A 72,089-nucleotide genomic window follows, 5' to 3' on the forward strand; every position below is an offset into this window, starting at 1 on the left:
ATACCAGCTTGTGCTTCCTCCAGCGCAGGGTTTCTCATGAGGTACTGTGCATATAAGTTAAATAAGCAGGGTGATAATATACAGCCTTTACATACTCCATTTCGTGTTTGGAACCAATCTGTTGTTCTATGTCCAGTTCTAACTGTTGCTTCCTGACCTGCATACAGGTTTCTCAGGAGGCTTGTCAAGTGGTCTGGTATTCCATGTCTTTCAGAATTTTCCATAGTTTATTGTGATCCACATAGTCAAAGGCTTTGGCATAGTCAATAAAACAGAAATAGATGTTTTTCTGGAACTCTCTTGCTTTTTCGATGATCCAGTGGATGTTGGCAATTTGATCTCTGGTTCCTCTGTCTTTTCTAAAACCAGCTTGAACATCTCGACGTTCACAGTTCACATATTGCTGAAGCCTGGCAGACACCTCCCCCCCACCCCCACAAATAAATTCTGTCACTGTTTCCATTGTTTTCCCATCTATTTGCCATGAAGTGATGAAGCTAGTTGCCACGACCTTAGTTTTCTGATTGTTGAGTTTTAAGTACACTTTTTTTCCAAAGAGGGTGTTTGCTTTTAGCAGTGCATTCACTTGGCAGAACTCTATTAGCCTTTGCCTTGCTTCATTCTGTACTCCAAAGCCAAATTTGCCTGTTACTCCAGGAGTTTCTTGACCTCCTTCTTTTGCATCCCAGTCTTGCAGGTCTTCATAGAACTGTTCAACTTCAGGTTCTTCAGCAATACTGGTCAGGGCACAGCCTTGGATTACCGTGATATTGAATGGTTTGCCTTGGAAATGAACAGAAATCCTTCTGTCGTTTTTGAGACTGCATCCAAGTACTGCATTTCAGACTCTCTTGTTGACTATGATGGCTACTCCATTTCCTCTAAGGGATTCTTGCCCACAGTAGTAGATATAGTGGTTTCAATAATATGTGAATTGTGAACATTGAGATGTTCAAGCTGGTTTTAGAAAAGGCAGAGGAACCAAAGATCAGATTTCCAACATCCATTGGATCATTGAAAAAGCAAAAGAGTTCCAATAAATATCTATTTCTGCTTTATTGACTATGCCAAAGCCTTTGACTGTGGATCACAATAAATTGTGGAAACTTCTGAAAGAGATGGGAATGCCAGACCACCTGACCTGCCTCTTGAGAAACCTGCATGCAGGTCAGGAAGCAACTGTTAGAACTGGACATGGAACAAGAGACGGTTCCAAATTCGAAAGGAGCATGTCAAGGCTGTATATTGTCAGCCTGCTTGTTTAACTTGTATGCAGAGTACATCTTGAGAAAAACTGGGCTGAAGGAAGCACAAGCTGGAATCGATATTGCTGGAAGCATTATCAATAACCTCAGAAATGTGGATGAAACCACCCTTATGGCAGAAAGTAAAGAAGAACTAAAGAGCCTCTTGAGGAAACTGAAAGAGGAGAGTGAAAAAGTTCGCTTTAAGCTCAATATTTAGAGAAGAAGTTAATGGCACCCCACTCCAGTACTCTTACCTGGAAAACCCCTTGGTAGGAGGAGCCTGGTAGGTTGCAGTCCATGGGGTTGTGAAGAGTCGGACATGACTGAGTGACTTCACTTTCAGTTTTCACTTTCATTCATTGGAGAAGGAAATGGCAACCCACTCCAGTGTTCTTGCCTGGAAAATCCCAGGGATGGTGGAGCCTAGTGGGCTCTGTCTATGGGGTCGCACAGAGTTGGACACGACTGAAGCAGCAGCAGCAGCAACATTCAGAAAACTAAGATCATGGCATCTGGTCCCATCACTTCATGGCAAATAGATGGAGAAACAGTGGAAACAGTGGCTCACTTTATTTTCTTGTGCTCCAAAATCACTGCAGATGGTGATTGCAGCCATGAAATAAAATGACGCTTACTGCTTTTAAGAAAAGTTATGACCACCCTAGACAGCATGTTAAAAAGCAGAGACGTTACTTTGCCAACAAAGATCCACCTAGTCAAGGGTATTGTTTTTCCAGTCATCCTGCATGGATGTGAGAGTTGGACTATAATGAAAGCTGAGTACTGAAGAATTGATGCTTTTGAACTGTGGTGTTGGAGAAGACTCTTGAGAGTCACTTGGACTGCAAGGATATCCAACCAGTCCATCCTAAACATAATCAGTCCTGAATGTTCATTGGATGGACTGATGTTGAGGCTGAAACTCCAATATTTTGGCCACCTGATGTGAAGAACTGACTCACTGGAAAAGACCCTGATGCTGGGAAAGATTGAAGGCAGGAGCAGAAGGGGACGACAGAGGATGAGATGGTTGGATGTCATCACCGACTCAGTGGACATGAATTTGAGTAAACTCCGGGAGTTGGTGATGGACAGGGAGGGCTGGTGTGCTAGAGTCCATGGGGTCGCAAAGAGTCGGACACGACTGAGCGACCGAACCGACTGACTGATGTTTCTATCATATGCTGGAGCAGCAATTGCGTCACACTCGAGTGACTCTGCAGAGATACCCCATGTCCAGGGGCAAAGGAGAAGCCCCAGAAAGATGGTACAAGGGGCACAGTCACGTTGAGAATCAAACCCCACACCTGCCAGAGACACTCAGAGGGCTCAAATGCACCCTGTGCACACCAGGACCTCAGCCACACGGAGACTGAGACAGAACTGTGTCTGGGTGTGTCCTCAGGAGACACGGGTCAGCAGCGGACTGACGCAGGAACAGGGACTCTGGGTGCAGTAGACCTGGGTGTGGCATAAGCCCTCTTGGAGAAGTTCACCGTTAACCCACCACAGAGCCGCCAGGAAGTCCATAGGACTGGGGAAGCAGACTCTTGGAGGGCACAGCAGAACCTAGTGCACACCAGGGCCCAGGAGAAAGGAGCAGTGACCCACAGGAGACTGACCAAGACTTGCCCGTGAGTGTCCAGGAGTCTCTACTGGAGGCGTGGGTTGGTGGTGGCCTGCTGCAGGGTTGGGACACTGACTGTAGCAGGGCCCGCATGGCATCTTTTGAAGGAGGTCGCCGTTATCTTCATCACCTCCACCATAGTTTGGCCTCAGGTCAAAAAACAGAGAGGGAACAGAGCCTCGCCCTTCAACAGAAAATTGGATTTCCATCAGAGGGCAGACAGACTGAAAACCACAATCACAGAAAACTAACCAATCTGATCACATGGACCACAACCTTGTCTAACTCAATGAAACTATGAACCATAGTTCATAGCTGTGTAGAGCCAGCCAAGACGAACGGGTCATGGTGGAGATTTCTGACAAAACATGGGCCACTGGAGAAGGGAATGGCAAACCACTTCAGTATTCTTGCTTTGAGAACCCCATGAGCAGTATGAAAAGGCAAAAAGATAGGACACTGAAAGATAAGCTCCCCAGGTCGGTAGGTGCCCAATATGCTTCTAGAGATCGGTGGAGAACCTGGAATGTTAGGTCCATGAATCAAGGCAGATTAGAAGTGGTCAAACAGGAGATGGCAAGAGTGAACATTGATATTTCAGGAATCAGCGAAATAAAATTGACTAGAATGGGTGAATATAATTCAGATGACCATTATGTCTTTTGCACAAGTATTCCTTAGAAGAAATGGAGTAGCCCTGATAGTCAACAAAAGAATCCGATGCAGTACTTAGATGCAATCTCAAAAACAACAGAATGATCTCTGTTCATTTCCAAGGCGAAACATTCAATATCACAGTAATCCAAGTCTATGCCCCGACCAATAAGGCTGAAGAAGCTGAAATTGAATGGTTCTATGAAGACCTACAAGACCTTCAAGAACTAACACCCAAAAAAGGTGTCTTTTTTTTTTTTTTTTGATAATGGAGTGCAGTTTATTACACCGGCGGGCCCAAGGCAGAGTCTCCTCTTAGCCAACGGCCCCGACCAGCATTTGTGAAAATCTTTTATACCCCATGTGTACCTATCCAAACCCACCACCCCAAATCCCTTGAGGCTTACAAAGGAAGGGTAAATACAATCATAATAACCCCAACATTCACGTGTTTTGTGTTCAAACAGTTAATAATCAATAAGCCCACGGTTACATTCCAACCAGTTAATAACCGATAAGCCTGTGATTACATTTCGATAGATACTTTCTGGAGGCAGGGGTGGTTAGTTCTGTTTTCTCTTCAAGATTCCCCTGCCCGGAGGAGGGTCTTATCCTTCCATTGTCGTTCCCACAGGCGCTAAGCACAGAGTTCAGAGTCCACTGGAGAGGTGGCTGCGCACGATCAGCAGGGACAGGCCTGAGATGGAGTCCAGGCCCTATGAATTCCTTCTTCATTCCCCCCTCTTGATGCTCTTAGTTTACATAACGAGCATCATTTATTGAGATGTATTGTACCTTAGCCCTCCTGCCACGCACATGAGAGAATGCTATCAACCTCTGGGTTACAAAATTCACAAGGCATTGTAGGAAGCAGGGCCCACAAAGCAGTATGATCAAGATTACTATAACAACCGTTCATTAGACATGGCTTTCACTTGATTTTGCATATCCTCCAAGGCAGTAGATACATCTTCAGACAGGTCAGGGATGTACACACCATTCGCCAAAGTCCCTCCTTGGGCTGCTGTAAGTCTAATGCCATCCTATTTTGAATGACTGCCTTCCTCATCTGAATCTGTTCTTCGTTCAAAGCTTGAATGGCTTTAGTACTGTCTAAGAGGGCCTGTTTAATGAAATTAGTTAAGGCCTCTACCTTAACCATGATATCCGTTGTCCCTACAGAGGGTATAAACAAGGCAGCAAGATAGTCATACCATTGGAACAGGGATCGTGTCCATCTTGCATGCAGATAAGGCAGGTTTACTGGAGGCTGGTGTAGGCTACGCTTAATTCTGCCATGGGCGAAAGCAAATCCTAATGTGCAACGCCCCACCCAGCTGACTGGTAACCATGGCCATAAGTTAAGCCCACAGAGCCACTGGGTCCCATTGGGGGCTACCCAGTGGATTCCAGGATTATATTTCCAGTCGGAACCGGGCCACTGAGCAGACTGATTGGGGTGATAAGTAACTTCCAAGATTTGTTTACTTTGTTCAGGGGACAAATAACAGTTCTTTTGGGTCTAGAGGATGGTCTCCAAATCCAACTTTCTGTTCTTTTTGTTCCCAGCAAATAGTAGCAGGGGCAATCAACTGTCCTTTCTCAGGAGTCATCCAGAAATATTCATCCCAGACCTGGTAGTATTGCTCAAGGCACCGGGAGGCCTGTCCCCCTTTTGTAAGGGAGCCCTTTTCCTCTTTAATTCTCATATATGAGGTATAAGCCTTTGTTATCTCCATAAGGCTGGTGTTCATGTTAAATGTAACCCTATGTCCCTGGCCATTGATGGCTTCTTCTAACACCAGAGGGCAAAGAAAGGTTATGGTTGGTGAGAGAGAGGAAAGTTCCTTTCTGTTGTTAAAGTCCCCATAACGGAGTGACGATACCCACCAGGGGAGTCTGTCTATTACTGACAGGGGCATAGCCCCACATACCCAAGTTCAGAATTGCATTGGTGAGGCCGAGCAGCAGGAGTCATTTACCCAGCTCCATCCTGTAGAGGGCTCGTCTGGGACCTCGTTTTCTTCTTCCTCCTCAGAATGATCTTGGTTTCCCGTGGGTCGGTGTGGTTCTTCTGGGTGGTCCACTCAGCGTCCTCCAGGTCAGCATGGTATGCCTTCTTCACTCTGGTGTGATGGATCAAGGGACAATACCTGCAACTTTAACTGAGGCAAATTTGTTGACACCTGTTTTATTATGGGAGGAGGCCTCCCATACACAATTTCGTGTGGAGAATAGCCTTGGAACTGTGGGGTCATCCTGAGTCTGAGCAGAGCCATTGGAAGCAAGTCCACTCAGGAGCAGTCAGTCTCTCTGATCCACTTGGAGAGTCTCTTTAAGTGTCCGGTTGGTTCATTCCACCATCTCAGAACTCTGGGCCTCCTCTTTGTAGATCTGTGCCTTCTTCTTCGACACCCGGTAACCTGCTTCCATCAACAGCTGGAGCAGTGCATTTGTCCCTTTCCAGCATTTTTCCTTGGTCTCAGGCAGCCAGCAGCAGGTCATCCCCCTGTTGTAGGAGCTGACATCCATACTCTTCTGGATGGAATGAGTCTAGATCAGAAGCCAAGGCTTCCCCAAAGATGGCTGGGAAGTTTTTAAACCCTTGTGGGGGAGTCCAGATGAGCTGTTGTTTGGTGCTCCCCACTGGATCTTCCCATTCAAAGGCAAAGATGGGCTGTGACGCTGGGGCGAGGTGTATGCAGAAGAAGGCATCCTTGAGATCTAGGCAAGTGTAAACTTTAGTCCTCGGTGGGAGGAGGTTAAGTAAGGTATAGGGGTTTGGAACAGTGGGATGTAAAGTCACAGTAGCCTGGTTGACTAGCCTGAGATCTTGTACAGGCCTATAGTCCTGTCCTCCTTCCCTTTTGACTGGCAGGATTGGCATATTCCAAGCCAACTGGCACTCTACTAGAATGCCTGCTTGTTTCAATCGATTGATGTGGGGCAATATGCCGGTTCAGGCCTCCATCCATAGCGGATATTGGCACCCTCTAATCGGGATGGTGCCTGGTTTGAGTTCCATTATCACTGGGGCATGATGTTTAGCCAGCCTGGTGGGGGGAGGGGGGGTTGTCTTCCACCCAGACCTCAGGGAATAATTGAGTTAGCTCCCTCATGCTCTTCTGGCCCACCCGGTTCTGCCTCCAGAGGCTCATGCAACCTCCACTCATCTTGGGTTGGTATTGAGAGAGAGGGCAAATAAGTCCTAGAGTCCGTCCAGAAGGTGGGCCTCTCCTCAGGGGAGAAAGTCACTTGTGCTCCTAGTTTGGAGAGCAAGTCTCTTCCCAACAGGGGTACTGGGCACTCAGGAATGTAGAGGAATTCATGAATCACTTGATGCCCCCCCCATCTCACATTTTCTGGGCTGGCAAAACGATTTAATCATCTCTTCTCCCGATACCCCAGTTACAGCGGTAGTCTTTGTGGACAGAGGTGCCACAGGTTTTGTTGCTACCGACAGTTCTGCTCCTGTATCCACCACGAAGTCAATGTTTGGTCCCCACTTTTACGGTTACCATGGGCTCTGAGGGGCCTGATATCTCTGAGCCCTGGCAGCCCTAGTTAATTTCCAAGTCAGCAAGCCCCACAACTGCGGGAGCTTCCTCTTCCTTCCTTGCCTTAGGGCATTCATTCTTCCAGTGGCCAAAACCTTGGCGCCGGGCACACTGGTTTGGCTGTAACGGGCCCAGGGCCTCCCTTGAGACCGGCTGAAGGACTGTCGTGTCCCTGGGGCAGATGAGGTTTTCTGGAGGGCCCGAGTTAGACTTTCCCAGAGCAGCAGCTTGCACTGTAAGTCTCTTGTCTGTTCTCTTTCGTTCCCTCCAGCTCTCTGGCAAAGCGCGGTCTCTGCTTAATTCCAACGTCTCCCTCCCCCTCTTGTCAGTACTCACCAGGAGAGGCAGTATAGCTTGGGCAGATCGGTTGGAGCCGGATCCTGGAAGTGTTGGCCAGAGGCTTCTGTCACCGGGATCGGAGCCTGCCCAAACGTGGGCTCTACGAACTCCGGGAAAGCTGGCGGAAGAGCAGTGGCTGCTGCAGGAACTCAAAAGTTGTCCTTTTCATTAAAGGGGACTGGAATGCAAAAGTAGGAAATCAAGAAATACCTGGAGTAACGGGCAAATTTGGCCTTGGAATACAGAATGAAGCAGGGCAAACCCTAATAGAGTTTTGCCAAAAGAATGCATTCATCATAGCAAACACCCTCTTCCAACAACACACGAGAAGACTCTACACATGGACATCACCAGATGGTCAATACCGAAATCAGGTTGATTATATTCTTTGTAGCCAAAGACGGAGAAGCTCTATACAGTCAGCAAAAAAAAAAAAAAAAAGACTGGGAGCTGACTGTGGCTCAGACCATGAACTCCTTATTTCCAAATTCAGACTTAAATGGAAGAAAATCGGAAAAACCACTAGACCATTCAGGTATGACCTAAATCAAAACACTTATGACTATATAGTGGAAGTGACAAATAGATTCAAGGGATTATATCTGCTAGACAGACTGCCTGAAGAACTAAGGATGGAACTTTGTGACATTGTAGAGGAGGCAGTGATCAAGACCATCCCCAAGAATAAGAAATGCCAAAAAGGCAAAATGGATGTCTGAGGAGGCCTTACAAATAGCTCTGAAAAGAAGAGAAGTGAAAGGCAAAGAGAAAAAGAGAGATATACCCATTTGAATGCAGAGTTCCAAAGAAGAGCAAGGAGAGATAAGAAAGCCTTTCTCAGTGATCAGTGCAAAGAAATAGAGGAAAACAATAGAATGGGAAAGACTAGAGATCTCTTCAAGAAAATTAGAGATACCAAGGGAACATTTCATGCAAAGATGGGCACAATAAAGGACAGGAATGGTAGGGACTTAACAGAAGGAGAAGATATTAAGAAGAGATGGCAAGAATACACAGAAGAACTGTACAAAAAAGATCTTGCCGACCCAGATAATCACGATGGTGTGATCACTCACCTAGAGCCAGACATCCTGGAATGTGAAATCAAGTGGGCCTTAGGAAGCATCACTATGAACAAAGCTAGTGAAGGTGATGAAATTCCAGTTGAGCTATTTCAAATCTTAAAAGATGATGCTGTGAACGTGTTGTGCTCAATGTTCCAGCCAATTTATAAAACTTAGGAGTGGCCACAAGACTGGAAAGGTCAGTTTTCATTCCAATCCCAAAGAAAGACAATGCCAAAGAATGCTCAAAGTATGGTACAACTACACTCACCTCACATGCTGGCAAAGTAATGCCCAAAATTCTCCAAGTCAGGCTTCAACAGAGCATGAACCATGAACTTCCAGATGTTCAAGCTGGATTTAGAGAAGGCAGAGGAACCAGAGGTCAAATTGCCAACAACCACTCGATCATCAAAAAAGCAAGATAATTTCAGGAAAATACTTACTTCTGCTTTACTGACTATGCCAAAATTTTGACTGTGTGGATTACAACAAAGTGTGGAAAATTCTTCAAGAGATGGCAATACCAGACCACCTGACCTGCCTCCTGAGAAATCTGTATGCAGGTCAGGAAGAAACAGTTATAACCAGACATGGAATAACAGACTGGTTCCAAATAGGAAAAGGAGTACGTCAAGGCTGTATATTGTCACCATGGTTATTTAACTTATATGCAGAGTACATCATGAGAAATGCTGGACTGGATGAAGCACAAGCTGGAATCGAGATTGCTAGGAGAAATATCAATAACCTCAGATATGCAGATGACACCACTCTTATGGCAGAAAGTGAAGAAGAACTAAAGAACCTGTTGATGAAAGTGAAAGAGGAGAGTGAAAAAGTTGGCTTAAAACTCAACATTCAGAAAACTAAAATCATGGCATCTGGTCCCATCACTTCATGGCAAGTAGATGGGGAAACAATGGAAACAGTGGTTGACTTTATTTTTTTGAGCTCCTAAATCACTGTAGATGGTGAGTGCAGCTGTGAAATTCAAAGACTCCTGCTCCTTGGAAGAAAAGAAAGAAATGAAAAGAAGAAAAGAATACTTAGATGGCATATTAAAAAGCAGAGACATTACCTTGCTAACAAAGGTCCTTCTAGTCAAAACTATGGTTTTTCATGTATGTATGGGTGTGCGAGTTGGACTATAGAGTAGTCAAGTATGGATGTAAGAATTGGACTATAAAGATAACTGAGAGCTGAAGAATTGATGCTTTTGAACTGTGGTGTTGGAGAAGACTCTTGAGAGTCCCTTGGACAGCATTGAGATCCAGCCAGTCCATCCTAAAGGAAATCAGTCCTGAATATCCCTTGGAAGGACTGATGCTAAAGCTGAACCTCCAATACTTTGGCCACCTGATGTGAGGAACTGACTCATTGGAAAAGACCCTGATGCTGGGAATGATTGAAGGCGGGAGGAGAAAGGGGCGACAGAGGATGAGAGGGTTAGACGGTATCATGGACTCCATGGACATGAGTTTGAGCAAACTCCAGGAGTTGGTGGTGGACACAGAGGCCTGGCCTGCTGCAGTCCATGGGGTCACAAAGAGTCAGACATGACTGAATGACTAAACTGATGGTTTGGGTAGAGGAATTCATATGGTGAAAGCTAGGCTGAAGACAAAGATAGGTTCAAGGATAAGTACAGAAACTGAGGATGTGGCTGGTCATAGGGCTTCTTTAATAAGTAGTTTGACTGCATCGTATGGCCCTACAACATTTGGGCCTTTTCAGAATTGTGTATAGCCTAGAACTTTTCATTCTACTAGTGTCAAGAATGCTATAGCTAGGAGGATGGGCATAATAACTATTAGAATATTATGAACAGCTTGTTAAGGATAGAATTTAAATCTCTGATCATACAGGTTCAAGTTTTATGCAATTATCAGGTTCTGCCACCTTAAATAAGGCCCATTTTTGGGTGGAAAGTTTTACTTATCAATTAAGATAAAATTATTCATTATTTTAAGGCACTTATTTAAAGTTGGCCTTATTTCTCTTGTCCTTTCCTACTGGGAAAATTGTATAATAGATGGAAACCAACCTGAATGACTCTGGTCTGAACTCAGATCATGTAGAACTTTAATTGTTGAACAAAACAAACCTTTGATACTGGCCACACCATTCGGGTGTCCTGATCCAACATCACGGTGGTAAACACTGTGTTAATACGATCTCTAAAATGGGACCGTGCTATTATCCCTAGGGTTACTTGTTCCATCGATCAATTTCTTGGATCAATAAGTGATAATTTGATTTGACTGGGAGGTGTTGGCTTTTAAAAGTCACTTGTAGGATAGTTTGTTTTCTAAAGTCACCCCAATCAAAAATATTAGCTCATTAAAAGTTCTGTTATCCCTTAATGGTTTAATTTTATTTGAGGGGCTAATTAATTTAAGTTCCATAGGGTCTTTTCGTCTCATTGGTTTTTTTCACCTGACTTCATGGGAAGGTCAGTTTCACTGATGAGAAGTAAGAGTAAAATCCTTGTGCGGCCATTTATATAAGTCCTTATTTAGAGAACTAATGATTAGGCTACATTTGCACAGTCAGGGCGCCACAGCTGTTTAACGATTGTCCCTGGGCACGCAGTGCCTCTAATACTAGTGATGCTAGAGAGGATGTTTTTGGTAAACAGGCGGGGTTTATGTTTGCTGAGTTCTTTTTTCTCTTTTCATCTTTGCTTGAGGGAATGCCTCTGTTGGGTTAACAGTGCAATTAATAATCTAATATTAGATTATTTTTATTTACTGTTCACCATCAAGGAGTAATACTGGTTGCTGACACAAACTTGTGCAAGGAGTCTTAGGGAGTTTTATTGTTTCCCTCTTCAGGTTTACAAGACCAGAAGCATGGATATACTATGAAGACTTCTCTTCATTTTAGATTATTTTAGGTATGCTAGATACTGGCATTGATAATATGATAAGGAAAAACATGTAATAGATACTAGTTGTCCAGTGATGATAAAGGCATGTTCTACTGGTTGTCCTCCAATTCAAGCGAGTGTTAAGAGGTTCACTACCAGAATTCAGAACAGGCACTGGCTGAATGGTCAGAATGTCATGCTTTGTCATTTGCATGTATGAAGTAATGGCATTAATACTAAGATTAGGATAGAAAAGATTCAGGCTAAACTTCTGCCTAGTTTGTTAGGGCTTGATCGCAGGACTGCATATATGAATAAGAAGTATCATTCTGGCTTGATGTGTGAAGGTGTGTTGAGAGGTTTGCCGGGGTGTAGATATCTGGGTCTCCTAGTAGGTCAGGTGAAAATAGAACTAGTATTTTTAACCCCAGAACTAGTAGCAAGTCACCCAAGATGTCTTTAAATGTATAATATAGATGAAATGGGATCTTGTCTATATCAGAGGAAATTCCTACTGAGTTATTTGATCCTGTTTCATGGAGAGATAGTAAGTGGACTATAGTAAGTGCTGCAATAAATGAGCTTGTTAAGAAGGGGGACCAACCATGTTACCAGTTGGTCATGATTAATTGTTATTACAGAAATTACTTGTGCAAATTTAAATTATGCTGATGAGTAAGGTGATAAAGAAAGAAGAAATACAGTGTGATTAGCCCCTTTTGATCTGATACTAATATAGACATTGTTATTTGGTTGAGGGAGGTGGTTTTTGGCAAAATATCCTCTCCTCAGATTCAGTCTAGAAGGGGAATGCTGACTTTTGGCTGGTTAAGTTTAAATAAGGGGTCAGGCGGTGTATGATATCCTTGAATACATTTGAATAGTTGAACTTGAGGTTTTGTGTTACTGCTAGTTTTGAGTGCCAAGATGAAGCCTAGAATATTCAGGGCCAGGGCAGTTCTTTTGAGGTAGTAAGGTATGGTTATTTGTGGAACTGCTGTTGGGGGAATATTGTTGGTGATAATAAAGCCAGCAAAAATACTTCCAACTAGTAGGCATTTAGTTGATTAGGAGGGGGTTGTTCTTGTTAATGATATTTAGAGTAGAAAACTGAGGCCGTCCTAGTAGCATGAAGAAGATAGTGAGGATGATGGAGACGGCTGTGAGTGAGGTGGCAGTTTGTGGAGGGGATCAGGCATTGGTATAAGGCATATTCACAGTTTGAATATTTAGGTCGTTAGAGTAGAATCCAGTGAGGAAAGGCATTCCTGTTAATGCTAAGCTGCCAATGATAAAGGCGGTTGTAGTAAAAGGTGTAGCTTTAAACAGACCTCCTATTTTTTGAATATCTTGTTCATCATCTAGGTTGTGAATCATCTGGTTTACATAAATAGAATGGCTTTGAGAAAGACAAGAGCATTTTTTTGCAGAAAGACGAATGCTGGGCAGAGTTGGTTGATGCCAATTGTTACTATCATGAGGCCTAATTGACTGGAGGTGTAGAAGGCAATCATTTTTATTTATTTATTTTTTTATATCGTTCTGGGTAATGGCACATATTGCTATAAATGTTGCGATAGCCCCTAGGCATAATGTAACTGATGGGGTACATTTATAGCTTTCTGTCAGAGGCTAGAGGTGGATGAGTAGGAACTTATCGGCTACTACTATTGTGCTTGAGTGGAGTAGGGCTGAGACTGATGTGGGCCCTCTATTGCTGAGGGTAATTATGGGTGTAGCCCAAGTTGGCAAATTTTCCCGTTGCAGCTAATACTAAAACTAATATAGGTAAATTGGAATTAAGCTGAGCAAGAGAGTTCCAGAAAAACATTTATTTCTGCTTTATTGACTATACCAAAGCCTTTGACTGTGTGGATCACAATAAACTGTGAAAAATTCTGAAAGAGATGGGAATACCAAACCATCTGACCTGCCTGTTGAGAAACCTGTATGCAGGTCAGGAAGCAACTGTTAGAACTGGACTTGGAACAGCAGACTTGTTCCTAATAGGAAAAGAAGTATGTCAAGGCTGTATATTGTCATCCTGCTTATTTAACTTATATGCAGAGTACATCATGAGAAATTCTGGGCTGGAGGAAGTAGAAACTGGATTCAAGATTACCGGGAGAAATATCAATAACCTCAGATATGCAGATGACACCACCCTTATGGCAGAAAGTGAAGTAGAACTAAAGAGCCTCTTGATGAAAGTGAAAGAGGAGAGTGAAAAAGTTGGCTTAAAACTCAACATTCAGAAAACTAAGATCATGGCATCTGGTCCCATCACTTCATGGCAAATAGATGGGGAAACAGTGGAAAAAGGGCTCCAAAATCACTGCAGATGGTGATTGTAGCCATGAAATTAAGAGATGCTTGCTCCTTGGAAGGAAAGTTATGAGCAACCAAGACAGCATTTTAAAAAGCAGTGACATTACTTTGCCAACAAAGGTCCGTCTCGACACGGCTATGGTTTTCTCAGTAGTCATGTATGGATGTGAGAGTTGGACTATAAAGAAAGCTGAGAGCTGAAGAATTGATGCTTTTGAACTGTGGTGTTGGAGGAGACTCTTGAGAGTCCCTTGGACTGCAAGTAGATCCAACCAGTCCATACTAAAGGAGATCAGTGCTGGATGTTCATTTGACGGACTGAAGTTGAAGCTGAAACTCCAATACTTTGGCCACATGATGCTAAGAGCTGACTCATTGGTAAAGACCCTGATGCTTGGAAGGATTGAGGGCAGGAGGAGAAGGGGACCACAAAGGAAGAGATGGTTGAATGACATCACCAACTCAATGGACATGGGTTTGGGTAAGCTCCGGGGGTTGGTGATGGACGAGGCGGCCTGGTGTGCTGAGGTTCATGGGGTCACAAAAAGTTGGACACGACTGAGCAACTGAAGTGAGCTGAGGATAAAAATTTGTTGTAAGTGAGGATGTAAGACTATGGGCAATTATTAGGGCTGTGGCTCCTATACAACTTCAAGGTGTTCGGGTAAGGATAGCAAAGTGCTATGTGGCTGACAGAAGAGTATGCAGTGAGTGATTTTAGGTCTGTCTGGCATAAGCAAATGGAGCTGGCTATAATTATGCCTCATAAGAACAATAGTATGAGTGGATACCCTATGAAGTCTGTTAGTGGGTTTCAAATTGTTGTAAGTCGTAATTCATAGTATACCATAGCATCCAAAGTTTAGTAGTGCTGGCAGCATAGCACTGTGAAGCCTGCAATAGGGGCCTCTTCATGTGCTTTAGGTAGTCAAAGGTGGAGGCCATAAAATGATGTTTTTACTATAAAGGCAATTATGCATACTAACCATATGAAACCATTGGATCAAGAGCTGGATACTGATTGGGCTCAGCATTAGAATATTTAAAGGTCCTACTGTATTTTGAATGTAGACAAGTATTCCTAAGAGGGGGAGAGAACTTACTAGGGTATAAAATGAATAGAGACCTGCATTGACGTGTTCTGCTTGATTTCCTATTTGGGTAATGATAATGAGTGTTGAAACTAGTGTTGCTCCAAATTGAATATATAAAAGAATTAATATTATGGCAGTAAATGTTATAATTAAAGTAATTATAGTATGACTAGCAGTGATAATATATATATATATATATATATTTTTTTTTTTTTTTCTGGTAGAGATTCTTTTAATACGTGGTGTTGACGGTTTGTATAAGGGGTCATAACCATGTAGTTAAAATCAGTGGTGGTGTCCATAGGGAGTGGGAGAAAACTAATGAGAAATTGAGGCTATTGTCATTGATTAAGGAGGAGTAGGCTTGTGAGTCTAATCAGTAGGCTATGCGTCGTTGTGTTAATTCAGATTAACCTGATGATCAGGTTAGTGGTATTGTTGCTGACCACAATCTTGGCCTTCTATGCCCGCTGAAGCTGAATAAAAGAACATGGAGACTGAGTCTGGAGGAAATAGAAAGCTGGCTTCAATTCTCAGCCGGCAGAGAGGGGAACCCAGCAGGCTCATGCCTCAAGACCTGTGCCTGCCCCCCTTGAGGAGTCTAGGGGCTCATAGAAGGAAGGGCTCACAGTCAGGAGGCAGTGTGATAAACAAAGGGGATAGGACTTTGATTTCTTCCTCTTGCATTTATTCACAGTCGCATCAGTTCAGTTCAGTTGCTCAGTCATGTCTGACTGATGATGGGAAAGACAGAAGGCGGGAGGAGAAGGGGACGACAGAGGATGAGATGGTTGGATGGCCTCACCGACTCAATGGACATGGGTTTGAGTAAACTCCGGGAGTTGGTGATGGACAGGCAGGCCTGGTGTGCTGCAGTCCATGAGGTCGCGAAGAGTCAGACATGACAGAGCGACTGAACTGAACTGAAATCACTCCAGTAGATTCTTCCAAGTGTGTAGCCCAGAGCGTTCTGCCTGAGGGAGCTGAGATCACACTGGTAAAACGTGTAACAGCTCACAGGGTGCTCAGGACTGTGGAACTGACAGCCCTTCCTGGGCAGCCACGACCCTGAGAAGCGATGAGCGCCTCGCCCTCTCATGGTCCCAGGGAGAAGGAAGCTGATCGGCCTGCCGGCCGGTCCGAGCCACTGCTGGGAGGTCCCTGTCTACCCTGACCACTGGAGCGGCCCAGGGGACCCACTCTCTCCGGCCCCACTGAGCCCCTGCCCCACACCCATTCGGAGAGTCCTTCCCGGCTGCCGTGACGGGAATCTGTGGTGGGAACTCAGCTGAAAGCCATGAGGGCGGCCGGGACCTTCCTTCAGCGAGGACGTGACATCGCCAGGTACACTGAGGTCACGGGGAGGCCGTTTCAGATGGTGGTCTGTGCCGAGAAGGACACAGGACACGGGGAGGCAGGGGCTGACGGGCGGCGAGTCCAGAGAGGCGCCTTCTTGGAGGAGGGGGGATGCTCAGACTGAACTGCATCTGGGCCCGGAGCTCCAGCGGCCCGGCCGGCGGGTGAGGAGGGCAAGCCCGGGGCTCGGCCCCAGGAGCGGCGCATCTGGCCTCTGGTAGAGTTTCTGCTCCCCAAGGACTGGGGTTATTGTCTGTCTCCTCAGGCTGTCCCGCGCCTGGAACACGACCTGGCAAGAGGCAGGTGCCAATCAAATATCTGTGAATGAGTGGACGGTCCGAGTGTGGAGATGCACAGGACAGGCGGCGTCAGGCTGCAGAGTGGGGGTTAAGTAGATTAGGAGGCCGAGCCGGGAGAGAGGCGTACAGGGTTTCTGAGTCCGGACTCCCAGCCCCCTTGAGCTCGGCTCCACCCAAGCCCGTCTGTTCCCCAGACACTCTGTTTTCTACGGCACATTCCCTCTGGCCTTCACTCACCTGCGTGTCCTGCCCTGCATGACTTAAAAGCAGCTCCAAGGCTGTTCCTCCCACCTGTGCCTGAAGCCTCTTTATGCTTAAGCTGGGGGATCCCAAGGGCGCCCCCTGAGATGGGGCCCCTTCCCTGCCTGGGGACGGGTGCACCTTGTCTGTGCCGTGGACTCTGCTCTGTGCAGTTGTCTGCCTGTTCGGGTCTCTGCCTGACCCAGGGCCGGGAGTGTTCATGGGTCGGTGTGTCCCCGCTGATTGTAGCAATCTGCCAGGCTGAGTCCTGCTGGCCTGCATCGTGACACTGCCATTTACTGGTGACACGGGGCCCACCCTGGAGCACCGCTGACCACGTGTCCACTGGTCTCAGCTGGACCTCGCTGTTGGGCTGGGAGCCAGACGGTCAGTGCTGCTGGTGCCTGTGGGCATGGGTGCCATCACAAGCCTTCACCTTGGGGCTCAGCGGCTGAGCCGTCAGGGCGTGTGCAGAACGCGCTGCAGACCGGCCCAGGGGGCCAGTGCTGGGCCTCAGCCAGAGAGCGGAGGCTCCCACGTGGGACCTGCCCTCCATGAGGACACTTTCCGGCCTCCTGGGCTCTGTTTTGTCCGACCTTCGAGGAACGGGCGGAGCTGCTGCGCTCCTCCTGGCCCACCCGCTCCAGAGCTGCCCTCACAGACCTCCCCTGCACTGGGGTCTGACCAGTACATTCCTGGTCCCAGCACCAAGCCAGGGCGTCCCGGGGCCCCTCAGTTAAGGGGTCAGGGGAAGCAGAGCCGCTTTGTTTTGAGCTGGAGGGGGAGTCGTGTGGGTAGAGTTCTCATTTCCTCCAGCGACACTTGTGGCTTACGGCGCCCAGGGCTCCCAGCCAGCCTGCGGGCCGCCGTGGACCCCGTCTCCTGTCGGCCCCTCTTCTGACTGTTTGGTCCATGTTCTGACTGCTCGGGACTTGGTGCTCCTGGGTTGAGTGTCTATTGTAATTGGCTAGGGTCTGTTTTTTTTTTTTTTTTTAATCAGTATTTTTTTTCTTTTTTGAAGTATAGCTGGTTTACAATGTGTTAATTTCTGCTCATAGCTCAGAGATACACTTATACACACTTCTTTGTAAAAATATTCTTTTATAGTTTATCATTGGATACTGAATATTGTTCTCTGCTATGCAGCAGGGCCTTCTTTAACCATTCTACTTACAAAAGCTACATCTTTTGACCCCAGACTCCCACTCTGGTCCTCCACCGCCCCCTCCTCCTCGGAGAGCGCCAGTCTGTTCCCTCTGTCCCTGAGTCCATTTCTGTTTCATGTGTGTGTGTGCTCAGGTGTTCAGTTGTGTCTGATTCTTTGTGACCCCATGGACTGTAGCCCACCAGACTCTTCTGTCCATGGGATTCTCCAAGCAAGAATTCACCATTTGGTGAGTGCAGGCTTGTGGTCACTCTGACCTGTCTCAAACCTCTCAGAGGCCATCCACTGGGTGAGTGCAGGCTTGTGGTCACTCTGGCCTGTCACAGACCTCTCAGAGGCTGTCCACCCTGTGAGTGCAGGCTTGTGGTCACTCTGACCTGTCTCAGACCTCTCAGAGGCCATCTGCTGGGTGAGTACAGGCTTGTGGTCACTCTGGTCTTTCACAGACCTCTCAGAGGCCATCTGCTGGGTGAATGCATGCTTGTGGTCACCCTGGTTTCTCACAGACCTATATCAGAGGCCATCCGCTGGGTAAATGCATGCTTGTTGTCACCCTGGTCTCTCAGACCTATATCAGAGGCCATCCACTGAGTGAGTGCAGGCTCGTGTTCACTCTGGCTTGTCACTGACATCTCAGAGGCTGTCTGCTGTGAGTACAGGCTCATGGTTGCTTTAGTCTGTCACGGATCTCTCAGAAGCCATCTGCAGGGTGAATGTGGGCTCCTGGTCACTCTGGTGCACAGTTTCCACAGGGCTGTCGAGAGGCACCGTGTGGCTGCCCCAGCTGGGGGCCACTTATTGCACTCTTGCTCCCCCCAAGCTACGTCTGGAGAAGGCTAATCCCAATGAGAAGCTACTTTCAGACTTCAGCTCACATCCCAGGAACTAGTCTTCCAGCCTAAGCAGGTCACTTGGGGTTTCCTGTGTTAGTGCTCACAGCTCACATCCCCTAGAGAGTGGGCCAGATCTGGGGGCACATGTCCTCTGCTGGTAAAACTGACATTAGACTGTGTTCCCAGGGATGGACCACAAGGGGCGATGGGAGAACGTCTGCCCTACCTGCTTGGAGGCACTGTGCCCCCAGCTCCTGCCTTCTCCCCACTCAGGTACGGAATGTGGGAGAGCAGGAGGGGGAACCTGGGTCCCCAGTGAGACCCTCTCAGCAGAGCTGGGCCTGGGTCAGGCTTGAAGGGTGTGACCGAGAGTTTGCTGGACAGGACGCCACATTTAGAGGGCCTCCTGCAGTGTAGGTTTCAGGGCTACATAGCAGCTAAGTGCAGAGCATGTTGGCTCAGCTGATGGCGGTGGATCCTGCAGGCTGAACGCTGAGCCCTGAACGTTGGAAGGTTGTCTGGAGTCACAGGACCTGCTTGCTCTCTCTGCTGAGATGATCTCAATGGGGACCCAGGTTCCCCCTCTTACTCTCTAGAAGCTATCAAACTGAAGCCACTCCTCATGGTGAGCTCGAGGAAACTCAGGAAAGGAAAGAATACCTGCTTTCCAGCAGCCATCAGACTGCAGCCACTCCCCACTGTGATCCCCGAGGAAACTCAGGAAGGAGAAGTCAGGATGCTGGTCCCAGGTGGTAATGTGTGTATCAAAGGGGATGATTTCAGTGAGATGGCTGGTGCATCTTCCCACACATAGAAAAGTGCTAAGTTCCTTAACTTTAGATGTGGCCCCCTGGTTTTGAAGTCCTAAAAGATTTGTACTGAATAAAACAACTCTCAACACCTGTATTATAATATTATTATGTCTATACATATGAAATAGAGACTTTCCAAAGAACAAAAAAGAGAAATCTCAACATTCAGCACATTGGCACCAGTGGTGGGCACTCCCCAAAGATGCAACTAGTGGAGCAATTAGAACAATCATCACCCCTTTTCCCATAAGATTGTGGAATGGATGCTGACACTGGGAATTGTTACGGGGAAGAACAAAATCTGACGCCATGTTGAATGTTTTACTCTAACCTTTGCTTCCTGTTGGCCTGTTTGCTACAGGGATGCTGTCCATACATAATGGCCTGCCTCAGGAAACCCCGCCCCTCTGCCTCTGTCCAGGACCTGTCCACCTGTGGATGGCTACAGGAGGGAGAAAGTAACACATCTTCTCCCGAGGCCTGCCATTCCAGGAGATATTTGCCAGATAAATGGCCTTTTTACTGTATTTCCTCACCTCCCAGCTCTGTGTTCTATAAAAGACACTGGCATCCAGACGCTGACAAGATGGTTTCTTCGAGATATTAGTCTGCTATCTTCTCAATCTGCTGGCTTTCCAAGTAAAGTCATATTCCTTGCCTCAGCACCTCGGCTCTGATTTATCGCCCTGTTGTGAGGCATGCAGAGCTAGCTTGGACTTGGTAACAATCCCACATGCATTGCAGTCAAAAAATCAAAACATAAAATGGAAGCAATATTGTAACAAATTCAATTAAGACACTGAAAATGGATCATATAAAAAGATCTGAAACCAAAAACCAGAAGGAACTCAGTGGTTGTCTGAAATATTTAGAAAGCAGTTAGAACCCCTCTTGCCCATATGCCTTGAAGCCACACTGGACAGTTAGGCCCTGTCCATTCAGGACACTGTCTCCAGACCCCAGCTGGAGGTGCTCTGCCCCCAATGCCCTCCTGGGTCTCAGGAGTCGAAGAAACACAGCCTAGGGGGTCTCCTCTGTGGTCCAGGGGAGCGTCACATCAGCCACCCTGTCTCCCTGCCCATAATAAATAAGGAGGGTTGTCAGCACCTGGGCAAGTGATGCTGTGGGCACCTGGACTGCCTCGTCTTTGTGAGATTTGGTGTGAAGACAGCACAGAAGGGGAACCACCAAGCATGATCCAGGCAGCAGTGAACCCCTCTTCACAGGGACCCTGTGAGACCCAAGACTCACTCTGCCCACCCTGCTGACTTTTGGGAACTGGCCTTTGTCATTCTCTGGGCGGGAGGTGGGAAGGACAACCCGGTCTCTCTTCCACCTCCTGAGACCCAGGTGGGCACTGGGGGCATCAGCCCTCCACCTGGGGTCCAGAGAGGGTGTCCTGAACGCACAGGGCCTAACCGGTCAGCGAGGCCGGCCCTCGTCCACAGTGCACTGACCTGCTGCAGGGTCTCGGGTTCCCTGGCATCCAGCTCCCCCATCGCCAACCCCAGCTTGGTGTCTTGGGGCCCCTCACTGGCGGGCACCCAGCAGGTGAAAGCTGCATGCCCAGCGAGAAGAAGGAGAACCTGGTGGGGCAGGGGTCCAGCATGGAGTGTCCAAAGCCCCTCTGCTCCCCCAGGAACACCCAGCCTCGCCTGCCGTGGCCTTTCTCCTCTTCAGTATGTGTCTTTGTGGCTGATGTTGCCAAACACCTTCCTCTGGAAGAGAAGGCTCCATGACCGTGGAAGGGGTGGAGGTGAGGAGGTGCTGTAGCCCTAAACCCAGAGAGCTTCAGAACTAACTCCCCTGAGCCCTGAACGTACTGCCTGTTACATCTGTACCAACCGAGGCCAAGATCCAGGCAGATTCTCTGTGGAAACACTTTTCTGTCCAACAAGAGAGGACTTGTTAACCCACAGCTGAACCCCGAGTCGTGGGACGTGCTGTAACTGTGGAGACGCAGGGAAGGTGTTTGAGAGGCTTCTTCCCGGGCGGCTCCCCGAGGCCCCTGGAGTTACTGGACCCAGAGGGAGAGCACTCGCGCTTCTCTCCTCACTGCAGGCCAGACGGTGCCCCCAACCACACAGCCCTGGTCCTCGACCTCCCTGAGTTCAACAGAAACCCCCCGGTCACGAGGCCATAGCGCAGTCTTCTTAGTGAGCAGAGCAGAGGCCGGTGGGAAGGTGGGTGGAGGCTGAAAGCTCCTTTGTAGAGGAAAAAGCCAGACGTGTGTTCCCGTGTGTGGTGGCCGGATGCTGCAGTAATTGATGTTCCCCACACATTTATGGGTGGGTTTTAGTTTCTGTATTTTCTAAGTTTCTTCTTTTTTAAACAGCTGCATATTATGAGAAGATTTTGCAATCAACCATGAGCACTTGCAAAATAAGATCTTATGTTCTTTCTTTCCCTAAAATATTGCAGTTTCTATGGTGACAGATGAACCGCCTCCGACTTTTAAGTATTCATTTAATTGGCTGCGCTGGGTCTTAGCTGTGGCATGCAGGGCCTTCAGTTGCAACATGTGGGAAAGAGTGCCCTGACCAGGGATTGAACGTGGCCCCCTGTGTTGGGAGCTCAGAGTCCTAGGCTCTGGATCAGCAGAGAATGCTGCGATCTCCTACTTAAAGCAAGGTCATTTATTGATTTTCGGCTTGCTGGGTCTTCGCTGCTGTGTGGTCTTATCTCTGGCTGTCGGGCGTGGGGGTTGCTCTCTCGTTTCTGCGCTGAACTTCTCCCTGTGGCGGCTGCTCTGGTTGGGAAGCAGAGACTCTAGGCTTTTGGGCTGCAGTAGTTGTGAACAGACTTAGTTGCTCCACAGCACGTGGGGTCTTCCCAGATCAGGGATTGAACCCGTGTCTCCTGCATTGGCAGGTGGATTCTTAACCACAGCACCACCAAGGGAGTCATTCCCCTCCCCGCTTCCTGCCAACATCCCCCTTTAAAAAAAGACTAAAAATAATCTGTTTAGTAAGTTTTCAGGAGTCTGAGCTCTGAGGTCAGCGTCTGGGTGTCATTCTCCCAGAGGCATCTTGGCTTCAGATACTGGCTGGGCTCATGAGTCCAGTAATCAGGGCAGGTCTGGTGGCTGAAAACAGGCTTGGCCTCTGGAGCTCTGCCCTCACCGACTCACCCAGGGTCCCCGAGCCCCGGCAGCTAAGCAGAGCCGCACTCAGGAGGGGCTGGTACAGCTACGGGGCTGCCGTGGTCAGGGTGAAGCGTGCGGCGGAGGCAGCTGGCTGTCCGTCCCGTGACTGCTGGCATCCTCTGTGCCCGTGTAGGGCAGTCACGGTGTCAGGTGGGGCCTGGCCGCTGTCCTGGGGACAGGATGGGACCTCAGAGAGCTGGCATCCCCACTCCCCATCTCCCAGCTCTGCTTCACATCCTGGCTTGTGGCTGCTGGCAGCTCCCTGGGCTGGGAGGCTGTGTAAAGCACCAGCCTCCTTGCTCAAGGTCAGCTGAGACCCCCAGCTCTGGGGTCACACACCATCTGTGCCACCATCCAGGTCATCCCCCTTCTCTGAGGGAGGGCCTATGTGGGGATGTGGGTAATGGGGGATTTGGGGGTGTTTTGGGCTGGCCCCAGGTGTCAGCTTTTTGAGGGGAGGGGAGCGGTAGTGAGGGGAGGGAGAAGCTTTGACCTGCTCAGCCTTCCAGGGGATTCCAGGCCCAGCTCTGGTGGGAGGTGCAGGTGAGAAGCCCCTGCAGGTTTCTGGATCCCCACCGTTTTTCGGTTGAAGCCCCTCTGCCTACACCACTCCTGACTCTCCCTCCCCTGGCCCCGGCCTGAAGCCACAGAAGATGGGGAGTTTACGTGGCGTCCCTTCCTGTAGGGAAGCCAAGCCACAGACAAACACGTTCCTTTAAGAAAGCATGACTGAAACCGGAAAATAATAGTGGGTGGTTATTACTGACGCGGTTCATGTAGAGACGCTTCACAAGCCTGGCACACGGAGGGAACTGAGGGCCGTTGCCCCGAGTCCTGAACTTCGCACCCTCCGCCCCCCTCCCCGTGGCCCACTCTCCCCTTGGTGTCTTCTGGTGGCCGGGCAGAATTCAGCCTCCTGAGCCCCTTCTGGAAGGACCAGGCCAGGGCAGAGGTCATTCACAGAGGGGAGGGTGTGGTCGACCTTAAGAACCCCATTGCCCCACTCTGTGTCGGAGCTCGGTTCCGGTCTGAGCAAGCGTGGCTTCCTGGTGCTGTCCCCATCCTCACTCACCCAGGGTGGGGGGGCTTTGTGTCCACCTTCTCCCCTCGTGCAACCCGGTCACCCCGGGACCCGTGCTGTTTGTGCATCTGCTCTGCTCACAGCGCACCCCGAGGCCCCTCAGACTTCACTCATGAAAGGGAAGTGTAAGGATGAACTATTCCATGGTTAACAATTTCAAGGCGCGACAGCGTTGACCACAGCACACGGGCACAGGTACGAGGCCCATGCAGAGAGAAGCCGCGGTGTGGGCTTCAAGGACCCTCCGTGTGGGGGTGGGATGGGGGCCAGACAGGGAGTTTCCGCAAACGCGGCTCCAGGCTCTGTTCTCGGCAGGGTGACGACTGTGGGCACTGCCTGTCTGTGGAGGGGCCCTGGGGCTGCCCAGCTCAGCAGGAATGGCAGGGGTGTGAAGGGAGGTCGGCCTCCCTTAGCACCCCTGACCTCACACCCCCTCATCAGGGCAGCCCAGTGCCTGAACGGCCCCTTCCTCGTCTAGCTCTGAAGACCTGGAAGGTGTGGGTGCTGAGGGACATGCAGAAAACAAATTCTGTAAAGCAATTATCCTTCTATTAAAAAATAAAAAAGATTAAAGAAAAAACACAAAGGACAGCAAAGGTGTGGCTTGCGTTCTCAGCCAGCCTCTGCCAGTTTCTGCCTGTGCTTCCGCATCAGACCAACATGCTGTTGCTCCCAGCCCGTATCACAGATGAGAATAGAGACACAGAGAGGTTGAGCATCTTGTCCCAGCTCACACAGCTGCTGGGGGCAGGGCTGAGAACTGGATTCCTGTGGTCGCATCTGAAGTCCAGATGCTGTGATGACCCGGAGGGAGCAGCAGAGACGAGAAGGCCCATGCTGAGCCAGGCGCACGCACACACACACACGTGCACATGGCCTTCACCTTTGCGGCTACAGAAGTCAGAGGGAACCAGAGGGCCACCAGGAGAGGCCAAAGGAGAGTCGGGGTCTATAAGGAGGAGAGGCCCCACTTCCCAGGAGGCCAGGGAATTCCCTTCCCTGGTGAGTCTGACTTCACTCTGCATTCCTCTCCCTGGACCTAGGAACTGACTGTCCAGTGACCTAACTGAATTGGCTCCAGAATGATGCCTTCCTAGGGGATCAGCTATGACTGGACTCCACTATTGTCAGTGATAAGGGGGGAATGAGTACATAGTCTGGATTCAGATTTGTTTGGAGACAAACTTTATTAGAAGAGGAGTACTAAAAAACCACGAAGGCAATTGGCATGAACATCTCCAGAACACTTAAGAAACCCTCTGCTGTTTATCTACCTCCTTTCCTGTCACGAAAGTGGAAGGTCTATTTAACAAGTAATTCTGTGCTTATCACACTCTTTCTTTAAATTATTTATCATATATTTATTTATTCGGCTCTGCTGTGTCTTAGTTGCAGCCTGTGGGAGCTAGTTCCCCAATCAGGTATTGAACGTGGCTCTCTGCATTGGAGTCTTGACCCCTGGACCACCTGGGAAGTCTCTCCTCATTCTCCTGGGGACAGTAATGGGTCACAGGCCTCCTGTGAGGCCCCCTTAGAGCTGAGGCATAGGGTGGCTGCAGTAATCCTCCTGTGGCTAAGGTGTGGTTTGTTGGTCATGACTCACTCACACTCCCTGCAAACATAGGGCTACTCCCCTGTGTGTGTCCTCTGGTGTGTGATGAGGCTGAAGTTCTTACTGAAGCTTCGCCCACACTCCCTACAAACATAGGGCTTCTCCCCTGTGTGTGTCCTCTGGTGTGAGATGAGATGGGACTTCCGACTGAAGCTTCGCCCACACTCCCTACAAACATAGGGCTTCTTCCCTGTGTGTGTCCTCTGGTGTGAGATGAGATTGGACTTCTGACTGAAGCTTCGCCCACACTCCCTACAAACATAGGGCTCCTCCCCTGTGTGTGTCCTCTGGTGTCTGATGAGGACGGACTTCTGACTGAAGCTTTGCCCACACTCCCCGCAAACATAGGGTTTCTCCCCTGTGTGTGTCCTCTGGTGTGTGATGAGGCTGAAGTTCTTACTGAAGCTTCGCCCACACTCCCTACAAACATAGGGCTTCTCCCCTGTGTGTGTCCTCTGGTGTGAGATGAGATGGGACTTCCGACTGAAGCTTCGCCCACACTCCCTACAAACATAGGGCTCCTCCCCTGTGTGTGTCCCCTGATGTGTGATGAGGAGGGACTTCCGACTGAAGCTTCGCCCACACTCCCCACAAACATAGGGCTTCTCCCCTGTGTGTGTCCTCTGGTGTGTGATGAGATTGGACTTCTGACTGAAGCTTCGCCCACACTCCCCGCAAACATAGGGTTTCTCCCCTGTGTGTGTCCTCTGGTGTGTGATGAGGCTGAAGTTCTTACTGAAGCTTCGCCCACACTCCCTACAAACATAGGGCTTCTCCCCTGTGTGTGTCCTCTGGTGTGAGATGAGATGGGACTTCCGACTGAAGCTTCGCCCACACTCCCTACAAACATAGGGCTCCTCCCCTGTGTGTGTCCCCTGATGTGTGATGAGGAGGGACTTCCGACTGAAGCTTCGCCCACACTGCTCACAAACATAGGGCTTCTCCCCTGTGTGTGTCCTCTGGTGTGTGATGAGATGGGCCTTCTGACTGAAGCTTCGCCCACACTCCCTGCAAACATAGGGCTTCTCCCCTGTGTGTGTCCTCTGGTGTCTGATGAAATCTGGCTTCCGACTGAAGCTTCGCCCACACTCCTCACAAACATAGGGCTTCTCCCCTGTGTGTGTCCTCTGGTGTGAGATGAGATGGGACTTCCGACTGAAGCTTCGCCCACACTCCCCACAAACATAGGGCTTCTCCCCTGTGTGTGTCCTCTGGTGTGTGATGAGATGGGCCTTCTGACTGAAGCTTCGCCCACACTCCCCGCAAACATAGGGCTTCTCCCCTGTGTGTGTCCTCTGGTGTCTGATGAAATCTGGCTTCCGACTGAAGCTTCGCCCACACTCCTCACAAACATAGGGCTTCTCCCCTGTGTGTGTCCTCTGGTGTGAGATGAGATGGGACTTCCGACTGAAGCTTCGCCCACACTCCCCACAAACATAGGGCTTCTCCCCTGTGTGTGTCCTCTGGTGTCTGATGAGGACGGACTTCTGACTGAAGCTTCGCCCACACTCCCCGCAAACATAGGGCTTCTCCCCTGTGTGTGTCCTCTCGTGTGTGGTGAGACTTGACCTGTCCTTGGAGCCTTGCCCACACTCTCGGTACATGACTCTCATAATCCCTGAGACCCCTGCCCCTGTGAGCAATGTGCCTGTGTCCTCTGGATTCAGTTTCTGGCTTGTGCTGGGCTCGTCTGTCATTCTCTCATGCACCCCAGAGCCCCCCATTTTTCCTCCGGGTGAGTAGGAAGAGGCGCTTGAAATCCTCTTCAGCCTTATGCTTTTCAGCAATTGTTGGGGCCTGACCTTGGTCTCGTGACCCTCAGGTTTGTCGCTCGGGCTGTGTGGATCTGAATATCGCTGATTTTGATTGCCTGGGCAGGGATCCTCTGGTTGGAGGAGGTCTCTTTCAGATGGTCTCAGGAGGGTCTGAGAGGGGTGACTGCGTTGGATGTGTTGGCTGAGGAATTTCTGACTGGAGAAGGCCAGAGAGCAGGAGGCACATGGGTGGATCTTGGGCTTCGGCTCTGCTGAAAGAGGAAGCTTTTGGTCAGGTAGCTGGTTTGCCTCGGTCAGGTCCTCCCCACTAATCATCTGAGTGTTGACAGTGCACGATTTGTCTCCCATCAAGTGTCTTTACAGTCCACTTTTCCATTCCACTCTTATTCTCTACATCTGCAGAAATCCAGGATGCGGTTGTCAAGGGCCTTTTCTACGTATCACCCAGATAGGGACCTTCTAGCAGCATCAGAGGCAGTGTCTCTCCTGATAGAGATGGATCTGCTAGGACTTTCCCTACGAGTAAGTGTCTGAAATGTCACGTCACAGTGGCCACAGGTATTTACCCTAGTGAGGGATAAGACTTGATGACTTAGGTGAAATCTTCTGAGTGGCTCCCTGTGAGGGGAAAGGGTCTATTAAGTTAGGGGCGCCTGGCCTGGAGCTCTCTGCATATGGGAGGCAGCATAGGGGTGGTTACAGCAGGTGTGGGTAAATCTGACTTTGTGGCTCCTTGTTCAAAGAGCAGCCTTTGTGCCGATCTCTGCAGGAAGTGGGTTTGAGACTGGATGAGACCAAGCCGCCCAGGTCCCACTGACTACAGGTCTCTGGCTCCTGCTGCCCACACAGGTTCACAAATTGCTCCTGTCTCAGTTTCCCATAAATCATAAAATAAAGGCATATCCTTCTCAAGTCTCACCAGTATCCATACCTCATTTATTTCATTCAGGCTTAGTCCATTTAACATGCACTAGGAAGCCCTATTTAAAAATACATCTCCAGCCAGACTCTTCACATCCTCACTCGAAAGCATCTTCAGACAGCCCACTCTCCCCTCATGTCTGGCAATGAACCGACCTCTGAGGGGACTTACCGCTGACGTCTCGTCCCCAAAATGAACCAAAGCATCGTCTTAGCACAGAGAACATGATGCTTGCAGCAGAAAGCCGCGCGGTTGTTCTGTGTCACCCAGGAGGACCCCTGGGGCCTGCACGTGAACACAGGCCCTGATGCTTCCGTGTCCCATCCAGCCTCCTTCCTCTCCCTCTGTGCTTCCTCCCGCGACCCCTGGCATGGCCTCTCTTCCCAGCCCTGGGGCTGCGGCACTGGCTGCTCCCCTGCCTGGAATCCTTCCCCACGCGTGTTATCTCTGCACAGACCCTGCCCCACCATCCTGTACCACACCCCACCCTCTGCTCACGCTGACCCGAGGCACGTTCCCTGCACTGGTTTCCCTCAGAGCACCAGCCCCTGTCTGGTATGAAGCCCCTGCTGCCCCAGGGCAGTGGTTCTGTCTGTTTTGGTGCGTGGAGCCCTGTCTGGCACAGAGCATGAACTCACATGACAACAGACTGGAACAGTAACTGAATGCACATCACTGCACATGTGTGCACCACAGTGTTCATCGCAGCACTGTTTATAATAGCCAAGACATGGAAGCAAACTAGATGCCCATCAGCAGACGAATGGATAAGGAAGCTGTGGTATATATCCACCATGAAATGTTACTCACCCATTGAAAATAATTCATTTGAATCAGTTCTAATGAGACGGAAGAAACTGGAGCCCATTATACAGAGTGAAGTAAGCCAGAAAGATAAAGACCATTACAGCATACTAACACATATATATGGAATTTAGAAAGATGGTAATGATAACCCTATATGAAAAACAGAAAAAGAGACACAGATATACAGAACAGACTTTTGGACTCTGTGGGAGAAGGCGAGGGTGGGATGTTTCAAGAGAACAGCATCGAAACATGTATATTATCTAGGGTGAAACAGATCACCAGCCCAGGCTGGATGCATGAGACAAGTGCTCGGGCTGGGTGCACTAGGAAGACCCAGAGGGAACGGGTAGAGAGTGAGGTGGGAGGGGGGATCGGCATGGGGAATACATGTAAATCCAGGGCTAATTCATGTCAATGTATGAAAAAAACTACTACAATATTTTAAACTAATTAGCCTCCAACTAATAAAAGTAAATGAAATAAATAAATAAATGTAAAAAATACTAATGACTAAGGAATTCCATTTACTTTCTTTAAATTGGCAGATGTCATTCATAAATATCCTAGTGTGACTCTTTAAATATCTTTGTCCTATAAATATTTTAAAATAAAATGTCTATATTTTAGTGAAAAAAAAAAAAAAAAAGAAATGGGAGGGAATAAGGAAGAAAGAGGTAAAGGGCAGAGAGCTTGTAGGTGCTAGAAAACTTGCGTTTTGCTTCTAAGCCTTTCAGCAGAAGGTGATGTTACATATTTTTTTGCATGAAATAATAAAAATTAGAACTAGCATTTTTACCATAAAAAATTTTTCCTAACAATCATATGACAAGATTAAATTCTGAGGCATTTTAATTGCAACTCAACTGACTTTGGACTGGATTGTCCACTGCTTCGAAATCGGACCACAGAGGCTCCCAGGATCGGGTCGGATGCTGGAAGAGGGCTGACACTCACCTCTCCCGGTCGCGAGCTCACTCTTCCCACTGCTGTCCCGCTTGATGCCAAGGTCCTGACCATACTCGTCCCCGTACCAGACCAGCAGCTCACAGCCCGGCCTGACCACCTGGCAGGTTCGGTAGAAGATCTGCCCGTGATACTGGAAGGCCACCAGGTTCTGCTCCTCATCGTCCCGGGCACAGTTCACATACCTGGGGGCAAGGCCGGGAAGGGGAAAGAAACCTCAGGTGATGAGTGCCCTCCACTCTCCGACCATGCCCAGCTCCTTGCCTTCCGCTTCGAGGCCGCCCCTCATGTGGACCTTCTGTTCACACCTTCGACCAGGCCATGTGAATTCCCATGCTTTTCTCTCCTTACCTAATGAGCCATTTTTCCAGAGCCCAGTTCCAGACTCGTCTCCATTTGGACTGTCCATGAGGCTGGTGACCTCCAGCTCCTCTAAACTCTGAATTAAGTTCTCTTCCATCCACAGGACTTGGTGCTCCTTGGCTAACATGCAGCCCTCAGCACTCACCCCAGCCTGCCTTCTCTCCCGAGGCTTTCTCCCATCTCCCCACGTGTATCCAGGGTCCTATTCGCTTGCCCACCCCCTCCCACGGAAACTTGGAGAGAGCTTTGATATAGCTTGAGACAGGGAACAGTAATAGTTTGTTCACTGTCTGCCTGTCCTGATGAAAGGGAGGCCCTCAGAGAATGGCCCCGCCTATGCCCATCCTGCCTCCCATTCCTTCTGAGGCCTCAGGGCCCACTTCTCGCTGGAACCAGGCCTGAAGAGGTTGTTGCTCACATAGAGTCAAGGTCTCCTGTATATAGGTTATCCTGGCGCTGTGCAGTTACTCAAAGAGAAAAAAATAAGGTTACTGTTCCTAAAATTAATTGGCTAATATCTGTTTGCAGTATGTTCTCCAAAAGGACATGGGTTGTGTGATCTGCTTCAGTAACGAGGTTCACTGTCTAAACTGAACCATAAAATGCGTGGTAAGTGTCCATTAAGTGAGTTAAAGTGTCCCTGGTGAATCTAGACTCCTCAAGTTGTTTTCAAGACCACCAGTTTTGTTCAGCATATAGACTTGTATCTTGATGGCACATGCCATATTTTTATTTCCTTCTTTCGAGGGTCTTTTGAAATGAAAGAGCATGATATGGAGGGAAAAGAGGAAAGAAGATGTGAAAGCTGTTGAGGGAGCCGGGTTGAGAAGGAAAGGGGCGTGGGATGGAGGGAGTCTCAGTGTCTACACACTGCAGACTCACTGCACTCACCTCATCCAGTTGGCCCAAGACGTGTCCTTTCCATCCACATACTCGTAGGAGTTCCTCCCTTTGGTGATCTGAGTGTCAGAGAAAGAGTTACAAGCTTTCCTCTTTCTTTTATTTTTTCTTGGTAGGAAGATATAGAAGAGCTATTTCCCTGTGTAGTCATTGGTGCTTTTCAGACTGCATGGATTCACCTGCCAGTCAGACCACACGGTAAGCTCCTTACTCATCATTCCAAGTCTGAGTCTCTTGGTTCATTGAAGGCAAGGGCTCCACAATGGAGGAGTCACTTCTGTGTGTCTGTACTACTGTATTCCCACCTCTGCTCTGACCTTTAGATAGAAGTCCTGTGAGTGTGAACCAAGGTGTTCCCACCTCTCCTCTGACCTTTAGATAGAGGTCAGGAGTGTCTGTACACTGTGGTCCCACCTCTCCTCTGGCCTTTAGATAGAGGTCCTGAGTGTCTGTACACTGTGGTCCCACCTCTCCTCTGATCTTTAGATAGAGGTCCTGAGTGTCTGTACACTGTGTTCCCACCTCTCTTCTGACCTTTAGATGAAGGTCCTGAGTGTCTGTACACTGTGGTCCCACCTCTCCTCTGGCCTTTAGATAGAGGTCCTGAGTGTCTGTACACTGTGGTCCCACCTCTCCTCTGATCTTTAGATAGAGGTCCTGAGTGTCTGTACACTGTGTTCCCACCTCTCTTCTGACCTTTAGATGAAGGTCCTGAGTGTCTGTACACTGTGGTCCCACCTCTCCTCTGGCCTTTAGATAGAGGTCCTGAGTGTCTCTACACTGTGGTCCCACCTCTCCTCTGATCTTTAGATAGAGGTCCTGAGTGTCTGTACACTGTGTTCCCACCTCTCTTCTGACCTTTAGATGAAGGTCCTGAGTGTCTGTACACTGTGGTCCCACCTCTCCTCTGACCTTTGGATAGAGGTCCTGTGTGTCTATAGACTGTGTTCTCACCTCTCACCTGATCTTTAGATAGAGGTCCTGAGTGTCTGTACACTGTGGTCCCACCTCTCCTCTGACCTTTAGATAGAGGTCCTGAGTGTCTGTACACTGTGGTCCCACCTCTCCTCTGACCTTTAGAGGGAAGTCCTGTGTTCGCGCCCAGGGCACACAGTACCCCGGGCTGACTGTCATTGCTGTCTGTCTTATCACCATCTGCGTCCTTGCATGTAGACATGAAGTACCCCCCACCACACACAAGCGATTAGAGCCCAGAGGACACGGAAACGGGTGCTTCTCACCAGCCAGGCGTATCCACTGTTGGCGGCCTCTTCATCGTCTGTAATCTGGCCCTCGTAGGGGCCAAAGTGCAGGCCCAGCGGCAGATCGGACGCCTCGTTCCACACTCCAAGCCCAGCGTCAGGGATGCCCGACAGTCTGATGCTCAATCCAGGGGGCAGAGTGAGGGCTGAGCGGTTGGCATGCCCCTTTTCCACTGCACAGTCCTTTACAAAGGTTGGGGGCCCATGGGCAGCACAGCTGTCGATGAAGAAGTTCTGACACTCCTCACAATCTGGAGGTGAGAATAGGGATGAGAGGAGGTATCGTGATGTTGCTGGTCGTAACGACCTCCTCGAAAGACCTGGGGCACTCATGGTGTTAGGGGAAGCACACTGGTTGAGACTGCCCACCCTGGTCAGGCACCATAGTAACCATTTGCATGAGTTGTTTTATGACAGGAGATCCTGATAAGGAATACGGAACTAATAAGCCACCCCCAACCGGAAGATTCGGGAAAGGTCAAAAGGAGACACCGCATGTCTGTCCACTTCCCAGAATCCCTCTCGCTAGCATCCACCTTGGCTGAGGGATGCGTCAGCCACCAGGAAAGACTCTGAATTAAAATGATTTGCCATAGACCACCCGGAAAATAATCCCATCACCATAAAACCTGAGACTGTGAGCCACGAGGCAGAGCAGTTCTCCTGGGTTCCCTTACCTACTGCTCTCCGCTCAGGTGCCCTTTCCCAAGAAAATCTCTTGCTTTGTCAGCATGTGTCTCCTTGGACAATTCATTTCCGAGTGTTAGACAAGAGCCCAGTTTTGGGCCCTGGAAGGGGTCCCCCTTCTTGCAACAAATGGCGACTCTGGTGGGACTCTTCTTCACTGAGACTGATATCCTGACCACTCGGGGTACTCAGGGGTCAGCGTGTCTGCCAATGGGCCAGACCCAGCGGCTGCAACTGGGACCTTTTTGTCCCTGGTCTTCTCCTAATGCGGACAACTGGCCAGAGTGCCCCGACCGATAAGGAACAAGAGACTTTGTTGACCTCTCCCCTTCCCTCTCTCTTTCCTCTCCCTAACCCTTCCTATCCTTCCCGTTTTTCTAGTCCCCCGGTCCTGGACGCAGGAATCTGGGTGAAGGGCCTCAGTTTGAGCTGAGGATTGGAGACCTATCACCTCCTCTTGGCAGAGAACTCGAATTTTCTGGTCTGGTTTCTGGTAGGGCCGGGTTCCAGTCCTCCCTTTTCTGGAAGCCCAGGGAAAGGTCCCACAACGCCTGGGTGTCTGTAGGTGGCAGGAGACGTCTGTAAGGCCACCCCTTTTGTCCCCCTTTCCCGCCTCCTCCTTCTTTCAACCTGGCTTCCTTTCCTCCTTTTGAAATCTTTGAAGACATCTGAAGTTTTGTGTCTCTATGGAAGGTTTTCTGAGAGACTGTATTCTTGTATTTAAGGGAGTGTCTGATGAGGACTGCCAGGTTTATATGTGTGTGTTTTAACTCTGCTCTGTGTTGTGATTTGTGATGTCCATTTTGCTTTGTCTGGTCACCATTTAGACCTGCTGCCATTTTGTTAGAACTTGATTTTCTTTCCCTGTGCCTTGAGACCAGGGCTCTCAGGAACACTTATCTAGACCATCTCTAACCCCTGAGACTGAGAAAAAAAGGAAGAAAGCCTTTAAAAGTGTTATTTATTTCAACTTTTTTATAAACTAGTAAATTTTATATTGTAATATCTAATTCATGACCAAACTTAGAAAATGAAGCTAGATTTTGCACTGTGTCTGTCTAAATATGTTTTGGCATGTCTTTGTCTCTGGGTAATATTTTTCAGGTTAATTTGTAAATTAGCTCTATTTAATTGGCTTAAAAAAAGGTAAGTGCTTACAAATCAAATAATTCTAAATTAAACAATAAATTCCAGGTTTAGGTGAACTGGGAAATATTCAGTACTAAATACCTGATATTAATGTTTGTTTGTTGACCTATCTAATATAGACATGTCTTAGAGTAATTAACATCAAGTAGAATATTTTCATTGTACCTAGGTTTAATATAAGTTAAATATTATACCTGTTACAAGTTTGTCAACAAGGAAATTACCTCGAGTGAAAACACTTCTAAAAAATGTAAATGAGGTATGAGTTTGTATATAAACTCTATTAAGAATAATTATTCTTTAAAAATATCTGTCTACAATAGTCTCCCCAGATTGGCGTAACTTGAATTTCTAAGAGTTGTGCTAAACTAAGTATTGGAAGTCTATTAAATAATTATGTCATTTCCAAATGAAACAAGATTTTGAAACATTTACTACTAAACACTGATTTCCTTTTACAGAAAAACTAGAGAGATTTGGGACTATAAATGAATAATGTTTGATGCCATCCTAAAATGTTTTAAGAAAGCAAGGGTTTTAGAAATTATCACTGGTATTTATGCTCACCAATCTATAAAATGCTAATATAAAAGTTAGCTCTTTTTTGCTAAAGGAAAGCAGGAAGTGTGCTTTCACTAAAAAAGTATGAAAAAATACTAAAAAGAGTTATGCATGATCAGAATTTTCTAAAATTGGATTACAATTAGTTAGATAAATGGATTTTGTTGGGAATGACAGGGTCATAAGAAAACTGGTTAGAGCCACTTAGGTCCAAGATGGCAGAGCTGACTTTCACTAGACCTTGAGCCTTGGTATTTGCACCCATTGTGACATATCAACAAGCTAAATGATACACCCATCAACACTGACTAAATCTGACCAAATGTTCTAAATGCTTTTAATTGATCTTTTCAATAAAACTTCCTAAATCGAATTCTTTTGAAGTTCCTTTGACCTCTAGCTAACTTTGGGGTGCTTCAGAGGGCCCCTGAAACATCCCAAAGAGAGATATTAAACTGTGTTTATTTGGTTGGTTAAATTACATGAAAAAGATTATCAAATGAGTAATAAATCTGCTCATGTTATAATGTATGATAAAATTACTAATACAGATATCCTAGAAATTATATGGAGTTCTTAACATTTTGATATGTCTTGGTGTTCTAATTAGAAACCTGACGACTTCACAAAAGTTAACAAAGGACTGAATGAACCAGCGAATATGCTTATAACTTATGGTTTCTATCTAAAAAAATTACAGGTTTGAATCTTGTGTTTTCCGGAAGTAAGGAAAACCTTCCTCTCAAACTAATTATGAAAATGATTTGGTAAAATTATACGTTATGAACAAAACAATTATATTTTCTCTCTATCTGACTCCTCCAGAAATTTGAAACTCTTAAGTTGCCAGTAAGTTAATCAAATGAGCTAGGAAGGTTATCTCACTAACAGGTAGAAAAATCTCAAGGAATTTTTGAGACCTTAAAAAGGGAAGAGTTCACCTAGATTTGTTAGACAAAATCTGTGATAAGCCTTTGGTGTGAGTTTCCCAGCCCTGTTTTATAGTAAAAGTTCAGTCTGAGATTCTATAAATGTTTCAGCAAAATAAAAAGTCTATAAACAATTATGGTTATATAAATCATTAGAACAAAATTAGTGAGAACAGACCTGTTTTGCAAACAAACTAGCCTTAATTTGGTTATATTTGATAAAAATGAGGGTAACTTTAGGGGGAAAAAAAAGATATTTCAAAAAATGTTAAATCTCAGTTAATGGAGGTCTGCATGTAGTAAGACTCATTTCTTAGATAGTTCTTTGCTGTTATGTGATATTAATGTAAAATTTAATTGAATTCTTAAAGAACACCCTAAGTTTGTTTCTGAAGCTTATCTCAGTAATCTATCTTTGGATGAAGATCAGATGCCTCATGACCTGCAACCAGGACTAGAAAAAGACATAATTTAGGAGACTGCCTCCAACCTGGATAGAAGGGCTTTTTATCAGGTACTCTTAACTAGCTCATGCACAATGAAACTGAAGGGAAATTAACTCTTAGATTAATTCCCACTTCCAAAGGCCCCTACACTGGATTGGTCTATAGAAAAGACAGCCGACCTGATCTCACCTTCAAATGATGCTCAAACAGGAAAAACTACACTACACCAGGATGAAAAGACAACTACAGCAGAGGTAGGCAGCTTGCCCAAGATGCTGGATCTGCTTCGTATGATCATTTATAATGTTTCTTGACTTCTTAGACCTTTGCATATAAATCAAATGCTTTTCTTTCATAGGCCTGATCCTATGCTAGTTTTAGAAATCAATCCAATTGTTGGGTTTGTGGCCAATTACCTGTATCTAATTCTGGGTTACCTTGGTAAATTTCTCTACTATAAGACTCTAACTGGTTGGCCCTGTAAAAATTTACTTTAAAGAAAAAATTATAGTCATATTCAGCTCACTGTGATGCTACTAGACAGGATCCCCTCACTGGGCCAATTAATAATGCCTGCTCTGACTCTGGCCACAAATTTGAGCTTTTTTCTATTACTCAGGCTTAATCAGAGCAACAAGAAAAGTTTCAGCAGAAAAAAAAAAAAAAATCTCCCACAATTATGAGAAGGATTTATATAGATAACACCAGGCTATGGTAATTTAGGTTTAAAGTCTCCTCTGTGTTGGAAACAATTAAGTCATACTAAGGATAATCAGTCTAGTAACACTAAAAAACTGGGCTATGTGCCTTATAGACGGTGGTGCCAATGTATAATTTCCCTGAAAGATAAAGATTTGTACAGAGTAGACTAAGTCACACGACCTGAGTTATACTGGGCTATGTGCCTTATAGATGGTGGTGCCAATGGATAATTTCCGTGCAAGATAAAGATTCGTGCAGAGTAGACTAAGTCAGACGACCTGGGATATACTGGGCTACATCTAATGGAAGCTCTTAAGTCTTACTTGTGACTTTACTAGTACTCCTGGCTGTGCTCTTTGTATTTCACCTGTTTTACAAAACTGCTGTTTCTTACACTGCCAAATGTGTGACTGAGGCCTCTGATAAAATAATATATAGTTCCCTATGAGATCGATGATGATAACAGTGCAACTCTAGATATGAAAAAAAGCAACAAGAGGGAATGTCTTCCTGGATCAAGAGGCTAGTGAGACAGGTGGTCCAGAGAATTTTGGATACTGTTTAATGGCCTAGTCCAGTAACAGCACATTGAGTGGCCTGTCAACAAAATCTTTGCCAATCCTGAAAATGGACATTCTCAGCACCATGGGATAAAATGGTCATGAAATGCCCCCCTCAAAATCATGGTCAAGTTTATGAGCAAAAAGGGGCCCTGCCAACTGAAAATTGACACTTGCCATCTACATCTACAGAGATTAAATCACGGCCTGTGCAACTGCTGACTTTCAACAGCCCTGAAAGAAGTTCAGGGTGAAAATCAGGAATGAGGCACTCGGTGCGCTGAAAAAAACTGGCAGAACAGGCCTTCAGATAGTTAGATATTTTCCAGAGATTTTATGAGTCCCAATTCTTGCATCTTCTCATACCTAGAGAAACACTGACGTCAGTAATGGTGCCATCTGCTTTGGCTATTAAGGAAAATTTTACAACTAAAAGTCAAAATAGAGTACTCAGCTATGCTTCAGACATCCTGGAAAATAACCAGGAGTTACTATGGGTGTAATTTCAGATTAGACGTTATATTGTTAAACACTTGAGTTTTCTGAGTCGTGTCAGGCTTAGATGCCACCATTCTCAAAACAATGTCTGCTGGATGCTAATAACTTCTACCTTACTTTTTATAAAACTAGACAACTGGCCACCTGGCTAAAAGTCTCCCTGAAGTGCCAGGACTAGACTGGGTTTCAGGCCTATTCTTAAAAAAAAAGAGATTTATTTTGTCTATTAAAATTCCAGTTATCCCTCCTCCAGCTACTACTAATTGGGTCTGTTACAACAAAATGGCAGACCAAGAGATTGAGATTTTAATCATACAAGGCTCAGATCTAGGACTTAGAACTCAGGAATACTTCCAAGTCAGTGTCTCTTCTCCAAGCTGAGGCGGTCCTATGCCCCATTTTGACAAAAACTTATCACAGTCATAGTTGCCCTGTTCCCTAAATTAAAACTGAGCAGGACTCTGTGGGTGGCGACTCTGGAGTACAGATCTGCTGTGTGTTCTCCATTTCTTATCTGTAAGATATAGGCTTCATTCAGCCTCCTTGACCTTCCCTGAGTTCCAAAGGGTGGATTCAAACGATTGCAAATCAGGGAAGGGAGAGAATACCGAAACAGGAGAAACAATCAAATGGTGGTACAGCCTTGAGACAGGGTCCTGGTTCCTACTCAAAGAAATACGCATAACAATGTCTTTTGAGTTCTTCTACAGAGCTGGAGCCACCACCCAGGTGGAAGATGGTAACTTCAGACTAAACACAAGATTCCTGGAGCACAGCTCTGTTCCTTCACCACCAGCCAAGCAAAAAAATAAATAAATAAATAAATAAATCACCAACCCTGCAGCCCTCACTGCAAATGTTGCCTCCTATTTCTGGGGACCAGTGATGACCATCCTGTAAGGTCTCCTGTTTGGCCCCTGTCTATTTCATTTCTGAGAGGCGCCAACAGTTTCAAACTAAATTGCTGTTATTACAAGAGTAAAAGCTGGTTTCAGATATAGAACACCCCAACTTAGATCAGGGAGAGAGAGACTTCTGCTCTGCTAGGCAGGCCTATGCCCAGGCACAGCAGGAAAAATTTACAGAAGAAAGAGACCCGCCCCAATTCCCAAGAAGCATCTTGAGTATAAAGTCTCTCGGGGGGAAGTTGTTAGGGGAAGCACACTGATTGAAACTGCCCACCCTGGCCAGGCACCATAGTAACCATTTGCATGAGTTGTTTTATGACAGGAGATCCTGATAAGGAATACAGAACTAATAAGCCACCACCAACCGGAAGAGTTCGGGAAAGGTCAAAAGGAGACACCGCATGTCTGTCCACTTCCCAGAATCCCTCTCGCTAGCATCCATCCTGGCTGAGAGATTCGTGCGCCACCAGGAAAGACTGAATTAAAATGATTCACCAAAGACCACCCGGAAAATAATCCCATCACCATAAAACCTGAGACTGTGAGCCACGAGGCAGAGCAGTTCTCCTGGGTTCTCTTACCTACTACTCTCCACCTGGGTGCCCTTCCCAATAAAATCTCTTGCTTTGTCAGCATGTGTCTCCTTGGACAATTCATTTCTGATTGTTAGACAAGAGCCCAGTTTCAGGCCCTGGAAGGGGTCCCCCTTCCTGCAACAATGGCATTTGGCCTCGATCCTGCACCCCAAGTCATAGAGGAAGGGGATGACCGGGGTACCAGATGGTGAGGTGAGGTTAGTGGACCAAGGCCTCGTAGCCCCTTCTCCTTGAGTGGGCCAGCGGGGTCACTCACAGAAGTAGTCGTCATCCTGGGGCTCGCTGACCTCTTGGTACACGTGGCCCTTTCTTTCCCGTAGACTGTACCTCCTCACTCCAGTCTCCTTTCTTCTGAGTTCTAAGATGGAGAACAGAAGCTAAGCAAGGCTGGTGGGGTCTGGGAAGTTAGTCCCTGTTTTATCAGAAAGTGTGAGTTCTCCTACCTGTCCATCTATACACTTTGTTAAAACTTTCTTACATGTAGTTTTCAAACTTTTACTTTTGTAGTTTTATGCTTTAATGTTACATTATTTATTTCTTGGCCACGCTGCATGGCTTGTGGGATCTTAGTTCCCCGACAAGGAATGGAACCCACACCTCCTGCAGTGGAAGTGTGGAGCCTTAACCACTTCACCCCCAAGAAGTCCCTTCTCTATACTTTCTTTCTCCTCCCTTTAACTACAGGTTCAGGAGACTGAGGCTCCACTGACCACAGATGCCCAGTTCAGTGATAGCATCCTGCACTTCCCGTTAGTAGGTTTAACTTCCAAACCTTCCTACTTAGGAAATAGTTCACCGACACATCTACTCAGAAAACATATGTTAAGGGCACATGACATGTAAGGGGACATGAGCAGAGATCTGGGCATAAACACTAACAAAGCATGGTTCCCATCATCACAGCTGGATTTATTGAATTATTTGTAGATGTCAGACTTTTGCACTTAATGTAAGGCTTTCAAGCACTGTATGAGTTATTTATCCTTATCTTCACTTTAAAGATAGCAATCAGGACCTCAGAAAATGTATAAGATTTTCCCAAGGCCCCAGTGCTAACTTCATGTCTCAGATCAGTCCAGCTTAAACGCATGCCTACCCAAAGTCCATGCAAAACACCTAGGCCATACTTATTAGTTTTTCTACAGGGATTAGAGGAACTAATTAGAGGAACTCCCCCAAATTTCTCTTACCGACTTTTTGTCTGGGGTGCTGTCCAGGGGTCCTTGCTTTCCTGTGATGGGGCACTGGTTTCTGAGCCTGCTTGGAGCCACTTGTCTTCAGCGATTTTGCTGCTCCCGGCAATTCCTTCAAACTAGATTCCTTACTTAATGGTGCCCTGGACATTCTCTTCCATGTGAATAAGAGACAACATGCAGTTCTTTAGTTCTTTAGGACTTTATGAAGTGTTTTCACATGCATGATTTTAGTTAATACTTTGACAATTCTTAGAAATACCTGATTTGGAGGGGGGTGGGTCTGAACACTGGAGTGTAACAAAAGGACCTAGGTGGATAGTGAATCAAAGCTAGAATTCATATCTTAAGGTTCTTCCCCTTCAACTTTCTGCATAAAAGTGAGAGCAAGGGAGGAAGAATAGCTGGAGGTCAGGGAAAGAAGAGGGTAAGAGCTCGTAGAGAGAATCGGGGGTGTTCTATTAATTAGTGGCCCTTTGATGGATGAGGAAGTATGGAAAATTACAGAGGGGACAAAACACATCTGGAAAATAAGGTGACAAAGCAGTGAGATTAACAAGAGAAAAGCCGATCAGCAGAAACACATTTAGACAATATAGAAAATGAGATGAGAGTTGCAGGTTGCCATGTCCTATAGACAATGTTTGGAATTAAAGTAGCTGGTCTCATCAGTTCTCCTTGAACAAGGCTGTATGACTAGCTGGTTCTACTCATTTTCCTGATCCATTCATTGGTATACAGGCTAATTCTTAATATTATAGTGGACATGAAATTTTATAACCTTCACCAAATTGTTGTGTGAGCTATTTAATACAGTAAGAATGTGAGCGTACATCCCTGGTATCAATTTATTCCCTAAACTGCATCTATATTTGAAGTCTAGCTCACAGATACTATCTTCAGCATTCTTTGACCTTTCTACTCCTAGGTGAATGCTTAAATGTGGAGTCACTCATTCACAAAACATTCAGGGTCCCTCAGGGGCTTTGAGCTGGGCCTGGACTTCTGAGAATGAATGGGTGTGGGCTAGGCTCCCAAACCTCACAACACAGGGGCAGGCTGAACACATGATTCCAAACAGGAGAGTCGCCTGTTAGAGCTCAGAGGAGGAGCTGTTACTCCTCCTGCAAGAAGGAGCATTTGAAATGATGCCCAGATGATGAGTTTCTACTCAAAAGTGGGTAATCTATGTGACGTCCTTCTGTTATTTTCTTATTTGTTGCTTTTCAGTCATAAACCTGAGGCTTCTCAGGGTTGCGAGTTGCTTCCTCTTATTGGAGTGGGAGGCTCTGAGGTAGGGATCCTGTCTCCTTCTTCATCTTGGACTGTCCACTCTACAAACTGCCCAACATGTCCTTAAGCTTCCCTTAGTCAGATGTCTCAGCATATCCCTCCCTAGCACAGCACAAAAGAACTCAGGTTGAAAACATCTCTCAGATGAATGGTATAAAGATATATGAATAAACTTCATAGAACTATGGAAGTTTTAATCAGTTTGTAAGGGGTTTAGAGAACGTGCATTGGTTTAGATTGCACTGCCAGTGATACTGTGATGTCAGACATATAATGAAATGTTTTTTTAACTCATTTTTTAAATCTATAATGGTGATAGCTATATACCTACGTATAGGTACTGTAGGATTGATTTAAGGTTTAGGTAAGTTTATTCACATAAAATGTTTAAAGTCTGAAATAGTATGAAAATAGTGTAACAACAGAACCACCTACTACTGCTGTTGTTCTTACTGACTGTAAAGGTGGTGATGATGTCAGACAGTGTGCTAAAGATCCAGGGCAGGAAGGCAGCCGTCTCCAGGATCTCTGTGGTTTCTTCTATTTTCACCTGTGACTGGATCCATGAGGAGGACATTTTGGCAACAGGATTTGGGAAATACTCACCTTCTGGTGTTTCCTGTGGTCCACTCTGAAGGCCATCGAAGAAGGTTCACCTAAAAAATGGTGGGAATCAGTGTTTTGGTTGGTAAATATTTCCAAACTCTGGGTATTCTAACTAAGGAGACATAAATCTAAGCCAGAGAGTGACAAAGACAATGATTAGCAAAGGAGGAATGGAAGATGATTTCTGTATCATCAACTTCTATGCTTCCACTGGGAGCATTACATAATTTTCTTAAAATTAAAAAAAAAAAATGAAACTTCATCTGTGCCTTATCCGATGTTCATAAAGTAATAAATTTACTCGTCTTTCATGACAAAAGTACTCAACAATGTAGAAATAGGAGAAAGTGACTGCAATATAATAAAGGTCATATATTGAAAGTCTACCTCTAACATCCTAGTCATCAGTGAAAAGCTGAAAACTTCTATGATCAAGAAAAAAAGGCAAGGATGCCTGATATCTACATTTCTGTTCACCATAATATTAGAACTCCTAGCCAGGGCTTTAGGTTAGAAATGGAAACAAAAGGCTTCCATTTGGAAAGAAAGAAGTAGAATTGTGTCTGTTCACAGGGTATGGTTTTATGTGCAGAAATATCTTTAAATCCACACACACAAAAATCCTGCACAGAAAGTTGCACGGTACAAAATCAACATTCAAATATCTTTCCATGCTTGAAGAATGACCATTCCAGAAAGGAAAGGAAGAAAACAGTCCTATTTATTTTTTATTTTTTTAAAGCTATACTGAACAGCTAAATTAAAAAACAATATATTTATTTTTATTTATTTGTTTGTGCCAGGTCTTTGTTGCGGCATGTGGGATCTAGTTCCCTGACTAGGGACTGAACCCATGTTCTCTGCATTGGGAGTGTGGAGTCTTAGCCACTGGACAATTAATCTTATTTATAATAGCATTGAAAAGAATGAAGTAATTAGGAGTAAACTTAAGGAGATGAAAGACTTATATGTTGAAAAATACAAAATATTGCTGAAAGGAATCTGACAAAAATAAATAGATAGGTGTCTCAAGTTTATGGATTTGGAGGCTTAATATTATTAAGCTGTTCATACTACCCAAAGCAATTTAAAGATTCAATGCAATTCCTATTAAAATCCCAATGGAATTTTTTTCAGATATAGAAAATCCATCCAACAGTTAACATGGAATCTCAGAGCACCCCAAATAGGCAAAGCAATCTTAGAAAGAACAGCAAAGCTGGAGGCCTCTGATTTCAGAACATACTACAAAGGTACAGGAAGCAAAAGAGTGTAGATTTGGCAAAAAATGTGTGCTTAGTCGCTCAGTCTTCTTGACTTTTTGTGACCTTTTGGACTGTAACCCACCAGGCTCCTCTGTCCAGGGGATTTCTCAGGCAAGAACACTGGACAGGGTTGCCATTTCCTTCTCCAGGGGATCTTCTTAACCCATGGAGTGAACCTGCATCTCCTGTGTCTCCTGCACTGAAGGCAGATTCTGCACCTGCTGAGCCACTGAGGAAGCTGGCTGGCATAAAGGCAGATATGTCAATCAATGGAACAGAATAGACAGCCAGAAATAAACTCTTGGATACATGGTCTAATGATCTTCATCTAGGGTGTCAGGATAATGGGGAAAGTTTAATCCCTGTAATGAATGGTGCTGGGGAAATAAAATAACCATATGCAAAATAATGAACATCTTATATCTTGAAGAAAAATCAACTTAGAATGTATTAAAGACCTAAATGCAAGACTTGATAAGACTCTTAGAAGAAAACAAGGGTGAAGCTTCAGGACACTGAAACAGCAATGATTTCTTAGATATGGTACCAAGTGCACAAGTATTAGTAACAAAGTACAAATAGACAAATGAGATTAATCTTAAAACCTCTGTGCAGCAAAGGACACTGAACAGAGTTGAAAAGGTCACCACAGGATGGTAGAAAATATTTGTAAACTATGCATCTGATAAGGGGTTACTAAGCATACACCAGTATGAAGGCTACCTATAAGCCCCGAAGAGAACCTGATTGACCATGATGGCACCTTGATATCAAATTTCCATGCTCCAGCATTGTAAGAAAACAAATTTCTGTGGTTTAAGGAATGCAGTCTGTTTTGTTACGGCAGTCTGAGCTGACTAACAGCGAGAGAAGGAATTGAATAGACATTTCTCCAGAGAAAATACACAAATGGCCAACAAACACATGAAAAGATGCTCAATATTACTAATCAATAGGGAAACACAAATTGAAACCTTCTGCGATGGGCAATATGTATAAGTAGACAATAGCAAGCTTGTTAAGGATATGGAGAAATTGGAACACTTATACACTATTGTTGGCAATGTAAAATGTTGCAAGCTATCTAGAAAACAGTATGGAGTTTCCACAGAAAATTAGAACTGCTGTATGATCTAGGAATCCCACTCAAAAGTGTATTTCCATAAAAAGTTGAAAGCAAGTTATTGAATAAATAGTGGGCACATGAATGGTCATTGCCTCATTATTTCCAATAGGCAAAATGTGTAAGCAACCTAAATGTTCATTGGTGGATAAAAGATAAAGACTATATATAAGATATATATTATAGCTCTTATATCCACATGCACACAACGGAATGTTTTGAAGCTTTAAAAAATAATTCTGTCACATGCTACATCATGGATGGGCCTTGATGATATTTTACTAAGTGAAATGAACCAATCAAAAACGAGAAATATTGCCCGATTCCACTTCTATGAGGCATCTAAATTAATCAAATCCATGGAAACAGAAAATAAAATCGTGGTTGCCAAGGGCTGTGAGGAGGAAGGATTGGAGAATTGTTACTCAGTGGGTTAGGGCTTCAGTTATGCAAGATGTATCATTTCTACAGATTTGTTGTACAGCAATGTGTATATATATCCCCTGTGGCTCAGTGGTAAAACATCCACCTGCAATGCAGGAGATGCAACAGATGCAGGCCCAGTTCCTGGGTTGGGAAGATCACCTGGAGCAGGAGATGGCAACCCACTCTAGGATTCTTGCCTAGAGAATCCCACGGGCAGAGGAGCCTGATGGGCTACAGTCTATGGGTACGCAGAGTCAGACACGACTGAGCGATTAGCACTGTGGCCACTAACACTAACGTGCACATAGTTAGCAACAGTGTGCCATACACTCAGAAATTGTTAAAAAGGTAAATAAAGATGTGCAGGCGTATGGTGAACCGAGGCATATGTATTCCCTGTGAAGAATCTCTCCTTATGTCAAAACCTTTGCAGACAAGCAAATGTTTGCTTTTCATGTCCCTTTCACTAGTTTTAATAACCTAATGGAACAGAGGGACTTCCCTGGTGCACAGTGGATGAGAATCTGCCTGCCAATGCAGAGGACACAGGTTTGATGGCTGGTCCAGGAAGATTCCACTTTGTGCGAGGCAGCTAAGCCTGTGTGTCACAAACTACAGAGCCTGCATGTGCTCTGCAACAAGAAGACACTCACCGCAACCAGAGAAAGCCCATGGACAGCAGCAAAGACCCAGTGCAGCCAAAACTTAATAAATAATTTTGAAAAATCTGGGAGAACAGAAATCCATAGATGGAGAATCATAGAACTATCTAAATTGTTTCCTCCAGTCTAGGCAGATTAACTCTTCTAAACTCTTTGAGCAGCAGAAGAGGAAGTGAGCTGCTCACCTCTAATTTATAATAAGTGCACTTCATTTTATTTACCTGATGCCATCTCTGGTCAGTGAAATGTGGGAAAGATCATGGAGAATAAATAGTTCTCTCCAACCCTTTCCCAGAATCAAAATATAGAATTAGTTTAACCTTAGGGTAAGAAGATCACAGGTTTTGTTTTATATACATACATAAATAATATATCTTGACATAATATGTTAATCATTTCTTCTTCGAAGAGATTTAATCCAATAACCAATGAGATTAGTAATAAATCTGTTTGGTGAATTTATTTCTAAGGTTTCTTTAACTGCCTTTCACTAAGAATGTTTAGCAAAAATAATTCTTTGTAAAAAGAATGATAAATTTTAACCATAAAACTTTTGAGAATTACACTGGAAAACCTATACATTCATCTTCATTCAGGCTAATGTCAATATTCAGCCACAACCACTTCGGAAGGCTGAAAATTATGTTTTCCCTACTACTGTTGGAGATGTAGTTGAGACCTAAGCCCAGGCTGGTTTCAGGAAGACACCTCCAAATCCTCCTGGCCTCTCACCTTGCTGCCTTGGTGTCCATTCTTCATCAGAATCCTCAGGGTCATCTACCTGGGGCTTGATGACCTGCCTGCGGTGATGCATGAAATCCGGTCGAGTGGCTCTGAAACCTGGAAAGAAGCAAAACATTTGTTCTAAGAAGGAGAAACAAAGCATAGAAGCAATGGGAAGTGTCACAAAGTCAAGGAAATCTGTAGGCTGGGCTGGGGGAATCTAGAATAAGGCAAGAGGTGAGCTCTGCACTGCAGGGTCAACCTCCCTTTGGTACAAAACTGTAAACATTTCCTTAGTCTCCACACAAAAGGGAACTGTGAGCAGATGAAGCTACCTAAGAGCTGTCCAAGTGAACACTGAGGGTGAAGACATGTTTCATGTTTCCCAGGCTCACAGGCACCCAGCACTTCCTGTTACCTATAGCAATCAGCGCTTCGTAGTTTCTTTTCATATTCCTATATCGGATTTTTTCCCATTCTCCCATCTCTTCCCATTGTTCCTTGGAGAAGTATACGGAGATATCTTTGAAAGCATCTTTGGCCTAAGGAAAATAATAGATTTCATCAGTGATTTACTAATCGAAGTCAGACCTTAGAGCTGGGCCTTCTCCTCCACCTTTTGTGCAGGGAGTAGCCTGAAGCTACTGGATGGTCTGTGTAAGACAGGGATGAAGACTTTCCTTCCCGAATGTGTCCTGCTTACCTGAACAAACGCTGAGCATTTTCCTAACTCTCCCTGGACACAGAGCAGTTGACGAAGCTAGTGTCCTGTTTTGTCCCACTCCACCCCCACCATCTCAGACAGGACCAGGCATTCCCATCCTGTGTACGGTCACAGGGAAGTTCACTCAGCTGGCCAGGCAAGCAGTCTGTGGTGCTTCAGGGACCAGCGCCATGTCCTTCCTATAGAGCTGGCTTAGAGCCCAGGTTTGCTGCCTCCACCTCTCACCGTGGGCTTCCGCTCTGTTCTCCCGGCATCTCCCTCAGTGCTCTCCTTTGGAGATCTGTTCGGCCTCATGGCCATTGGGGTGCTCAAGGCCAAGGTGCCTGTGGAAGAAGAAGGTGCTGAGATAGCCCAGACCAGTGTCCAGAGCCTGGTCTGTCTTCCTTGGGTGGAGTGTCCAGGGCAGGAAGGTGAGGGGAAAGTCAGGGTGAGGGTATTGGTGGGATGGATGGATCCTGACTAGATATGACAGATCAGCCTAATGTGAACTAGATTTGGTTTCTTTGGTTCCCCTATTATTCAGCCCCTCTGAGGGAAGGCACTGGGAGGGATGTGTCTGTGAGTGACGGAGGGATTCTTGAGGAGACCCGGAAACCCGTAACTGCTGGACTGGGGTCAGGCTGAAATCAGGGCTCTGTTCCAGTGCAGCAGAGGGAATGTTTCTCCAAGAATGTTTTGAGGATCTCCTCCTGGGGACTCAGAAAAATCTGGGCATAACGCAGCTTCTACGTCTAAGGGACAAGTCGCTCAGCTTGAGGAGATCTGGGTCCCACGGGCTGAAGTAACTGGGGTCCTCAGACAGAGGAGACTGGGGATCTTTTGGCTGATGTAGAATGTGCAGGGTGAGAAAACTTGGGATCTGTGAGGCTGAGGAAATCGGGGGTTTCTTATTAAGGGACTTTAGGTCTCCGACAGGCAGGACACTTAGGGTCTTGAGGAGGAAGAGTTTTAAGAGCTCCCAGGCGGAGGGATTCAGGGTCTCTGAGGTTTAGGAAATTGGGTCTCTCTGCGGGTGGTATTTTTAGGGTGCCTCAGGCTGAGGGGAACCGGGGTTAATCTAGGTATTTGAGGGTCGCAGCACTAAGGGGTTTGGTGTTTCTGTGGGTGAAGGGACTTGGAATCCCTGAAGCTGACGAGAGGCAAGTCCCCTTCCGATCGAGACTCAGGTTACTCAAAGTTGACAGGATTTCGGACCTCCCACCCTGGAATTTGAAGCCAACAGGCTAAGGGTTTATGAGGGCTGCGCAGGGCGCGTTCCCGTCAGCCTCCCCGCTGTCCTTCCGCGCTGCCCACCCTGTCCCCAGGAGAGCTAGAGGTTCAGCGACGTCCAGTCCTTCCGCGCTGAGGTGAAGTGAAGGGCCAGCAGCCTGCCTGTACCCTGTCAGGCACAAGCGACCAATCGGCGTTGTGACTGAGGCAGTCTGGCCAATAGGCGGCCGGAGGGTGGGGAGCGTGATGGAGGCCCCGCCCCGCCGCTCGGGGATTGGCTGCTCTGTGGGCGTGTCTGTCACGCCTCCTGCGCGCATGCGCATTGTGGCTGGTTTCTTTGTTTTCAGGCACGGCAGCTTAGGCCTGGATCCTCAAGTGGGCGGGTTGTCCTCAGGCTGAATGTTTCTTTCCAGTGCCCTCAACTGGTATATCGGCTCCACCAGACTGTAACCGTGCTCCCGGAGTGTATCCTAGGCCCCCCTGTGCCCTACCCTATCAAATCCAGTTTTGGCAAGAACTCTTATGTGTTGATTACTGCATTATTCAAGGGAAAATGGTGTAATTAGCTACATTCTGATGAGACACAAGATAAACGCCGTATGATCAAAGATTTAAACACAACGCGTGGAATAAGGATGTTAGAAAAAACTTGGAGGATTTTTAACCTGAAAGTGGAAGTGGCACTGATGAGCCATCTGTATATGTAATGTAGGTATGAAAAGCCTTCAGAAATGACGTATAAGTAAAATCTCAAAGCCCTGAAAGTGTTTTCTGTAAGCCGAGGCATAGATCTGGAGGACTGTGGATCCACTGAGGTGAGTTTGCCTGACACCTACTGGCTTCACAAGATAAAATAGGGACACTGTTTCTGGCCCTTAGGTAGCTTTGCTCACAGAAAAATAATGTGATTTCCATGTATTGGAAGCAAAGCGACTGACTGTAGAATTAGTGTCAAGTGGTGGTTGGGAGTCTGGATGGAGAAATGTTACCAGAAAAGTGAGTTTACCTCTTGGTGGGTGTAGACCCAGAAGGTGCAACACAGCCAAAGCTCATGGGAAGGAAAAGCATATTACTTGCAGAACCATGGAGAACACCATGGAGCTTTCCAGAGCAGGGTCTTTGTAAACCACAAAGTTGAGTAAGCTTTAATCTATGAGTACAGGCATGTTCCAGCTTCTGTGTTGACTCAGATGGTAAACAATCTCTGCATAGCAGAAGACCCGGGTTCAACCCCTAAATGAGGAAGATCCCAAGAGGAGGGCGGGGCAGTCCACTCCAGTATTCTTGCCTGGAGAATCCCATGGACAGAGGAGGCTGGTGGTCCATGGTGTTGCAAAGAGTCAGACATGAGTGAGTGACTAACACTTTAACTTTACAGGCATGTTCATTAAGGGTCTTGGCCTGTGGAAGACTCTAAGCTTCAGTGGATTGAAGTCTTGAGAGTCAGAACCAGTCACCATCAGCATCCCTTACATTCCAGCTTGTCTGGTATACATATAGATATCTATTCTTGATATAGATATAGGTATCTATTCTTCTTCATATTCTTTCCCCTTATCGGTTCAATTCAGTCACTCAGTCGTGTCTGACTCTGCAGCCCTATAGACTGTAGCACGCCAGGCCTCCCTGTCTATCAGTAACTCCCGGAGTGTACCCAAACTCGTGTCCATTGAGTTGGTGATGCCATCCAACCATCTCATCCTCTGTCGTCCCCTTCTCCTCCTGCCCTCAATCTTTCTCAGCATCAGGGTCCTTTGAAATGAGTCAGCTCTTCACATGAGGTGGCCAAAGCTTTGGAATTTCAGCTTCAACATCAGTCTTTTCAATGAACACTCAGGTCTGATCTCGTTTAGAATGGACTGGTTGGATCCCCTTGCAGTCCAAGGGACTCTCGAGTCTTCTCCAACACCACAGTTCAAAAGCATCCATTCTTCAGCACTCAGCTTTCTTGACAGTCCAACTCTCCCATCCATACATGACCACTGGAAAAACCATGGCCTTGACTAGACAGACCTTTGTCAGCAAAGTAACATCTCTGCTTTTTAATATACTGTCTAGGTTGGTAATAACTTTTCTTCCAAGGAGTAAGTGTTTTTAATTTTATGGCTGCAGTCACCATCTGCAGTGATTTTGGAGCCCCCCGAAATAACGTTAGCCACTGTTTCCCCATCTATTTGCCATGAAGTGATGGGACCAGATGCCATGATCTTAGTTTTCTGAATGTTGAGCCTTAAGCCAACATTTTCACTCTCCTCTTTCACTTTCATCAGGAGGCTCTTTAGTTCTTCTTCACTGTCTTCCATAAGGGTTGTGCCACCTGCATTGCTGATATTTCTCCCAGCAATCTTGAATCTAGATTGTGCTTCATCCTGCCCGGTATTCCTCATGATGTACTCTGCATAGAAGTTAAATAAGCAGGGTGACAATATATAGCCTTGATATGCTCCTTTCCTGATTTGGAACCAGTCTGTTGTTCCATGTCTGGTTCTGACTGTTGCTTCTTGACCTGCATACAGATTTCTCAAGAGGCAGGTCAGGTAGTCTGGTATTCCCATCATTTGGGAATTTTCCACAGTTTATTGTGACCCACATAGTCAAAGCCTTTGGCATAGTCAATAAAGCAGAAATAGATATTTTTTCTGGAACTCTCTTGCTTTTTCGATGATTCAGTGGATGTTGGCAATTTGATCTCTGGTTTCTCTGCCTTTTCTAAAGCCAGCTTGAAGATCTGGAAGTTCACAGTTCACGTATTGTTCAATCCTGGCTTGGAGAATTTTGAGCATTATTTTGCTAGTGTATGAGATGAGTGCAATTGTGCAGTAGTTGGAGCATTCTTTGGCATTGCCTTTCTTTGGGATTGGAATGACAACTGTCCTTTTCCAGTCCTGTGGCCACTGCTGAGTTTTCCAAATTTGCTGGCATATTGAGTGCAACACTTTCAGAGCATCATCTTTTAGGATCTGAAATAGCTCAACTGGAATTCCATCACAACTACTAGCTTTGTTTGTAGTGATGTCTCCTAAGGCCCACTTGAGTTCACATTCCAGGATGTCTGGCTCTAGAGGAGTGATCACACCATCGTGATTATCTGGTTCATGAAGATCTTTTTTGTACAGTTCTTCTGTGTTTTCTTGCCACCCTTTCTTAATATCTTCTGCTTCTCTTAGGTCCATACCATTTCTGTCCTTTACTGAGCCCATCTTTGCGTGAAATGTTCTCATAAGCATAAGTTTTTTTTTTTCCCCATTTATTTTGATTAGTTGGAGGCTAATTACTTTACAATATTGTAGTGGGTTTCTCCAAAGAAGAAATACAGATGGCTAACAAACACATTAAAAAATGCTCAACATCACTCATTATCAGAGAAATGCAAATCTTAAGCATAAGTTTTAAGGTTGCTATTGCAGGAAGTGGCCACAAGGCGTCAGGACTTTTTCCTTCCCAGTTCTGATTGCCTTGAAAGTGAAAACTTTCAAGTTTTAACCCAGGAGTGTAATTCAATATGGAATGTACCTGAAGAAACACCCAAAACCTTGTGTGTTCTTTCTGAGCATTCTTATTTATTTATTTTAAATTTTTTAAAATTTACTGGCAGGTCCATGTGGCATGTGGGATTTTTAGTTCCGTGACCAAGTGTCGAACCCTCACCCACTGGATTTGAAGCACAGAATCTTAACCACTGGACTGCAGGGAAGTCCCCCTAAGCATTATTTTTTTAAAGTAACCTTTATTTCATATTGTAGTAACATTGATATACCATGTGTTGTTGGTGGCAGGTGAACCGAGTGTATTTTCTATTTTGTTTTTGTTCAGTTGCCAAGTCAGGTCTTTCTGTAGGAGTGCTCCCTTTGCTACAGGCCCTGTTATACAGGCCCTGTTATACATCTATTTGTACATGCATAAGTGTACATAAATGTAAATATCTAGGTACATCGATATGTAAATATCCAGATAGAGATATAAATGTCTAGGTATGTAGATATACAAATGTCTATATGCAGAGAAATACACATTGTAGGTACATAGATGTATAAATACTTAGGTTCATAGAGACATAAATATCTATATACATAGACATATAAATGTATATGTACATATAGACATAACTATCTATGTATATACAGATATAAATATCTATTATAGATACATATAGACATCGATATCTATATACATAGACATGTAAGTATCTGTATACATGGAGGATGTTTACACAGTGGACAATGAAGGAGACCACCTTATAGACAAAATAAGTGATACAGATAGTGGCATTTATAAGAGCATACTAGGAGAGAGAAACAAACAATTTCAAACAAAGAGAACACAGCTAAGCAAGATGCATGTGACTAGTTTTAATCTGTTGGTTTAAACCAACAAGTCCACAGGGGGTCAGTAGATGATGGCAAAGTCTTTAAGGGTGACATAGGAAAACAAGTTAAATGTTTCACCTTTGTTTACAAAGCATACCGTATAAATTTTTGGATTCATACTTGTTACCTCCTTAAGTATGTATCACTTATATACCCTCATATGCCCACATCCAAACTGTTTCAACTCAAATTAAGCATAACTCCAACTTGTTGCAACTCTAGTAGGTCAACTGTTGGAGTTTCATGAAAAAGACACATTGTGATTCTTTTGTATAGACCAGTAATGGTTAGGATTTCTGTCTAATTTTTTTTTTTTTTTTTTGGGGGGGGGTCTTTAAAGATCGTGTAAAATTTCAACACTTCTCCCTGCTTCAGCTTGTTCTGATTCAATTGACATTGGAAAAGTTATGGAAGGAGTGTTTAATATAATCTGAACTCACCAGGTATCTATTGTTTGGTGTACATAAAGATCTGAGAAATAGGCTTCGATGGATGTAAAAATAAATATTGTGGATATAGAACATAATTAGAAATTGCGAGAGTCATTTGACCAGAGAGCAATCACAATGGATCCACTTCATCTCCCAAACCCATGAGGACAAGTTTATCTTGGTAATAATATCAGCAACTGAAGAGTTAAAATGTTTAAAAGTTGTTGCTGAAGGATAAGACACCAGGATTCTTGGCCTCCGGAGGAGACGAATTCAATCCAGGGCCAGAGACGAGGCTGGATCGCTCAGAGCTTTTGTGTAATAAAGTTTTATTAAAGTATAAAGGAGATAGAGAAAGTTTCTGACATAGGCATCAGAAGGGGGCAAAAGAGTACCCCCCTCCTTCTCTTTAGCTGTATGTTATATAGTCACTCACAGTCTGTTAATGAAAAGAAAGGGGTGTCATAAAATTTAGAGTGGCACCAGATAATTCATCCCTGGCCATAAAACGATTGACTTGAATCTTGTAGAAGGGCAGAATACCAACAAATAGTTTCATTTACATAGATTAGGGGAAGAATACCTGAGTAAGTAGGTTGGGCCATTTGGTGGAACCAACTTGAAGATAGAGTCTGGGGTACATTAACATAACTTAAGACAATATTTCCATAAGAAAAAGAAATGTATTGGTTAACTCAAGGTTTGAGAGTAGTTAGTTTCAGGTGAAATCACCTGTCATGGCAACACAGCATTTTAAGAGAAACCTCCTTTTAAATTTGTATAGAGAAGAAAAATATCGCTGGTTTTTTTCCTCCTGCTGCTTAAGAGAGATAAAAATGTCTGGCACTTGCAGCCTCTTTCCTCCATTTGGAGACCCCTGGCTTTCCTGCCTGTTACCCTCTCAGTGTTATCACTGTGAAAAATGATTATGAAAAGAAATCTATGGAATGTTTTCATAGATAGGATGCAACTTTCCCAGAGGCTTTAAATTTCAGGTGAATGTTTTATTATTTGAAATCTTGAGTGGATTACAGACTCTGTAAGTTTCACAGACTGTTCCAAGTTCCATTCTGTTCCATCCCGGAATGAATCCATTACCTTTTGGTTCATGCACTTGTGACGGACTTAATCAGCTTAGAGACAATCTGTGTTGGAGACTGGTCTAAACCACTGTGTGCATACCAGCTGCAGGTCTGTCAAGAAACATTTATTCTCATGTTGTTGTAGTTGCTGTTCAGTTGCTCAGTTGTGTCTGACTCTTTGTGACCCCATGGACTGCAGCACGCCAGGAATCCCTGCCCATCACCAACTCCCGAAGCTTGCTCAAATTCATGACAGTTGAGTCAGTGATGCCATCCAACCATCTCTTCCTCTGTCATCCCCTTCTCCATTTGCCTTCAACCTTTCCCAGCATCAGGGTCTTTTCCAGTGGGTTGGCTCTTCACATCAGGGGGCCAAAGGATTGGAGCTTTGGTTTCAGCGTCAGTCCTTCCTATGAATGTTCAGGACTGATTTCCTTTAGGATTGACTGGTTTGATCTCCTCGCAGACCCAGGGACTCTCAAGAGTCTTCTCTAGCACCACAGTCCAAAAGCATTAGTTCTTCAGTGCTCTGCCTTCTTTGTGGTCCTACCCTCACATCCGTACATGACTACTGAAAAACCAGTAGCGTTTACTCTCACATATGGGATATCAAATTTGTTTTTACATATTGCCTGCTATGTTGAGGCTCTTGGTTCATACTTCATGTACCCATGTAGTGTTGTATTTCAATCCAGTTTGAAACAGAGCTTTGTTTGAAGAACGTTTTGCCCACCAGCAGCATTCTATTCTCACCAGCACCTCTTACCTTGGTGTGACATCTCAAAACTCAGAAATTCTTACATGTTATATCAATATCAATTTCATTTTAGCAGAGTTTAAACAGAGAAGTGACAAAATCAGGGTGCCTATTTTATCAGGTTTCTCCAGGCAGAAAATTGAAACTTGATGTGGTTCAGTTGCTCAGTCGTGTCCAACTCTTTGCAACCCCATAGACTGCAGCATGCTGGGCTTCCCTGTCCTTCACCATCTACCAGAGTTTGCTCAAAGTCCTGTTCATTATGTTGGTGATGCTATCCAACCATCTCATCCTCTGTCATCCCCTTCTCTTCCTGCCCTCAGTCTTTGAAATTTAAATTGTTAGAAGGCAGAGTTCATACAGCTTATGGGCTCCTTGACTCAATTTTTTTTTACAAGAATTTTCTTATGTATTTTTTCAAGTGTGACCTTTCATTCATATAATAGCAAATAACAGGATTGAAAGAAATCAATTTGAAACAACAGATTGTTTCTACCCTGACAATCTGAATGCAAAGGAACCAGTGGGAACTGCAGAGATCTGGGGGCAAAGTTTTAAGAATATTTAAGGTTGGCAAATACTAACTAGTATGCTTTCCATTTCAACAATTCTTATTCTGACCAAGAATATCTTTTTCTAGAAGACCTCTAGTGTGGCTGCCTCCTGCTAGAAGCATGGGAGAAGGAATCAGGGAACTTTCTGTCTGTCTTTACAAGATACTGGACTCAACTCTAAGAAATCCCTGGATCTTCCCTGGATCCTGACCACCACATGGCCAAAGATACTGGTAACAGTTTTGTTTTGCCTGTTAAAGTGTTTAATGGCAAAGATTCTTTCGGTTTCCTGATGTGGGTGACATGTGGGACCCAGTGGTGATTTTTTCGTTAAGAAACTTACTTGCTAGTTCCCACCTGAGGGTGAGGCCCCTGTCCAGGGATGAGAGACCCTGCTTGTGTATGACCTGTGCCTCCAGGGAGAGCAACTTTATGCTAGTTTAAACCTGACCAAGTTCTGTCTGCATGGTAGATTTAGACCTCTCTGTCTTGTCTAGGACTTTCTGTGGTTGCTTAGATGGTAAACAATCTGCATGCAGTGCAGGAGAACTGGGTTCATTTCTGGATTGGGAAGATCCCACGGAGAAGGGAATAGTAACCTAGTCCAGTATTCTTGCCTGCAGAATCCCATGGACAGAGGAGGCTGGAGGGCTACAGTCCATGTGGTCACAAACAGTCAGACATGTCTGAAGGATGAATACTTTGACTTTTCAATCCTGTCTGCACTGATTATTTTTAGACAAGACTGCTTGCTTTCTGCAATGAGAATATTGACACCTGACCATGTTCTGTGTGCACGAGGATGTGGAGACCTGGGTGCGGACTGGGCCTGGCCTCCGTCCTGGAAAACTCTGTGCCTGTGTCTGAATGTCAGTGCTCAGAGGTCTGGGGCCTGGAACTGAGGTGGGCTTCTCTGGGTAATGTGCCCTGCTCTGAGTGGGGTTCCATGGCCCTCCCAGGGTCAGTGCTGCAGTAGGGCTCTTAGTCTTTCCTCCTACCATGCTCACCTGCCCTGAGGCTCATGGAGACTCCTCAGGTGGGCTCCCTGGTAATTATTCCAGTTTTTCAGTGCATTCAGTTTGAGTAGGGAGGCAGGTTCACCTGGCTCATTGATTCCAGGGTACAAGGATCAGGCAAAAAACCAACGGGCAGCAGGTGAGTTTGCCATGTGATCTCCTTCCCGTCGGCCGTCCCTGCTCAGCAGACACCAGACCTGCCCCTCGTCTTCTAGCCCCGCACCTGGTGTCTTTTCTCAACACCTCAGTGGGAAAACAAAGAACGGAGCCCGCTGGAACCAAGGCAGTGTGTTCCACATTATCGTGACAGGTGTAAAAACAGTTAGTATCAGACAGAACCAAAGGGCAGGAGAGGAGGACTTCTCTGGGACGAGAGAAGGTTCCAGGAACCCACTCGTTTCCACCTTTGGGGCCCAGCCATCAGGGACCTGGTGTCCTAACCAAGAATCATGCAGCCCCAGATGCAGGTTTTGGGGACCGTGTGGGTCTCACCCTGTCCACATGGGTCCGGATCTTGTGCCCAGAGACCCCGTGTCTGCTCTTCACCTCTGTGTGTCTTGCCCCTTGGAGATCCCCAACATCTGAATTGAGGGTGTTGCCCTGATTAACCTGTTGTCATTTCTCTTCTCTTCATCTTGTGACATACACATGAGGTCAGGAACCTTTGAATGGGTTGCTGCTCTGTGTTCTGGTGGGTGAAAACCTTTGGCGGTGTCATATTAACATCATAGTGTATCACAGACCTAATCTGTAGGGTTGCCACTGTCTGGGGTCCCCTAGATGGATTTTCTGTAATTTAATTTTTATTTTCTATTGGAGTCAGGTTGATTTCCATTGTTTTATTAGTTTTAGCTGTACAGGAACTTTATTTGATTTTACACAGAAGTGAATCTATTGTTGTTCCATTTTTTTCCTCATATAGATTATTACAGTCTCTCTAGTAGAGTTCCCTGTTGTTTTCACTAGGTCCTATTTGCTTATCAGTTTGTTAGATATTAGTGTGTATATAAATCCTAAACTCTTTATCCATTCTTTCCTTCTTTTGATACTCATAATTTGATTTTCACAGGCTGTGAAGTCCGTTTTGTACATTAGGTCATTGGTATGAATTTATAGATTGTGCCCGTAAGTGATATCTCATGATATTTGTCTTTCTGTCTCTGAGTTCCCTGACCTGGTGTGATGATTTCTTAGCACACCCATGCTGCTCACAGCATCCCTGTTTCACTCTGTTTGATGGCTGAGTGGTGTTCCAGTTGTAGATCTACTGCCTTGTCTTCATTTTTCTTCCACTGGGCCTTTTGGTGGATTCCATGTCTTGCCTATTGAAAGAGTGCTGCCCTGAAAATCAAGGTGCACCTATCATTTTGAATGGTGATTTTCTGTGGACCGCGCTTCCCTTTATAGCTCAGTTGGTAAAGAATCCACCTGTAATGCAGGAGACCCCAGTTCGATTCCTGGGACAGGAAGATCCGCTGGAGAAGGGATGGGCTACCCACTCCAGTATTCTTGGGCTTCCTTTGTGGCTCAGCAGGTAAAGAATCTGCCTGCAATGCGGGAGGCCTGGGCTTGATCCTTGGGTTGGGAAGATCCCCTGGAGAAGGGAAAGTTTACCCACTCCAGTGTTCTGCCCTAGAGAATTCCATGGACCGTGTAGTCCATAGTGTTGCAAAGTTTTGAACACAAATGAGTGACTTTCACTTCACATTTACTGGACCTAGGCCCATGAGTGGGATTGCAGGGTCATATGATACCTCTATGTCTTGTATTTCTTGGAAGCTCCATGCTGTTTTCCATAGTGCCTTCACCATTTACATTCCCATAAAGATTGTAGGAGGATTTCATTTTCTGTATATTCTTTGTAGATGCTTTATTTTATTTATTTATTTAATCTTTATTCTTTGTAGATCATTTTGATGATGGCCACTGTGACCAGCGTGAGGTGATACCTTATTGTAGTTTTGATTGGCATTGATTTAATAATTATTGATGTGGACTGTCTATCCATGTACTTTTATTATTTTATACTTTGTGAGTACATTATCTCCTGAAACTGGCCTCTTGCAACTTGGGCCTTTTTGGAATACTTTTCTGATGAAATACCCCAGAACATTTCTTCAGGGCAGATGTCATTTAAAGCCCTGTCAATTTGTGACTATTTAGAGCTCTTCGCCACCTGTTTTATGGCTTCACTGCTCACTCGGTGGTAAAAGAATCCACCTGCAATGCAGGAGATTTTCAGGAGACCTGGGCTCGATCCCTGGGTTGGGAAGATTCCCTGAAGAAGGAAATGGCAAACCACTCCAGTATTCTTGCCTGTAGAATCCCATTGACATCCTTTGTCCTGCCAGGGTACAGTCAATGGGGTTGCAAAGAGTCGGACACGAGTGAGCAACTAAACAACAAAAACCGCACCAGGTTTGACATGTAAATATTGATCTGTACCAGCTAATTACTCCCCCCACCCCCTGACACCTTTCCATTTTGGTAAGCGTAAGTTTCTGAGTCTGTGAATCTGTTTGCATTTTGTAATGACGCTCATTTGTATCCATGTTTAGATTCCACAGAAGTGATACTCTCTATTATCTTTCACTTTGTCAGTTATTTCACGTAGTTTGATCACCTCTAGTTTCTTCCCTGTAACTGGAAATGGCATTATTTCATCCTTCTTTATGTCTGAGCAATATTGCATTGTGTATATGTACCTCATTTTCTGTATCCATTCGTCTGTCTTTGTACACTTAAGTTGCTCCCCTGTCTTGGCTATTGTACCGAGTGCTGCCATGAACTTTGGAGTGCAGATATCTTTTAAAATTTTGCTTTTTTTCTGGATCTGCTTCTAGGTACTGCATTTCTGGGTCACTGTGTACTTCTGTGCTTAGTTTTTAAAAGAACCTCCATAATGTTCTACCTAATGGGTGTACCAATTTACATTCCCACCAACAGTGTAGGAGGCTTTCTTTCTTTTCACACCGTCTGCAGAATCTATTGTTGTAGGTTTTTGATGTGGCCATTCTGACCAATGTGAGGTGATATCTCATGGTATATTTGATTTGCCTTTCTCAAAGAACTAGTGATGCTGAGCATCTTTTCATGTGCTTTTATCACTGTCTCTATGACATCTTTAGAGAAATATGCATTTAGACTTTTGGCTGATTTTTTTTGGTGACTTTTTTTTTATTATTGAGCTGTACTAATAAATTTTATGTGTGAAAGAGAAAGTTCTTGTGAAATCAACCCTGAATATTCATTGGAAGGACTGAAGCTCCAATCTTTTGGCCACCTGATGCAAAATGTTGACTCATTGGAAAAGACCTTGATGCTGGGAAAGATTGAGGACAGGAAAAGACGTGGGCAGCAGAGGATGAGATGGTTGGATGGCTTTACCCACTCAACAGACATGAGTTTGAGCAAACTCCCAGAGATAGTCAGGGACAGGGTGGCCTGGCGTGTTGCAGTCTATGGAGTCACAAAGAGTCAGACAAGACTTAGCAACTGAACTTCTACAAAAACCTGAATCCTCCTGAATATTAACTGCCTAGCAATTCAGCTGGCATTTAATATTCAGTTGTACAGTATGAAAAGACAAAAAGATATGACACTGAAAGATGAATTCCCCTGGTTGGTAGGTGCCCAATATGCTACTGGAGAAGAGTGAAGAAATAAATCCAGAAGCAATGAAAAGGCTAAGTCAAAACGGAAACAGTTGTGGGTGTGTATGGTGGTATAAGTAAAGTCTGATGCTGTAAAGAGCAATACTGCATAGCAACGTGGAATGTTAGGTCTATGAATCCAGGTGAATTAGAAGTGGTCAAGAAGAAGATAGCAAGAGTGAACATTGACATTTGAGGAATAAGTGAACTAAGATGTGTGGGTTAGGGTTAGGGTTAGAATGTGGTCCACTGGAGAAGGGAACAGCAAACCACTTCAGTATTGTTGCCTTGAGAACCCCATAAACAGTGTGAAAAGGCAAAAAGATAAGACACTGAAAGATGAACTCCCCAGGTGGGTAGGTGCCCAATATGTTACTGGAGATCAGTGGAGAAATACCTCCAGAAATAATGAAGGGATGGAGCCAAAGCAAAAACAACACCCAGTTGTGGATGGGACTGGTGGTAGAAGCAAGGTTCGATGCTCTCAAGAGCAATATTGCATAGGAACCTGGAATGTTAAGTCCACGAATCAAGGCAAATTGGAAGTGGTCAAACAGAAGATGACAAGAGTGAACATCAGCATGCTAGGAATCAGCAAACTAAGGTGGACTGGAATGGGTGAATTTAACACAGATGAGCATTATATCTACTAGTGTGGGCAGGAATCCCTTAGCAGAAGTGGAGTAGCCATCATAGTCAACAAACGAGTCTGAGATGCAGTAATTGGATGCAATCTCAAAAACAACTGAATGATCCCTGTTAGTTTCCAAGGCAAACCATTCAATGTTACAGTAATCCAAGTCAATGGCCCAACGAGTAATGCTGAAGAAGCTGAAGTTGAACAGTTCTATGAAGACCTACAAGACCTTCTAGAACTAACACCCAAAAAAGGTGTCCTTTTCATAAAGGGGACTGGGATGCAGAAATATTAAGTCAAGAAACACCTGAAGTAACAGGCAAATTTGTCCTTGGAGTACAGAATGAAGCAGGGCAAAGGCTAATAGAGTTCTGCCAAGAAAATGCACTGGTCATAGCAAACACCCTCTTCCAACAACACAAGAGAAGACTCTACACATGGACATCAACATATGGACGACACTGAAATCAGGTTGATTACATTCTTTGCAGCCAAAGATGGAGAAGTTCTATACAGTCAGTAAAAGCAAGACCAGGAGCCAACTATGGCTCAGATCATGAACTCCTTATTGCCAAATTCAGAGTGAAATGGAAGAAAATAGGGAACACCACTAGGTCATTCAGGTATGACCTAAATCAAATCCCTTATGACTATACAGTGGAAGAGAGAAATAGATTTAAGGGACTAGATCTGATAGACAGAGTGCCTGATGAACTATGGATGGAGGTTCATGGCATTGTAGAGGAGATAGAAATCAAGACCATCCCCAAAAATACAGAAAAGAAAAAGAAATAAAAAAATCAAAATGGCTGTCTGAGGAGGCATTACAAATAGCTGTGAAAAGCAAAGGAGAAAAGGAAAGATATACCCATTTGAATGCAGAGTTCCAAGGAAGAGCAAGGAGCGATAAGAAAGCCTTCCTTCATGATCAGTGCAAAGATATGGAGGAAAACAATAGAATGGGAAAAACTAGAGATCTCTTCAAGAAAATCAGAGATACCAAGGGAGCAACTTGATGCAAAGATGTGCTCAATAAAGGACAGAAATGGTAGGGACCTATCAGAAGCAGAAGATATTAAGAAGAGGTGGCAAGAATACACAGAAGAACTGTATAGAAAAGATATTCATGACCCAGATAATCATGATACTGTGATCACTCACCTAGAGCCAGATATCCTGTAATGTGAAATCACGTGGGCTTTACGAAGCACCACTATGAACAAAGCTAGTGAAGGTGATGGAATTCCAGTTGATCTATTTCAGATCCTAGAAGATGATGCTTTGAAAGTACTGTACTCCATATGCCAGCAAATTTGGAAAACTCAGCAGTGGCCACAGGACTGGAAAGGTCAGTTTTCATTGCAATCCCAAAGAAAGGCAATGCCAAAGAAAGTTCAAAGTACCCCATGATTGCACTCATCTCACACACTAGTAAAGTGGTTCTTAAAATTTTCCAAGCCAGGCTTGAGCAATATGTGAACTGTGAACTTCCAGATCTTCAAGCTGGATTTAGAAAAGGCAGAGGAACCACAGATCAAATTGACAACATCCACTGGATCATCAAAAAAGCAAGAGAGTTCCAGAAAAAGATCTATTTCTCTTTTATTGACTATGCCAAAGCCTTTGACTGTGTGGGTCACAATAAACTGTGGAAAATTCTGAAAGAGATGGGAGTACCAGGCCACCTGATCTGTCTCTTGAGAAACCTATATGTAGGTCAGGAAACAAGAGTTAGAACTGGACATAGAACAACAGACTGGTTCCAAATAGACAAAGGAGTACATCAAGGCTGTATATTATCGCCCTGCTTATTTAACTTATATGCAGAGTACATCATAAGAGACTCAGGGCTGGAGGAAGCACAAGCTGGAATCAAGATTGCCGGGAGCAATATCAATAACCTCAGATATGCAGATGACACCACCCTTATGGCAGAATGAGAAGAGGAACTAAAGAGCCTCTTGATGAAAGTGAAAGAGGAGAGTGAAAATATTGGCTTAAAGCTTAACATTCAGAAAACTAAGATCATGGCATCTGGTCCAATCACTTCATGTTAAATAGATGGAGAAACAGTGGTTGACTTTATTTTTCTTGGCTCCAAAACCACTGCAGATGGTGATTGTAGCCATGAAATTAAAAGACACTTGGTCCTAGGAAGAAAAGTTATGAGCAATCTAGACATCATATTAAAAAGCAGAGATATTGTTTTGTCAACAAAGGTCTGTCTAGTCAAGTGTATTCTTTTTCCAGTGGTCAAGTATGGATGTGAGTATTGGATTTTTTTTTTTTTCATTTATTTTTATTAGTTGGAGGCTAATTACTTTACAGTGTTGTAGTGGGTTTTGTCACACATTGACATGAATCAGCCATGGATTTACATGTATTCCCCATCCCGATCCCCGCTCCCACCTCCCTCTTTACCTGTTCCCTCTGGGTCTTCCCAGTGTACCAGGCCCGAGTACTTGTCTCATGCATCTGACCTGAGCTGGTGATCTGTTTCACTATAGATAATATACATATTTCAATGCTGTTCTCTTGAATCATCCTACCCTCGCCTTCTCCCACAGAGTCCAAAATTCTGTTCTGTACATCTGTGTCTCTTTTTCTGTTTTGCATATAGGGTTATCATTACCATCTTTCTAAATCCCATATATATCTGTTAGTATATTGTAATGTTCTTTATCTTTCTGGCTTACTTCACTCTGTATAATGGGCTCCAGTTTCATCCATCTCATTAGAACTGATTCAAATGAATTCTTTTTAATGGCTGAGTAATATTCGATGGTGTACATGTACTACAGCTTCCTTATCCATTCGTCTGCTGATGGGCATCTAGGTTGCTTCCATATCCTGGCTATTATAAACAGTGCTGTGATGAACATTGGGGTGCACGTGTCTCTTTCAGATCTGGTTTCCTTGGTGTGTATGCCCAGAAGTGGTATGCTGAGTCATATGGCAGTTCTATTTTCAGTTTTTTAAGAAATCTCCACACTGTTCTCCATAGTGGCTTTACTAGTTTGCATTCCCACCAACAGTGTAAGAGGGTTCCCTTTTCTGCACACCCTCTCCAGCATTTATTGCTTGTAGACTTTTGGATAGCAGCCATCCTGACTGGCGTGTAATGGTACCTCATTGTGGTTCTGATTTGCATTTCTCTGATAATGAGTGGTGTTGAGCATCTTTTCATGTGTTTGTTAGCCATCTGTATGTCTTCTTTGGAGAAATGTCTGTTTAGTTCTTTGGCCCATTTTTTGATTGGGTCATTTATTTTTCTGGAATTCAGCTGCCGGAGTTGCTTGTATATTTTTGAGATTAATCCTTTGTCTGTTGCTTCATTTGCTATTATTTTCTCCCAAGCTGAGGGCTGTCTTTTCACCTTGCTTATAATTTCCTTTGTTGTGCAAAAGCTTTTAAGTTTAATTAGGTCCCATTTGTTTATTTTTGCTTTTATTTCCTATATTCTGGGAGGTGGGTCATAGAGGATCCTGCTGTGATTTATGTCGGAGAGTGTTTTGCCTATGTTTTCCTCTAGGAGTTTTATAGTTTCTGGTCTTACATTTAGATCTTTAATCCATTTTGAGTTTCTTTTTGTGTATGGTGTCAGAAAGTGTTCTAGTTTCATTCTTTTACAAGTGGTTGACCAGTTTTCCCAGCACCACTTGTTAAAGAGGTTGTCTTTTTTCCATTGTATATCCTTGCCTCCTTTGTCAAAGATAAAGTGTCCATAGGTTTGTGGATTTATCTCTGGGCTTTCTATTCTGTTCCACTGATCTATATTTCTGTCTTTGTGCCAGTACCATACTGTCTTGATGACTGTGGCTTTGTAGTATAGTCTGAAGTCAGGCAGGTTGATTCCTCCAGTTCTATTCTTCTTTCTCAAGATTACTTTGGCTATTCGAGGTTTTTTGTATTTCCATACAAATTGTGAAATTATTTGTTCTAGTTCTGTGAAAAATCCCGTTGGTTGCTTAATAGGGATTGCATTGAATCTATAGTTTGCTTTGGGTAGTATAGCCATTTTGACAATGATTCTTCCAATCCATGAACACGGTATGTTTCTCCCTCTGTTTGAGTCCTCTTTGATTTCTTTCATCAGTGTTTTATAGTTTTCTATGTATAGGTCTTTTGTTTCTTTAGGAAGATATACTCCTAAGTATTTTATTATTTTTGTTGCAATGGTGAATGGTATTGTTTCCTTAATTTCTCTTTCTGTTTTCTCATTGTTAGTGTATAGGTATAGGAATGCAAGGGATTTCTCTGTGTTAATTTTATATCCTGCAACTTTACTGTATTCATTGATTAGCTCTAGTAATTTTCTGGTAGAGTCTTCAGGGTTCTCTATATAGAGGATCATGTCATCTGCAAACAGCGAGAGTTTCACTTCTTCTTTTCCTATCTGGATTCCTTTTACTTCTTTTTCTGCTCTGATTGCTGTGGCCAAAACTTCCACAACTATGTTGCATAGTAGTGGTGAGAGTGGGCACCCTTGTCTTGTTCCTGATTTCAGGGGAAATGCTTTCAATTTTTCACCATTGAGGGTAATGCTTGCTGTGGGTTTGTCATATATAGCTTTTATTATGTTGAGATATGTTCCTTCTATTCCTGTTTTCTGGAGAGTTTTAATCATAAATGGGTATTGAATTTTGTCAAAGGCCTTCTCTGCATCTATTGAGATAATCATATGGTTTTTATCTTTCAATTTGTTAATGTGGTGTATTACATTGATTGATTTGCGGATATTAAAGAATCCTTGCATTCCTGGGATAAAGCCCACTTGGTCATGGTGTATGATATTTTTAATATGTTGTTGGATTCTGTTTGCTAGAATTTTGTTAAAGACTTTTGCATCTATGTTCATCAGTGATATTGGCCTGTAGTTTTCTTTTTTTGTGGCATCTTTGTCTGGTTTTGGAATTAGGGTGATGGTGGCCTCATAGAATGAGTTTGGAAGTTTACCTTCTTCTGCAATTTTCTGGAAGAGTTTGAGTAAGATAGGTGTTAGCTCTTCTCTAAATTTTTGGTAGAATTCAGCTGTGAAGCCATCTGGTCCTGGGCTTTTGTTTGCTGGAAGATTTCTGATTACAGTTTCGATTTCCTTGCTTGTGATGGGTCTGTTAAGATCTTCTATTTCTTCCTGGCTCAGTTTTGGAAAGTTATACTTTTCTAAGAATTTTCCATTTCTTCCATGTTGTCCATTTTATTGGCATAGAGCTGCTGGTAGTAGTCTCTTATGATCCTTTGTATTTCAGTGTTGTCTGTTGTGATCTCCCCATTTTCATTTCTAATTTTGTTAATTTGGTTCTTCTCCCTTTGTTTCTTAATGAGTCTTGCTAATGGTTTGCCAATTTTGTTTATTTTCTCAAAAAAACCCAGCTTTTAGCTTTATTGATTTTTGCTATGGTCTCTTTAGTTTCTTTTGCATTTATTTCTGCCCTAATTTTTAAGATTTCTTTCCTTCTACTAACCCTGGGGTTCTTCATTTCTTCCTTCTCTAGTTGCTTTAGGTGTAGAGTTAGGTTATTTATTTGACTTTTTTCTTGTTTCTTGATGTAAGCCTATAATGCTATGAACCTTCACCTTAGCGCTGCTTTTACAGTGTCCCATAGGTTTTGGGTTGTTGTGCTTTCATTTTCATTCATTTCTATGCATATTTTGATTTCTTTATTTGTTTCTTCTATGATTTGTTGGTTATTCAGAAGCGTGTTATTTAGCCTCCATATATTTGAATTTTTAACAATTTTTCTCCTGTAATTGAGATCAAATCTTACTGCACTGTGCTCAGAAAAGATGACTGGAATGATTTCAATTTTTTTGAATTTACCAAGAGTAGATTTATGGCCCAGGATGTGATCTATTCTGGAGAAGGTTCCATGTGCACTTGAGAAAAAGGTGAAGTTGATTGTTTTGGGGTGAAATGTCCTATAGATATCAATTAGGTCTAGCTGGTCCATTGTGTCATTTAAAGTTTGTGTTTCCTTGTTAATTTTCTGTTTAGTTGATCTATCCATAGTTGTGAGTGGGGTATTAAAGTCTCCCACTATTACTGTGTTACTATTAATTTCCTCTTTAATACTCGTTAGCATTTGCCATACATATTGCAGTGCTCCTATGTTGGGTGCATATATATTTATAATTGCTATATCTTCTTCTTGGATTGATCCTTTGATCATTATGTAGTGTCCTTCTTCGTCTCTTTTCACAGCCTTTATTTGAAAGTCTATTTTATCTGCTATGAGTATTGCGACTCCTTCTTTCTTTTGCTCTCCATTTGCATGAAATAATTTTTTCCAGCCCTTCACTTTTAGTCTGTATGTGTCTCTTGTTTTGAGGTGGGTCTCTTGTAGACAGCATATATAGGGGTCTTGCATTTGTATCCATTCAGCCAGTCTTTGTCTTTTGGTTGGGGCATTCAACCCATGTACATTTAAGGTAATTATTGATAGTTATGGTCCCGTTGTCATTTACTTTGTTGTTTTGGGTTCACGTTTATACAACCTTTCTGTGTTTCCTGTCTAGAGAAGATCCTTTAGCATTTGTTGAAGAGCTGGTTTGGTGGTGCTGAATTCTCTCAGCTTTTGCTTGTCTGTAAAGCTTTTGAATTCTCCTTCATATCTGAATGAGATCCTTGCTGGGTACAGTAATCTCGGTTGTAGGTTATTCTCTTTCATTACTTTCAGTATGTCCTGCCATTCCCTTCTGGCCTGGAGGGTTTCTATTGATAGATCAGCTGTTATCCTTATGGGAATCCCTTTGTGTGTTATTTGTTGTTTCTCCCTTACTGCTTTTATTTTATTTTTCAACATGCTGGACCTCAGTTTCGATGAGGAGATGGTAATGAGTTCTCACTCATTTTGTTCAGATTTCCAAGGAATGCATGAGAGGGTGTTATCATCGATCTCCCTTACTGCTTTTAATATTTGTTCTTTGTGTTTGATCTTTGTTAGTTTGATTAATATGTGTCTTGGGGTGTTTTGCCTTGGGTTTATCCTGTTTGGGACTCTCTGGGTTTCTTGGAGGTCGGTGGCTATTTCCTTCCCCATTTTAGGGAAGTTTTCAGCTATTATCTCCTCGAGTATTTTCTCATGGCCTTTCTTTTTGTCTTCCTCTTCTGGGACTCCTATGATTCGAATGTTGGGGCATTTCACATTGTCCCAGAGGTCCCTGAGGTTGTCCTCATTTCTTTTGATCCTTTTTACTTTTTTCCTCTCTGCTTCATTTATTTCCACCATTTTATCTTTTACCTCACTTATCCTATCTTCTGTCTCCGTTATTCTACTCTTGGTTCCCTCCAGAGGGTTTTTGATCTCATTTATTGCATTATTCATTTTTAATTGACTCTATTTTATTTCTTCTAGGTCTTTATTAAACATTTCTTGCATCTTCTCAATCTTTGTCTCCAGGCTATTTATCTGTAACCCCATTTTGTTTTCAAGATTTTGGATCATTTTTATTATCATTATTCTAAATTCTTTTTCAGATAGATTCCCTATCTCCTCCTCTTTTGTTTGACTTGGTGGGCATTTTTCATGTTCTTTTACCTGTTGGGTATTTCTATGCCTTTTCATCTTGTTTAGATTGCTGTGTCTGGAGTGGGCTTTCTATATTCTGGAGGTCTGTGGTTCCTTTTTATTGTGGAGGTTTCACCCAGTGGGTGGGGTTGGATGATTGGCTTGTTGAGGTTTCCGGGTTTGGGAAGCTTGTGTCGGTGTTCTGGTACGTGGAACTGGATTTCTTCTCTCTGGAGTGCAATGGAGTGCCCAGTCATGTGTTTTGAGATGGGTCTATGTGTTAGGTGTGACTTTGGGCAGCCTGTATGTTGACGTTCAGGGCTATGTTCCTGCATTGCTGGAGAATTTGCATGGTATGTCTTGCTCTGGAACTTATTGGCTCTTGGGTGGTGGTTGGTTTCAGTGTAGGTATGGAGGCTTTTGGATGGTCTCTTATTACTTAATGCTCCATGTAGTTGGGAGTTTTCTGGTGGTCTCAGGATTTGGGCTTAAGTCTCCTGCCTCTGGATTTCAGTTTTATTCTTCCAGTAGTCTCAAGACTTCTCCAACTATACAGCACTGGTAATAAAACTTCTAGGTTAATGGTGAAAGGATTCTCCACCGTGAAGGACACCCAGAGAGGTTCACAGAGTCACATGAAGAAGAGGAGAGGGAGAAGGGAGATAGAGATGAGCAGGAGGAGAAAAGGGGGGACTCAAGAGGAGAGAGACACATCTATGCAGTTGTCTGTTCCCAGAGTGTTCTCCATAGCCCAGACACCCACAGAGATTCACAGAATTGGATTGGGAAGAGAAGGGGAAAGGAGGAGATAGACGTGTTCTGAGGTAGAAAACGGAGAGTCAAAAGTGGGAGTGAGTAATCCACACACTCCTGAATAAAAATGGGAACTGAATACTGGATTCTTAAATGTCCAAAATTTATATCACATACTGAAAAACAAAGATTAAAAATCTAGAGTAGAGGTTAGACTCTTAAAAATACAATATTAAAAACAGAAACACAAAAAATTTTAGAAATATATATGATGTTTGGTTTAAAAATAGGGCTTCTCTCTCTTTTTTTTTTTTGGAAGGTTCTAGTGAAATGAAAATGAAAATTAAGGAGTAGTACAGTAGTAATAGAGGACTTTAAAAGAAAATAAGAGAAAAAGAAAAAAAAAGAAAAGAAAAAAAACAAAAATGTTTTTTTCCTAATTAAAAAAATTGTAAAAATATATGAAAATGAAAGTTACATAGTAGTGGGAGAGTAATAGGGAATTTTAAAAGAAAATAAAAGAGAAAAAATAAAAAAGAAAAGTAAAAAAAATTTTTTAATTAAAAAAAAAAAAAGGTAAAAATATATCTAGGAATTTCTCTGGAGCTGTTGCGGTCAGTGTGGGTTCGGCTCAGTTTCAGATAGCTCCTCGTTCCAGCTTACACTTCTCGATATCTGTAGGCCCCTTCTGGTGTAGTCGGTGTTATCTACAGGGATTTTAATCTGTTACACCGGTCCCTTCTGAAGCGGTTCCCTTTGTTCATTTGGCTTCTGTTTGCCAGTCTCTTGAGTGCCTAATTTCCGCCCTGACACAGGTGGGCGGAGGTGGTCTCTTGTTCAGATTCTTTAGTTCCGTCGCGCTGCGGGGAGGGAGGGGCGTTGCTTTCCCCGTCTACGGTGCTCAGTCTCCCGGCTGCTCTATATGGAGCGTGCCCTGCATTGCGTGCGGTTCCAGTTTTCAGGTATTCCACAAAAGCGTGGACTCATTTGCGCCTGCGTTTTGTGCCTTCCCCGGCCCAAGCAGCTCAGGCAGCCAGGAGCTTGACGGGCATACTCTCCCCGGGTTTGGTGCACCTTCTCCCCTCCACGTCCTCAGCCCCAGTCCCCGCCCGCGCCGGTCGGGTGCGTGCGCCTTGAGTTTAGCCGTGACCCTCCCGGCAGATGTCGACCATCCAGAATCTCAGGAAGTCTTTGGTTAGAAACTGGAGACCTGTTTGCAGTGTGGTAGGGTATGCCGTCTTTGGGGCCGAGTTTGCCCCTTTCCCCTCCCCCGTGCCTTCTGCTTCTGGCAGGGCTGGGCCAGTCCGCCACAGGCTAGCTCTTCTCTGGACTTGCTCAAGCCCTTTGTTCTGCGAATGGCTGGCAGTGTGTTCGGGTCGGTTAATTTTCTCTCTCTCTTTGGCTATCCCACAGTTTAAGTTGAAATCTCACAAAAGCTCCCTCCAATTGCCCTCAGGGCACTCAGGCCCGGTCCTTACCCTAAGCAATGCCGCCGGATCCTCTCCGTTCTGCCCCGACTTGCTGGAGGTGGATGCGGGCGTCTGGGGTACTTTTCTGCTGGGAGTTGCTTTTAGGCACGTAATCCATGGGTTTTATTTATTTTTCCTCCCAGTTAGGTTGCCCTCCGAGATTCAAAAATTTCCCCAGATCCTCCAGTGCGAGGGTTTCCAGGTGTTTGGAAACTTCCTCTACTAAGACTCCCTTCCCGGGACGGGTCTCCATCCCTAGCTCTTTTGTCTCTCTTTTTATCTTTTATATTTTGTCCTATCTCCTTTCAAAGACAATGGGCTGCTTTTCTGGGCTCCTGATGTCCTCAGCTAGCGATCAGAAGTTGTTTTGTGAAGTTTGCTCTGCATTCAATTGTTATTTTGATGAATTTGTAGGGGACTAAGTGGTCTCCCCATCCTATTCCTCCACCATCTTGGCTCCTCCCGAGTATTGGATTATAAAGCAAACTGAGCACATAAGCATTGGTGCTTTTGAACTGTGGTGTTGGAGAAGACGCTTGAGAGTCCCTTGGACTGCAAGGAGACCCAACCAGTCCATCCTAATGGAGATGAGTCCTGGATGTTCATTGGAAGGACTGATGTTGAAGCTGAAACTCCAATACTTTGGGCACCTGATGCAAAGAGCTGACTTATTTGAAAAGACCCTGATGCTGGGAGGGATTGAGGGCAGGAGGATAAGGGGACGACAGAGGATGAGATGGTTGAATGGCATCACCGACTTGATGGACATGGGTTTCGGTGGACTCCGGGAGTTGGTGATGGACTGGGAGGCATGGTGTGCCGCGGTTCACAGGGTCCCAAAGAGTCAGACATGACTGAGCGACTGAACTGAACTGAATTGGTGTTAGAAAAATTGTTTGATATAGGTGCCCTAGGATCACACCTGATTTTAGTCCTAGAGAAGGCACAGGTTATGAGTGTAGCACATCTTCTGTGGAAATTAACATTTGTTTAACTATTGCTATAGGTAAAACGATCCAATCATCTACTTCCAAATACCCTGGCTTTAACTCTGATGTTGGACTTATATAGGAGTCAAAATTCAAGTCTTCATAATCTGTGTTTTCATAGCTTCAATATCTTTGGTGACTGATAGTTTATAGCATAAGGCATGGAGTGTTAATTTTGTCTCTTATGTATAAAATTTATAGGGATAGAAAGGCAATTAAGATGAAAATAATAGCTGGTAAGATTGTTCGGATAGGCTACTTCTTGTGTGTCTATAGTGCTAGTGTGTGTGAGT

At 44.7% G+C, this 72,089-nt stretch overlaps 1 non-coding gene and 1 pseudogene across 1 annotated transcript; both read right to left on the reverse strand.

Moving 5' to 3' along the window:
- Positions 1–25,312: 25,312 nt before the first annotated feature.
- On the reverse strand, positions 25,313–47,665 carry LOC133056888 (histone-lysine N-methyltransferase PRDM9-like; annotated as a pseudogene).
- Positions 47,666–67,883: 20,218 nt separating this feature from the next.
- On the reverse strand, positions 67,884–67,975 carry LOC133064853 (small nucleolar RNA SNORD116). The gene has a single exon (XR_009694744.1). It is a non-coding gene; the product is annotated as a small nucleolar RNA SNORD116 (small nucleolar RNA).
- Between the last annotated feature and the right edge of the window lie 4,114 nt (positions 67,976–72,089).

Source organism: Dama dama, chromosome 1, assembly GCF_033118175.1.
Source record: "Dama dama isolate Ldn47 chromosome 1, ASM3311817v1, whole genome shotgun sequence".
Taxonomy (NCBI): domain Eukaryota; kingdom Metazoa; phylum Chordata; class Mammalia; order Artiodactyla; family Cervidae; genus Dama; species Dama dama.